Below are 72089 nucleotides of genomic sequence, written 5' to 3'. Positions count from 1 at the left end.
CCTAGAGAGATATCGCCGCAGGATACATAGCGCGAAGAAGGAGGCTGATGCAGAGCACTGGAGAGTGCACTTGGCAGCAGATCGCTTGTCAGTGACTGAAAGCATGAAGCAGGATCAACGTCAGCTTGCTTTGCTACTACATAGCTATTGGTCAAGCAGTCTTCTGTGGTACATGTCCGTGATGCAGAGAACTCAGTTCTAAGTGTAGTGCAAAGTGAGAACTAGTGTGTGCTGTGCATGCTTTCTCCTTAGCGTTCTGTACACTGCAGTGCTCGTCCCTATGCAGAACTTACAGAGTGCACGGTACGCTTCCAAGGAGCAGGGCATTCTCCTATGGTACAGAGAGTTTGAGAGAAAAGTGCACAAGCCAGGCGTGTTTTGGCAGTAGCAAAACCCACCAGCAGAGTGTTCTGTGTTAGCAGGAGACGACACTTTACCTCCCCTAGAGAGATACCGCCGCAGGATACATAGCGCGAAGAAGGAGGCTGCAGAGCACTGGAGAGTGCACTTGGCAGCAGATCGCTTGTCAGTGACTGAAAGCATGAAGCAGGATCAACGTCAGCTTGCTTTGCAACTACATAGCTATTGGTCAAGCAGTCTTCTGTGGTACATATCCGTGATGCAGAGAACTCAGTTCTAAGTGTAGTGCAAAGTGAGAACTAGTGTGTGCTGTGCATGCTTTCTCCTTAGCGTTCTGTACACTGCAGTGCTCGTCCCTATGCAGAATTTACAGAGTGCACGCTACGCTTCCAAGGAGCAGGGCATTCTCCTATGGTACAGAGAGTTTGAGAGAAAAGTGCACAAGCCAGGCGTGTTTTGGCAGTAGCAAAACCCACCAGCAGAGTGTTCTGTGTTAGCAGGAGACGACACTTTACCTCCCCTAGAGAGATACCGCCGCAGGATACATAGCGCGAAGAAGGAGGCTGCATTGCACTGGAGAGTGCACTTGGCAGCAGATCGCTTGCCAGTGACTGAAAGCATGAAGCAGGATCAACGTCAGCTTGCTTTGCAACTACATAGCTATTGGTCAAGCAGTCTTCTGTGGTACATATCCGTGATGCAGAGAACTCAGTTCTAAGTGTAGTGCAAAGTGAGAACTAGTGTGTGCTGTGCATGCTTTCTCCTTAGCGTTCTGTACACTGCAGTGCTCGTCCCTATGCAGAATTTACAGAGTGCACGCTACGCTTCCAAGGAGCAGGGCATTCTCCTATGGTACAGAGAGTTTGAGAGAAAAGTGCACACGCCAGGCGTGTTTTGGCAGTAGCAAAACCCACCAGCAAAGCGTTCTGTGTTAGCAGGAGACGACACTTTACCTCGCCTAGAGAGATATCGCCGCAGGATACATAGCGCGAAGAAGGAGGCTGCAGAGCACTGGAGAGTGCACTTGGCAGCAGATCGCTTGCCAGTGACTGAAAGCATGAAGCAGGATCAACGTCAGCTTGCTTTGCTACTACATAGCTATTGGTCAAGCAGTCTTCTGTGGTACATATCCGTGATGCAGAGAACTCAGTTCTAAGTGTAGTGCAAAGTGAGAACTAGTGTGTGCTGTGCATGCTTTCTCCTTAGCGTTCTGTACACTGCAGTGCTCGTCCCTATGCAGAATTTACAGAGTGCACGCTACGCTTACAAGCATCAGGGCATTCTCCTATGGTACAGAGAGTTTGACAGGAAAGTGCACACGCCAGGCGTGTTTTGGCAGTAGCAAAACCCACCAGCAGAGCGTTCTGTGTTAGCAGGAGACGACACTTTACCTCCCCTAGAGAGATATCGCCGCAGGATACATAGCGCGAAGAAGGAGGCTGCAGAGCACTGGAGAGTGCACTTGGCAGCAGATCGCTTGTCAGTGACTAGAAGCATGAAGCAGGATCAACGTCAGCTTGCTTTGCTACTACATAGCTATTGGTCAAGCAGTCTTCTGTGGTACATATCCGTGATGCAGAGAACTCAGTTCTAAGTGTAGTGCAAAGTGAGAACTAGTGTGTGCTGTGCATGCTTTCTCCTTAGCGTTCTGTACACTGCAGTGCTCGTCCCTATGCAGAATTTACAGAGTGCACGCTACGCTTACAAGCATCAGGGCATTCTCCTATGGTACAGAGAGTTTGACAGGAAAGTGCACACGCCAGGCGTGTTTTGGCAGTAGCAAAACCCACCAGCAGAGCGTTCTAGTGTTAGCAGGAGACGACACTTTACCTCCCCTAGAGAGATATCGCCGCAGGATACATAGCGCGAAGAAGGAGGCTGCAGAGCACTGGAGAGTGCACTTGGCAGCAGATCGCTTGTCAGTGACTAGAAGCATGAAGCAGGATCAACGTCAGCTTGCTTTGCTACTACATAGCTATTGGTCATGCAGTCTTCTGTGGTACATATCCGTGATGCAGAGAACTCAGTTCTAAGTGTAGTGCAAAGTGAGAACTACTGTGTGTTGTGCATGCTTTCTCCTTAGCGTTCTGTACACTGCAGTGCTCATCCCTATGCAGACTTTACAGAGTGCACGCTACGCTTACAAGGAGCAGGGCATTCTCCTATGGTACAGAGAGTTTGAGAGAAAAGTGCACACGCCAGGCGTGTTTTGGCAGTAGCAAAACCCACCAGCAGAGTGTTCTGTGTTAGCAGGAGACGACACTTTACCTCCCCTAGAGATATCGCCGCAGGATACATAGCGCGAAGAAGGAGGCTGCAGAGCACTGGAGAGTGCACTTGGCAGCAGATCGCTTGTCAGTGACTAGAAGCATGAAGCAGGATCAACGTCAGCTTGCTTTGCTACTACATAGCTATTGGTCAAGCAGTCTTCTGTGGTACATATCCGTGATGCAGAGAACTCAGTTCTAAGTGTAGTGCAAAGTGAGAACTACTGTGTGCTGTGCATGCTTTCTCCTTAGCGTTCTGTACACTGCAGTGCTCGTCCCTATGCAGAACTTACAGAGTGCACGGTACGCTTCCAAGGAGCAGGGCATTCTCCTATGGTACAGAGAGTTTGAGAGAAAAGTGCACAAGCCAGGCGTGTTTTGGCAGTAGCAAAACCCACCAGCAGAGCGTTCTGTGTTAGCAGGAGACGACACTTTACCTCCCCTAGAGATATCGCCGCAGGATACATAGCGCGAAGAAGGAGGCTGATGCAGAGCACTGGAGAGTGCACTTGGCAGCAGATCGCTTGTCAGTGACTGAAAGCATGAAGCAGGATCAACGTCAGCTTGCTTTGCTACTACATAGCTATTGGTCAAGCAGTCTTCTGTGGTACATATCCGTGATGCAGAGAACTCAGTTCTAAGTGTAGTGCAAAGTGAGAACTACTGTGTGCTGTGCATGCTTTCTCCTTAGCGTTCTGTACACTGCAGTGCTCGTCCCTATGTAGAACTTACAGAGTGCACGGTACGCTTACAAGCATCAGGGCATTCTCCTATGGTACAGAGAGTTTGACAGGAAAGTGCACACGCCAGGCGTGTTTTGGCAGTAGCAAAACCCACCAGCAGAGCGTTCTGTGTTAGCAGGAGACGACACTTTACCTCCTCTAGAGAGATATCGCCGCAGGATACATAGCGCGAAGAAGGAGGCTGCAGAGCACTGGAGAGTGCACTTGGCAGCAGATCGCTTGTCAGTGACTAGAAGCATGAAGCAGGATCAACGTCAGCTTGCTTTGCTACTACATAGCTATTGGTCAAGCAGTCTTCTGTGGTACATATCCGTGATGCAGAGAACTCAGTTCTAAGTGTAGTGCAAAGTGAGAACTACTGTGTGCTGTGCATGCTTTCTCCTTAGCGTTCTGTACACTGCAGTGCTCGTCCCTATGTAGAACTTACAGAGTGCACGGTACGCTTACAAGCATCAGGGCATTCTCCTATGGTACAGAGAGTTTGACAGGAAAGTGCACACGCCAGGCGTGTTTTGGCAGTAGCAAAACCCACCAGCAGAGCGTTCTGTGTTAGCAGGAGACGACACTTTACCTCGCCTAGAGAGATATCGCCGCAGGATACATAGCGCGAAGAAGGAGGCTGCAGAGCACTGGAGAGTGCACTTGGCAGCAGATCGCTTGTCAGTGACTAGAAGCATGAAGCAGGATCAACGTCAGCTTGCTTTGCTACTACATAGCTATTGGTCAAGCAGTCTTCTGTGGTACATATCCGTGATGCAGAGAACTCAGTTCTAAGTGTAGTGCAAAGTGAGAACTACTGTGTGCTGTGCATGCTTTCTCCTTAGCGTTCTGTACACTGCAGTGCTCGTCCCTATGTAGAACTTACAGAGTGCACGGTACGCTTACAAGCATCAGGGCATTCTCCTATGGTACAGAGAGTTTGACAGGAAAGTGCACACGCCAGGCGTGTTTTGGCAGTAGCAAAACCCACCAGCAGAGCGTTCTGTGTTAGCAGGAGACGACACTTTACCTCGCCTAGTGAGATATCGCCGCAGGATACATAGCGCGAAGAAGGAGGCTGCAGAGCACTGGAGAGTGCACTTGGCAGCAGATCGCTTGTCAGTGACTGAAAGCATGAAGCAGGATCAACGTCAGCTTGCTTTGCTACTACATAGCTATTGGTCAAGCAGTCTTCTGTGGTACATATCCGTGATGCAGAGAACTCAGTTCTAAGTGTAGTGCAAAGTGAGAACTAGTGTGTGCTGTGCATGCTTTCTCCTTAGCGTTCTGTACACTGCAGTGCTCGTCCCTATGCAGAATTTACAGAGTGCACGCTACGCTTCCAAGGAGCAGGGCATTCTCCTATGGTACAGAGAGTTTGAGAGAAAAGTGCACACGCCAGGCGTGTTTTGGCAGTAGCAAAACCCACCAGCAGAGCGTTCTGTGTTAGCAGGAGACGACACTTTACCTCGCCTAGAGAGATATCGCCGCAGGATACATAGCGCGAAGAAGGAGGCTGCAGAGCACTGGAGAGTGCACTTGGCAGCAGATCGCTTGCCAGTGACTGAAAGCATGAAGCAGGATCAACGTCAGCTTGCTTTGCTACTACATAGCTATTGGTCAAGCAGTCTTCTGTGGTACATATCCGTGATGCAGAGAACTCAGTTCTAAGTGTAGTGCAAAGTGAGAACTAGTGTGTGCTGTGCATGCTTTCTCCTTAGCGTTCTGTACACTGCAGTGCTCGTCCCTATGCAGAATTTACAGAGTGCACGCTACGCTTCCAAGGAGCAGGGCATTCTCCTATGGTACAGAGAGTTTGACAGGAAAGTGCACACGCCAGGCGTGTTTTGGCAGTAGCAAAACCCACCAGCAGAGCGTTCTGTGTTAGCAGGAGACGACACTTTACCTCGCCTAGAGAGATATCGCCGCAGGATACATAGCGCGAAGAAGGAGGCTGCAGAGCACTGGAGAGTGCACTTGGCAGCAGATCGCTTGTCAGTGACTAGAAGCATGAAGCAGGATCAACGTCAGCTTGCTTTGCTACTACATAGCTATTGGTCAAGCAGTCTTCTGTGGTACATATCCGTGATGCAGAGAACTCAGTTCTAAGTGTAGTGCAAAGTGAGAACTAGTGTGTGCTGTGCATGCTTTCTCCTTAGCGTTCTGTACACTGCAGTGCTCGTCCCTATGCAGAATTTACAGAGTGCACGCTACGCTTACAAGCATCAGGGCATTCTCCTATGGTACAGAGAGTTTGACAGGAAAGTGCACACGCCAGGCGTGTTTTGGCAGTAGCAAAACCCACCAGCAGAGCGTTCTGTGTTAGCAGGAGACGACACTTTACCTCCCCTAGAGAGATATCGCCGCAGGATACATAGCGCGAAGAAGGAGGCTGCAGAGCACTGGAGAGTGCACTTGGCAGCAGATCGCTTGTCAGTGACTGAAAGCATGAAGCAGGATCAACGTCAGCTTGCTTTGCTACTACATAGCTATTGGTCAAGCAGTCTTCTGTGGTACATATCCGTGATGCAGAGAACTCAGTTCTAAGTGTAGTGCAAAGTGAGAACTACTGTGTGCTTGTGCATGCTTTCTCCTTAGCGTTCTGTACACTGCAGTGCTCATCCCTATGCAGACTTTACAGAGTGCACGGTACGCTTACAAGCAGCAGGGCATTCTCCTATGGTACAGAGAGTTTGAGAGAAAAGTGCACACGCCAGGCGTGTTTTGGCAGTAGCAAAACCCACCAGCAGAGTGTTCTGTGTTAGCAGGAGACGACACTTTACCTCCCCTAGAGAGAGTGCACTTGGCAGCAGATCGCTTGTCAGTGACTAGAAGCATGAAGCAGGATCAACGTCAGCTTGCTTTGCTACTACATAGCTATTGGTCAAGCAGTCTTATGTGGTACATATCCGTGATGCAGAGAACTCAGTTCTAAGTGTAGTGCAAAGTGAGAACTACTGTGTGCTGTGCATGCTTTCTCCTTAGCGTTCTGTACACTGCAGTGCTCGTCCCTATGCAGAACTTACAGAGTGCACGCTACGCTTCCAAGGAGCAGGGCATTCTCCTATGGTACAGAGAGTTTGAGAGAAAAGTGCACAAGCCAGGCGTGTTTTGGCAGTAGCAAAACCCACCAGCAGAGCGTTCTGTGTTAGCAGGAGACGACACTTTACCTCCCCTAGAGAGATACCGCCGCAGGATACATAGCGCGAAGAAGGAGGCTGCAGAGCACTGGAGAGTGCACTTGGCAGCAGATCGCTTGCCAGTGACTGAAAGCATGAAGCAGGATCAACGTCAGCTTGCTTTGCTACTACATAGCTATTGGTCAAGCAGTCTTCTGTGGTGCATATCCGTGATGCAGAGAACTCAGTTCTAAGTGTAGTGCAAAGTGAGAACTACTGTGTGCTGTGCATGCTTTCTCCTTAGCGTTCTGTACACTGCAGTGCTCGTCCCTATGTAGAACTTACAGAGTGCACGGTACGCTTACAAGCATCAGGGCATTCTCCTATGGTACAGAGAGTTTGACAGGAAAGTGCACACGCCAGGCGTGTTTTGGCAGTAGCAAAACCCACCAGCAGAGCGTTCTGTGTTAGCATGAGACGACACTTTACCTCGCATAGTGAGATATCGCCGCAGGATACATAGCGCGAAGAAGGAGGCTGCAGAGCACTGGAGAGTGCACTTGGCAGCAGATCGCTTGTCAGTGACTGAAAGCATGAAGCAGGATCAACGTCAGCTTGCTTTGCTACTACATAGCTATTGGTCATGCAGTCTTCTGTGGTACATATCCGTGATGCAGAGAACTCAGTTCTAAGTGTAGTGCAAAGTGAGAACTACTGTGTGCTGTGCATGCTTTCTCCTTAGCGTTCTGTACACTGCAGTGCTCGTCCCTATGTAGAACTTACAGAGTGCACGGTACGCTTACAAGCATCAGGGCATTCTCCTATGGTACAGAGAGTTTGACAGGAAAGTGCACACGCCAGGCGTGTTTTGGCAGTAGCAAAACCCACCAGCAGAGCGTTCTGTGTTAGCAGGAGACGACACTTTACCTCCCCTAGAGAGATACCGCCGCAGGATACATAGCGCGAAGAAGGAGGCTGCAGAGCACTGGAGAGTGCACTTGGCAGCAGATCGCTTGTCAGTGACTAGAAGCATGAAGCAGGATCAACGTCAGCTTGCTTTGCTACTACATAGCTATTGGTCAAGCAGTCTTCTGTGGTACATATCCGTGATGCAGAGAACTCAGTTCTAAGTGTAGTGCAAAGTGAGAACTACTGTGTGCTGTGCATGCTTTCTCCTTAGCGTTCTGTACACTGCAGTGCTCGTCCCTATGTAGAACTTACAGAGTGCACGGTACGCTTACAAGCATCAGGGCATTCTCCTATGGTACAGAGAGTTTGACAGGAAAGTGCACACGCCAGGCGTGTTTTGGCAGTAGCAAAACCCACCAGCAGAGCGTTCTGTGTTAGCATGAGACGACACTTTACCTCGCATAGTGAGATATCGCCGCAGGATACATAGCGCGAAGAAGGAGGCTGCAGAGCACTGGAGAGTGCACTTCGCTGCAAAGCGCTTGTCAGTGACTGAAAGCATGAAGCAGGATCAACGTCAGCTTGCTTTGCTACTACATAGCTATTGGTCAAGCAGTCTTCTGTGGTACATATCCGTGATGCAGAGAACTCAGTTCTAAGTGTAGTGCAAAGTGAGAACTAGTGTGTGCTGTGCATGCTTTCTCCTTAGCGTTCTGTACACTGCAGTGCTCGTCCCTATGCAGAATTTACAGAGTGCACGGTACGCTTCCAAGGAGCAGGGCATTCTCCTATGGTACAGAGAGTTTGAGAGAAAAGTGCACACGCCAGGCGTGTTTTGGCAGTAGCAAAACCCACCAGCAGAGCGTTCTGTGTTAGCATGAGACGACACTTTACCTCGCATAGTGAGATATCGCCGCAGGATACATAGCGCGAAGAAGGAGGCTGCAGAGCACTGGAGAGTGCACTTGGCAGCAGATCGCTTGTCAGTGACTGAAAGCATGAAGCAGGATCAACGTCAGCTTGCTTTGCTACTACATAGCTATTGGTCAAGCAGTCTTCTGCGGTACATAGCCGTGATGCAGAGAACTCAGTTCTAAATGTATTGCAAAGTGAGAACTAGTGTGTGCTGTGCATGCTTTCTCCTTAGCGTTCTGTACACTGCAGTGCTCGTCCCTATGTAGAACTTACAGAGTGCACGGTACGCTTACAAGCATCAGGGCATTCTCCTATGGTACAGAGAGTTTGACAGGAAAGTGCACACGCCAGGCGTGTTTTGGCAGTAGCAAAACCCACCAGCAGAGCGTTCTGTGTTAGCATGAGACGACACTTTACCTCGCATAGTGAGATATCGCCGCAGGATACATAGCGCGAAGAAGGAGGCTGCAGAGCACTGGAGAGTGCACTTGGCAGCAGATCGCTTGTCAGTGACTGAAAGCATGAAGCAGGATCAACGTCAGCTTGCTTTGCTACTACATAGCTATTGGTCATGCAGTCTTCTGTGGTACATATCCGTGATGCAGAGAACTCAGTTCTAAGTGTAGTGCAAAGTGAGAACTAGTGTGTGCTGTGCATGCTTTCTCCTTAGCGTTCTGTACACTGCAGTGCTCGTCCCTATGCAGAACTTACAGAGTGCACGGTACGCTTACAAGCATCACGGCATTCTCCTACGGTACAGAGAGTTTGAGAGAAAAGTGCACACGCCAGGCGTGTTTTGGCAGTAGCAAAACCCACCAGCAGAGCGTTCTGTGTTAGCAGGAGACGACACTTTACCTCCCCTAGAGAGATATCGCCGCAGGATACATAGCGCGAAGAAGGAGGCTGCAGAGCACTGGAGAGTGCACTTGGCAGCAGATCGCTTGTCAGTGACTAGAAGCATGAAGCAGGATCAACGTCAGCTTGCTTTGCTACTACATAGCTATTGGTCAAGCAGTCTTCTGTGGTACATATCCGTGATGCAGAGAACTCAGTTCTAAGTGTAGTGCAAAGTGAGAACTAGTGTGTGCTGTGCATGCTTTCTCCTTAGCGTTCTGTACACTGCAGTGCTCGTCCCTATGTAGAACTTACAGAGTGCACGGTACGCTTACAAGCATCAGGGCATTCTCCTATGGTACAGAGAGTTTGACAGGAAAGTGCACACGCCAGGCGTGTTTTGGCAGTAGCAAAACATACCAGCAGAGCCTTCTGTTTTAGCAGGAGACGACACTTTGCCTCCCCTAGAGAGATATCGCCGCAGGATACATAGCGCGAAGAAGGAGGCTGCAGAGCACTGGAGAGTGCACTTGGCAGCAGATCGCTTGTCAGTGACTGAAAGCATGAAGCAGGATCAACGTCAGCTTGCTTTGCTACTACATAGCTATTGGTCATGCAGTCTTCTGTGGTACATATCCGTGATGCAGAGAACTCAGTTCTAAGTGTAGTGCAAAGTGAGAACTACTGTGTGCTGTGCATGCTTTCTCCTTAGCGTTCTGTACACTGCAGTGCTCGTCCCTATGCAGAACTTACAGAGTGCACGGTACGCTTACAAGGAGCAGGGCATTCTCCTATGGTACAGAGAGTTTGAGAGAAAAGTGCACAAGCCAGGCGTGTTTTGGAAGTAGCAAAACCCACCAGCAGAGTGTTCTGTGTTAGCAGGAGACGACACTTTACCTCCCCTAGAGAGATACCGCCGCAGGATACATAGCGCGAAGAAGGAGGCTGCAGAGCACTGGAGAGTGCACTTGGCAGCAGATCGCTTGCCAGTGACTGAAAGCATGAAGCAGGATCAACGTCAGCTTGCTTTGCTACTACATAGCTATTGGTCAAGCAGTCTTCTGTGGTACATATCCGTGATGCAGAGAACTCAGTTCTAAGTGTAGTGCAAAGTGAGAACTACTGTGTGCTGTGCATGCTTTCTCCTTAGCGTTCTGTACACTGCAGTGCTCGTCCCTATGTAGAACTTACAGAGTGCACGGTACGCTTACAAGCATCAGGGCATTCTCCTATGGTACAGAGAGTTTGACAGGAAAGTGCACACGCCAGGCGTGTTTTGGCAGTAGCAAAACCCACCAGCAGAGCGTTCTGTGTTAGCAGGAGACGACACTTTACCTCCCCTAGAGAGATACCGCCGCAGGATACATAGCGCGAAGAAGGAGGCTGCAGAGCACTGGAGAGTGCACTTGGCAGCAGATCGCTTGTCAGTGACTAGAAGCATGAAGCAGGATCAACGTCAGCTTGCTTTGCTACTACATAGCTATTGGTCAAGCAGTCTTCTGTGGTACATATCCGTGATGCAGAGAACTCAGTTCTAAGTGTAGTGCAAAGTGAGAACTACTGTGTGCTGTGCATGCTTTCTCCTTAGCGTTCTGTACACTGCAGTGCTCGTCCCTATGTAGAACTTACAGAGTGCACGGTACGCTTACAAGCATCAGGGCATTCTCCTATGGTACAGAGAGTTTGACAGGAAAGTGCACACGCCAGGCGTGTTTTGGCAGTAGCAAAACCCACCAGCAGAGCGTTCTGTGTTAGCATGAGACGACACTTTACCTCGCATAGTGAGATATCGCCGCAGGATACATAGCGCGAAGAAGGAGGCTGCAGAGCACTGGAGAGTGCACTTGGCAGCAGATCGCTTGTCAGTGACTGAAAGCATGAAGCAGGATCAACGTCAGCTTGCTTTGCTACTACATAGCTATTGGTCATGCAGTCTTATGTGGTACATATCCGTGATGCAGAGAACTCAGTTCTAAGTGTAGTGCAAAGTGAGAACTACTGTGTGCTGTGCATGCTTTCTCCTTAGCGTTCTGTACACTGCAGTGCTCGTCCCTATGCAGAACTTACAGAGTGCACGGTACGCTTACAAGCATCAGGGCATTCTCCTACGGTACAGAGAGTTTGAGAGAAAAGTGCACACGCCAGGCGTGTTTTGGCAGTAGCAAAACCCACCAGCAGAGCGTTCTGTGTTAGCAGGAGACGACACTTTACCTCCCCTAGAGAGATATCGCCGCAGGATACATAGCGCGAAGAAGGAGGCTGCAGAGCACTGGAGAGTGCACTTCGCTGCAAAGCGCTTGTCAGTGACTGAAAGCATGAAGCAGGATCAACGTCAGCTTGCTTTGCTACTACATAGCTATTGGTCAAGCAGTCTTCTGTGGTACATATCCGTGATGCAGAGAACTCAGTTCTAAGTGTAGTGCAAAGTGAGAACTAGTGTGTGCTGTGCATGCTTTCTCCTTAGCGTTCTGTACACTGCAGTGCTCGTCCCTATGCAGAATTTACAGAGTGCACGCTACGCTTCCAAGGAGCAGGGCATTCTCCTATGGTACAGAGAGTTTGAGAGAAAAGTGCACACGCCAGGCGTGTTTTGGCAGTAGTAAAACCCACCAGCAGAGCGTTCTGTGTTAGCAGGAGACGACACTTTACCTCCCCTAGAAAGATATCGCCGCAGGATACATAGCGCGAAGAAGGAGGCTGCAGAGCACTGGAGAGTGCACTTGGCAGCAGATCGCTTGTCAGTGACTGAAAGCATGAAGCAGGATCAACGTCAGCTTGCTTTGCTACTACATAGCTATTGGTCAAGCAGTCTTCTGCGGTACATAGCCGTGATGCAGAGAACTCAGTTCTAAATGTATTGCAAAGTGAGAACTACTGTGTGCTGTGCATGCTTTCTCCTTAGCGTTCTGTACACTGCAGTGCTCGTCCCTATGTAGAACTTACAGAGTGCACGGTACGCTTACAAGCATCAGGGCATTCTCCTATGGTACAGAGAGTTTGACAGGAAAGTGCACACGCCAGGCGTGTTTTGGCAGTAGCAAAACCCACCAGCAGAGCGTTCTGTGTTAGCAGGAGACGACACTTTACCTCCCCTAGAGAGATATCGCCGCAGGATACATAGCGCGAAGAAGGAGGCTGCAGAGCACTGGAGAGTGCACTTGGCAGCAGATCGCTTGTCAGTGACTGAAAGCATGAAGCAGGATCAACGTCAGCTTGCTTTGCTACTACATAGCTATTGGTCATGCAGTCTTCTGTGGTACATATCCGTGATGCAGAGAACTCAGTTCTAAGTGTAGTGCAAAGTGAGAACTAGTGTGTGCTGTGCATGCTTTCTCCTTAGCGTTCTGTACACTGCAGTGCTCGTCCCTATGCAGAACTTACAGAGTGCACGGTACGCTTACAAGCATCACGGCATTCTCCTACGGTACAGAGAGTTTGAGAGAAAAGTGCACACGCCAGGCGTGTTTTGGCAGTAGCAAAACCCACCAGCAGAGCGTTCTGTGTTAGCAGGAGACGACACTTTACCTCCCCTAGAGAGATATCGCCGCAGGATACATAGCGCGAAGAAGGAGGCTGCAGAGCACTGGAGAGTGCACTTGGCAGCAGATCGCTTGTCAGTGACTAGAAGCATGAAGCAGGATCAACGTCAGCTTGCTTTGCTACTACATAGCTATTGGTCAAGCAGTCTTCTGTGGTACATATCCGTGATGCAGAGAACTCAGTTCTAAGTGTAGTGCAAAGTGAGAACTAGTGTGTGCTGTGCATGCTTTCTCCTTAGCGTTCTGTACACTGCAGTGCTCGTCCCTATGTAGAACTTACAGAGTGCACGGTACGCTTACAAGCATCAGGGCATTCTCCTATGGTACAGAGAGTTTGACAGGAAAGTGCACACGCCAGGCGTGTTTTGGCAGTAGCAAAACCCACCAGCAGAGCGTTCTGTGTTAGCAGGAGACGACACTTTGCCTCCCCTAGAGAGATATCGCCGCAGGATACATAGCGCGAAGAAGGAGGCTGCAGAGCACTGGAGAGTGCACTTGGCAGCAGATCGCTTGTCAGTGACTGAAAGCATGAAGCAGGATCAACGTCAGCTTGCTTTGCTACTACATAGCTATTGGTCATGCAGTCTTCTGTGGTACATATCCGTGATGCAGAGAACTCAGTTCTAAGTGTAGTGCAAAGTGAGAACTACTGTGTGCTGTGCATGCTTTCTCCTTAGCGTTCTGTACACTGCAGTGCTCGTCCCTATGTAGAACTTACAGAGTGCACGGTACGCTTACAAGCATCAGGGCATTCTCCTATGGTACAGAGCGTTTGACAGGAAAGTGCACACGCCAGGCGTGTTTTGGCAGTAGCAAAACCCACCAGCAGAGCGTTCTGTGTTAGCAGTAGACGACACTTTACCTCCCCTAGAGAGATATCGCCGCAGGATACATAGCGCGAAGAAGGAGGCTGCAGAGCACTGGAGAGTGCACTTGGCAGCAGATCGCTTGTCAGTGACTGAAAGCATGAAGCAGGATCAACGTCAGCTTGCTTTGCTACTACATAGCTATTGGTCATGCAGTCTTCTGTGGTACATATCCGTGATGCAGAGAACTCAGTTCTAAGTGTAGTGCAAAGTGAGAACTACTGTGTGCTGGGCATGCTTTCTCCTTAGCGTTCTGTACACTGCAGTGCTCGTCCCTATGCAGAACTTACAGAGTGCACGGTACGCTTACAAGGAGCAGGGCATTCTCCTATGGTACAGAGAGTTTGAGAGAAAAGTGCACAAGCCAGGCGTGTTTTGGCAGTAGCAAAACCCACCAGCAGAGTGTTCTGTGTTAGCAGGAGACGACACTTTACCTCCCCTAGAGAGATACCGCCGCAGGATACATAGCGCGAAGAAGGAGGCTGCAGAGCACTGGAGAGTGCACTTCGCTGCAAAGCGCTTGTCAGTGACTAGAAGCATGAAGCAGGATCAACGTCAGCTTGCTTTGCTACTACATAGCTATTGGTGAAGCAGTCTTCTGTGGTACATATCCGTGATGCAGAGAACTCAGTTCTAAGTGTAGTGCAAAGTGAGAACTATAAGTGTAGTTCAAAGTGAGAACTTCTGTGTGCTGTGCATGCTTTCTCCTTAGCGTTCTGTACACTGCAGTGCTCGTCCCTATGCAGAATTTACAGAGTGCACGCTACGCTTCCAAGGAGCAGGGCATTCTCCTATGGTACAGAGAGTTTGAGAGAAAAGTGCACACGCCAGGCGTGTTTTGGCAGTAGTAAAACCCACCAGCAGAGCGTTCTGTGTTAGCAGGAGACGACACTTTACCTCCTCTAGAGAGATATCGCCGCAGGATACATAGCGCGAAGAAGGAGGCTGCAGAGCACTGGAGAGTGCACTTGGCAGCAGATCGCTTGTCAGTGACTGAAAGCATGAAGCAGGATCAACGTCAGCTTGCTTTGCTACTACATAGCTATTGGTCAAGCAGTCTTCTGTGGTACATATCCGTGATGCAGAGAACTCTGTTCTAAATGTATTGCAAAGTGAGAACTAGTGTGTGCTGTGCATGCTTTCTCCTTAGCGTTCTGTACACTGCAGTGCTCGTCCCTATGTAGAACTTACAGAGTGCACGGTACGCTTACAAGCATCAGGGCATTCTCCTATGGTACAGAGAGTTTGACAGGAAAGTGCACACGCCAGGCGTGTTTTGGCAGTAGCAAAACCCACCAGCAGAGTGTTCTGTGTTAGCAGGAGACGACACTTTACCTCCCCTAGAGAGATATCGCCGCAGGATACATAGCGCGAAGAAGGAGGCTGCTGAACACTGGAGAGTGCACTTGGCAGCAGATCGCTTGTCAGTGACTAGAAGCATGAAGCAGGATTAACGTCAGCTTGCTTTGCTACTACATAGCTATTGGTCATGCAGTCTTCTGTGGTACATATCCGTGATGCAGAGAACTCAGTTCTAAGTGTAGTGCAAAGTGAGAACTACTGTGTGCTGTGCATGCTTTCTCCTTAGCGTTCTGTACACTGCAGTGCTCGTCCCTATGCAGAATTTACAGAGTGCACGCTACGCTTCCAAGGAGCAGGGCATTCTCCTATGGTACAGAGAGTTTGAGAGAAAAGTGCACACGCCAGGCGTGTTTTGGCAGTAGTAAAACCCACCAGCAGAGCGTTCTGTGTTAGCAGGAGACGACACTTTACCTCCCCTAGAGAGATATCGCCGCAGGATACATAGCGCGAAGAAGGAGGCTGCAGAGCACTGGAGAGTGCACTTGGCAGCAGATCGCTTGTCAGTGACTGAAAGCATGAAGCAGGATCAACGTCAGCTTGCTTTGCTACTACATAGCTATTGGTCAAGCAGTCTTCTGTGGTACATATCCGTGATGCAGAGAACTCTGTTCTAAATGTATTGCAAAGTGAGAACTACTGTGTGCTGTGCATGCTTTCTCCTTAGCGTTCTGTACACTGCAGTGCTCGTCCCTATGTAGAACTTACAGAGTGCACGGTACGCTTACAAGCATCAGGGCATTCTCCTATGGTACAGAGAGTTTGACAGGAAAGTGCACACGCCAGGCGTGTTTTGGCAGTAGCAAAACCCACCAGCAGAGTGTTCTGTGTTAGCAGGAGACGACACTTTACCTCCCCTAGAGAGATATCGCCGCAGGATACATAGCGCGAAGAAGGAGGCTGCTGAACACTGGAGCGTGCACTTGGCAGCAGATCGCTTGTCAGTGACTAGAAGCATGAAGCAGGATTAACGTCAGCTTGCTTTGCTACTACATAGCTATTGGTCAAGCAGTCTTCTGTGGTACATATCCGTGATGCAGAGAACTCAGTTCTAAGTGTAGTGCAAAGTGAGAACTAGTGTGTGCTGTGCATGCTTTCTCCTTAGCGTTCTGTACACTGCAGTGCTCGTCCCTATGTAGAACTTACAGAGTGCACGGTACGCTTACAAGCATCAGGGCATTCTCCTATGGTACAGAGAGTTTGACAGGAAAGTGCACACGCCAGGCGTGTTTTGGCAGTAGCAAAACCCACCAGCAGAGTGTTCTGTGTTAGCAGGAGACGACACTTTACCTCCCCTAGAGAGATATCGCCGCAGGATACATAGCGCGAAGAAGGAGGCTGCTGAACACTGGAGAGTGCACTTGGCAGCAGATCGCTTGTCAGTGACTAGAAGCATGAAGCAGGATTAACGTCAGCTTGCTTTGCTACTACATAGCTATTGGTCAAGCAGTCTTCTGTGGTACATATCCGTGATGCAGAGAACTCAGTTCTAAGTGTAGTGCAAAGTGAGAACTAGTGTGTGCTGTGCATGCTTTCTCCTTAGCGTTCTGTACACTGCAGTGCTCGTCCCTATGTAGAACTTACAGAGTGCACGGTACGCTTACAAGCATCAGGGCATTCTCCTATGGTACAGAGAGTTTGACAGGAAAGTGCACACGCCAGGCGTGTTTTGGCAGTAGCAAAACCCACCAGCAGAGCGTTCTGTGTTAGCAGGAGACGACACTTTACCTCCCCTAGAGAGATATCGCCGCAGGATACATAGCGCGAAGAAGGAGGCTACAGAGCACTGGAGAGTGCACTTGGCAGCAGATCGCTTGTCAGTGACTGAAAGCATGAAGCAGGATCAACGTCAGCTTGCTTTGCTACTACATAGCTATTGGTCATGCAGTCTTCTGTGGTACATATCCGTGATGCAGAGAACTCAGTTCTAAGTGTAGTGCAAAGTGAGAACTACTGTGTGCTGTGCATGCTTTCTCCTTAGCGTTCTGTACACTGCAGTGCTCGTCCCTATGCAGAATTTACAGAGTGCACGCTACGCTTCCAAGGAGCAGGGCATTCTCCTATGGTACAGAGAGTTTGACAGGAAAGTGCACACGCCAGGCGTGTTTTGGCAGTAGTAAAACCCACCAGCAGAGCGTTCTGTGTTAGCAGGAGACGACACTTTACCTCCCCTAGAGAGATATCGCCGCAGGATACATAGCGCGAAGAAGGAGGCTGCAGAGCACTGGAGAGTGCACTTGGCAGCAGATCGCTTGTCAGTGACTGAAAGCATGAAGCAGGATCAACGTCAGCTTGCTTTGCTACTACATAGCTATTGGTCAAGCAGTCTTCTGTGGTACATATCCGTGATGCAGAGAACTCTGTTCTAAATGTATTGCAAAGTGAGAACTAGTGTGTGCTGTGCATGCTTTCTCCTTAGCGTTCTGTACACTGCAGTGCTCGTCCCTATGTAGAACTTACAGAGTGCACGGTACGCTTACAAGCATCAGGGCATTCTCCTATGGTACAGAGAGTTTGACAGGAAAGTGCACACGCCAGGCGTGTTTTGGCAGTAGCAAAACCCACCAGCAGAGTGTTCTGTGTTAGCAGGAGACGACACTTTGCCTCCCCTAGAGAGATATCGCCGCAGGATACATAGCGCGAAGAAGGAGGCTGCAGAGCACTGGAGAGTGCACTTGGCAGCAGATCGCTTGTCAGTGACTGAAAGCATGAAGCAGGATCAACGTCAGCTTGCTTTGCTACTACATAGCTATTGGTCATGCAGTCTTCTGTGGTACATATCCGTGATGCAGAGAACTCAGTTCTAAGTGTAGTGCAAAGTGAGAACTACTGTGTGTTGTGCATGTTTTCTCCTTAGCGTTCTGTACACTGCAGTGCTCATCCCTATGCAGACTTTACAGAGTGCACGGTACGCTTACAAGGAGCAGGGCATTCTCCTATGGTACAGAGAGTTTGAGAGAAAAGTGCACACGCCAGGCGTGTTTTGGCAGTAGCAAAACCCACCAGCAGAGTGTTCTGTGTTAGCAGGAGACGACACTTTACCTCCCCTAGAGAGATATCGCCGCAGGATACATAGCGCGAAGAAGGAGGCTGCTGAACACTGGAGAGTGCACTTGGCAGCAGATCGCTTGTCAGTGACTAGAAGCATGAAGCAGGATTAACGTCAGCTTGCTTTGCTACTACATAGCTATTGGTCAAGCAGTCTTCTGTGGTACATATCCGTGATGCAGAGAACTCAGCTCTAAGTGTAGTGCAAAGTGAGAACTACTGTGTGCTGTGCATGCTTTCTCCTTAGCGTTCTGTACACTGCAGTGCTCGTCCCTATGCAGAACTTACAGAGTGCACGGTACGCTTACAAGCATCAGGGCATTCTTCTATGGTACAGAGAGTTTGAGAGAAAAGTGCACACGCCAGGCGTGTTTTGGCAGTAGCAAAACCCACCAGCAGAGCGTTCTGTGTTAGCAGGAGACGACACTTTACCTCCCCTAGAGATATCGCCGCAGGATACATAGCGCGAAGAAGGAGGCTGCAGAGCACTGGAGAGTGCACTTGGCAGCAGATGGCTTGTCAGTGACTAGAGGCATGAAGCAGGATCAACGTCAGCTTGCTTTGCTACTACATAGCTATTGGTCAAGCAGTCTTCTGTGGTACATATCCGTGATGCAGAGAACTCAGTTCTAAGTGTAGTGCAAAGTGAGAACTACTGTGTGCTGTGCATGCTTTCTCCTTAGCGTTCTGTACACTGCAGTGCTCGTCCCTATGCAGAACTTACAGAGTGCACGGTACGCTTTCAAGGAGCAGGGCATTCTCCTATGGTACAGAGAGTTTGAGAGAAAAGTGCACACGCCAGGCGTGTTTTGGCAGTAGCAAAACCCACCAGCAGAGTGTTCTGTGTTAGCAGGAGACGACACTTTACCTCGCCAAGAGAGATATCGCCGCAGGATACATAGCGCGAAGAAGGAGGCTGCAGAGCACTGGAGAGTGCACTTCGGCGCAGATCTCTTGTCAGTGACTAGAGGCATGAAGCAGGATCAACGTCAGCTTTCTTTGCTACTACATAGCTATTGGTCAAGCAGTCTTCTGTGGTACATATCCGTGATGCAGAGAACTCAGTTCTAAGTGTAGTGCAAAGTGAGAACTACTGTGTGCTGTGCATGCTTTCTACTTAGCGTTCTGTACACTGCAGTGCTCGTCCCTATGCAGAATTTACCGAGTGCATGGTACGCTTACAAGGAGCAGGGCATTCTCCTATGGTACAGAGAGTTTGACAGAAAAGTGCACCCACCAGGCGTGTTTAGGCAGTAGCAAAATCCACCAGCAGAGTGTTCTGTGTGAGCAGGAGACGACACTATACCTCTGTTTGAGAGATATCGCCGCAGGATGCATAGTGCGAAGAAGGAGGCTGCAGAGCACAGGAGAGTGCACTTGGCAGCAAAGCGCTTGTCAGTGACTAGAAGCATGAAGCAGGATCAACGTCAGCTTTCTTTGCTAATACATACTTATTGGTCAAGCAGTCTTCTGTGGTACATGTCCGTGATGCAGAGAACTCAGTTCTAAGTGTAGTGCAAAGTGAGAACTAGTGTGTGCTGTGCATGCTTTCTCCTTAGCGTTCTGTACACTGCAGTGCTCGTCCCTATGCAGATCTTAGAGAGTGCACGGTTCGCTTACAAGGAGCAGGGCATTCTCCTATGGTACAGAGTTTGACAGAAAAGTGCACATGCCAGGCATGTTTTGTAAGTTGCAAAACCTACCAGCAGTGTGTTCTATGTGAGCAGGACACGACATTTCACCTCGGTTAGAGAGATATCACCGGAGGATACATAGCGCGAGCCAGCAATTGGCAGATTAGCGGAGTGGACCTCGCTGCATAGTGGTTGTCAGTGACCAGAGGCATGAAGCAGGATCACGCTCAGGTTGCGTTGCTGCTACATACTTATTCGTGAAGCAGCCTTCTGTGGTGCTTATCCATGATGCAGAGAGCTCATTTCTAAGTGCAGTGAAAAGTGAGAACTACTGCGTGCTGTGCATGTTTTCTCTGTATTGTTAGGTACACTGCAATGCTCTTCGGTATGCAGAGTTGAAAGTGTGCATTGTACGCTTACAAGGAGCAGGGTATTCTCGTAAGGTACAGAGAGTTTGACAGAAATGTGCATATGCTAGGGGAATTTTTTATGTAGCAAAATCTACCAGCAGTGTGTTCTGTGTGATCAGGAGATGACACTTAATCTCGGTTAGAGAGAAATCAAGGCAGGGTATATAGCGCGATCCAGGAAGTAGCAGAGCACCGGAGTGCTCTTCGTTGCATAGCGGTTGTCAGTGACTAGAGGCATGAAGTAGGATCAGCTTCAGCTTTCTTTCGTACTATATACCTATTCGTGAAACAACCTTTTGTGCTAATTATCCGCGATGCAGAGAACTCAGTTCTAAGTGTAGTGCAAAGTGAGAACTATTGTGTGCTGTGCATGCTTTCTCCTTTGCGTTAGGTACACTGTAGTGATGTTCACTATGAAGAGTTGAATGAGTGCATTGTACGCTTACAAGGAGCAGGGCAATCTAGAATATGGTACAGAGAGCTTGACAGAAATGTGCACACGCCAGGCGAGTTTTGTAAGTATCAAAACCTACCAGGAGTTTGTTCTGTGCGAGCAGGAGACGACACTTCACCTTGCTTAGAGAGAAATCGTTGCAAGATACATAACGCCATGCAGGAATTGTTAGAGCAGCGGAGTGCTGTTAGTTGGAAATCGGTTGTCAGTGCCTAGAGGCATGAATTAGGATCAGCATCAGCTTGCTTTGCTACTTTATCCTTATTCATCAAGTAGTCTTCTGTGGTACTTATCTGTGATGCAGAGAACTCATCTCTAAGTGTAGTGCAAAGTGAGAACTATTGTGTGCTGTGCATGCTTTCTCCTTAGCGTTAGGCACACTGCAGTGCTCTTCGCTATGTAGAGTTAGAAGAGTGCGTTTTACGCTTACAAGGAGTAGAGCAAACCCGTATGGCACAGAGAGTTTGACAGAAAAGTGTGCACGCCAGGCGTGTTTTGGCAATAGCTGAACCTACGAGCAGTGTGTTCTGTGTGAGCAGGAGACGACACTTTTCCACGGTTAAAGAGAATTTGCCGCAGGATACATAGCGAGAAACAGCAATTGGCTGAGCAGCGGGGTGCGCCTAGCTGCATAGTGGTTGTCAGAGACTAGAGGCATGAAGCAGGATCAGCGTCAGCTTCCTTTGCTACTACATACGTATTCGTGAAACAGCCTTCTGTGGTGCTTATCCGTGATGCAGAGATCTCAGTTCTTAGTGTAGTGCAAAGTTAGAACTACTGTGTGCTGTGCATGCTTTCTCCTTAGCATTAGGTACACTGCAGTTCTCTTCGCAATGCAGAGTTGAAAGAGTGCATTGTACGCTTACAAGGAGCAGGGCATTCTCGTAAGGTACAGAGAGTTTGACAGAAAAGTGCACACGCCAGGCTAGTTTTGTGAGTAGTAAAAGCTATCAGCAGAGTATTCTGTGTGAGCAGGAGACGACACTTAACCTCGGTTACAGAGAAATCGCCCCAGGATACATAGCGCGATCCAGGTAGTGGCAGAGCACCGGAGTGCTCGTGTAGCATAGCGGTTGTCAGTGGCTAGAGGCATGAAGCAGGATCAGCGTCAGCTTTCTTTGCTACTACATAGCTATTGGTCAAGCAGTCTTCTGTGGTACATATCCGTGATGCAGAGAACTCATTTCTAAGTGCAGTGCGAAGTGAGAACTACTGTGTGTTTTGCATGCTTTCTCCTAACCGTTAGGTACACTGCAGTGCTCTTCGCAATGCAGAGTTGAAAGAGTGCATTGTACGCTTACAAGGAGCAGGGCATTCTCGTATGGTACAGATAATTTGACAGGAATGTGCACTCTCCATGGGAGTTTTGTAAGTAGCAAAACCTACCAGCAGTGTTTTCTCTGTGAGCAGGTCTGACATTTCACTTCGGTTAGAGAGTGATCTCCGCAGGATACTGTGAGACTCCAGAGTATTCCTTCGGCTTTCATGGAAGGTTTAAGACCCCCCTGGCGGGGTCCCCAAAGACCTTCAAATGAGACCCAGGTGTCTTGGAACTATTTACCAACGTTGGTAGCGGAAATGCAAGGCGCAAAAATAAATAGAGTTTAAATTAGACTGTTAGAATGTAGAATTAGCAGATTTCTAGAATGTTTGTGATAAGAGATACGTGGCCAACATGGAGAATTGGGGGTGTGGATACCTCTTCCTCCTTCTTCTCCGTGTCATCCATGCTGGGTGACACGCTGGCACTTTTAGATTGGATGAGGACAGAGCTGGACCATGTAAAATGATTGTTTTGTATTGGGGGTCATTTGTAAATACCTAGTACGTAATTTAGACTATAAAAGATAAGTCCTGCCTCTACCAGGCAGTTTCTGCCCTGGACGTCTAGCGAGCAGACCGCTGTTCGCTGGACAAAGCATTCCGGAGATAAGGAAGAATAAACAACCATGAAAAGAGCAGCCTCCTGCAGTCTCTCATTGATGGGCATTGGAAAGAGTTGGGTTCCAGACCACCTGCATGTCCTCCAGAGGTGATCTCAGATCTAAGGAGACACCTCGGGATGTGACATCTGGCGTCCGTGGGTGCGCGTCTAGACTTCTGGACTCCTGAGTTTTGGCTGCGTGGTTCACAAAGGTGAACATGAACGCCAAACCCTGAAAATCCATCTGAAGAGAGCTGCAGAAGAGAGACTTTGAGCCGGTGCCAGAAAAGTCAGCTCCCTGACTTTTGTCGGAAGGGAGGATCCCGGGAATTCCTCTCTCTGTGCATCTGCTGGACAGACGTCCAGGAGAACTCTGACTCAGTTTGGGAATCTTACTTTTGGGTAAGGCTGTTCAGATTTAAGAGATACTACAGGTACACAATGGGTGGATCCTTCATCCACGAACAGGTCCAAATATTATCCATGTTTAAGTTTTTGGTCTCCTCCCATCCAATTGCAGTAACGGAGGATGAACTCAGAGATTTTCTTACATGAGTTCGTATACATTACCCTCGAGTTGGGACAAATCAGATATTTACAATAGAATTTTGGCAGCAGATGAAGAGAGATATATACCATTCTGCAACAATGAAAGATAATAAAGCAAAGGATCTTTTAATGGTAGCACAAGTCATTTAGAGGCATTGTCTGCCGAAAAAATAAAGGTTTCTAGTCCTCTGAAGGCCATAGAGGGTCTCTCAGGACTTGAAAAGGGGAAATCCAGCCAGCAGCTGGTGTCTACACAAACTGTCTGCCAGCAGCAGACCAGTTCGTCTTCGGACATCCTAGATTCCTCAGATTCACCCAAATTCCTAGAATTACCTGAACCTACCCCTAAATGGGGAAAACTCAGAATGGAGGTTTTTCCAAAGAATTTTGACGATTTAGACTTTTGTTTTTTCAGTCCCTCAAAAATGACCTCACCACCAGCAGGGTGGCAATTGCATTCTACCCCGGGAGCGGTGGGAGGATCAAGGGAGGGAGATGAAACGGGACACACTATACCTTATGCTTCTACAATGCTAGAACAGACCATAACTCCAATTCCTGGTGCTGCGGGAATACACATAGTAACTGCAACACCATCGGGATTTCAAACCAGTGACACTTTACCGGCTTTGTCACCACGTTCGCAGAGAGGGACACCACAGATCTTGGAAAGCGGGGCAGAGGGGACAGGAACGCGCGCAGCAGTGGAGGGGGTTGGAGATATGAGTATAGTAACCCCATCGCGATTCATTGTCCACGGAAAAACCCCGTTGGTCAGTGGCGCCTCATCGGGAACCCAGGCAGAGCCACCCCCAGGGGCGGCAGGATTGGTCCCAGACGCGAGAGCCGCACAGGCGGTGGGCGGGGGAATTTCTCGCGGCTGGGGGGAGGTGGTTCCGGGCGGGATCGGCGTGGAGGGATTCTTGGGGGTGGCACCGCCCATGCTGGGGACGGGGTGGGTCTCGGCGGCCGGCACGCAAGCGGCGGCGGGGCCAGCCATGTCCGGGGGGGGGCGGGCCAGCCATGTCCGGGGACCCGCGAGCAGCCAGCGACGCATGCATGGTTCGACCTAAGAGTAGGGAACACAAGCAAGCGCAGCACCCGGAGATGCCGGCATCTCCAAACCCGGAAGTGACAGGAACAGAAAAGAGACACTCAAATATAGACAGGCATCACAGCATGCGAGCCCGAAGGTCAAGATTTAGTTCAGAGAGCAGTGATTCTAGCTTGGAAGGGCCAGAAATGAGTCACCACAGGGCGGGGCCAGCCTGTGCCAGACGGAGGCGCGGCCGAGGGAGGAGCAGCCCCGGCCCCGAGGGCGGTGCCAGGTGGGACAATCCCCGCCCCAGGCACGGCGGATGGGGTGGGGCAGCAGCAGCTGCCCCGGCCCCGGCCCCGAGCAGAAAGCGCATGGGAAACACAAAATCCAGAAGTGTCAACGATAGGGACACAGAGCCCCGATACAGGGAAAACTGTTTCAGGGAAAGACAGATTCAAAAAGGGAAAAATTCATGCTTTGTAAAGTCAAAAGAGAAAAATTTAACAACTTTTAAGCAACTGCAGGCAGCTGCCCGGATGGTGCTGATTCAAAGAAAACCCAGGCACAACAGCGTGAGATCACCAGCCCGGGGCTCACAGAGAGGAGGGGGGAGCGCCCAACGTGGGGCTCCGACAGTACCCCCGCTGCTCTCCCCTGCCTTGCACGGGTCAAGTGCTGCTGAGGGGAGGGGGAATGGGGGTTGGAGAAACACCAAGAGCTGCTTTTATCTATATTGTGGAGGACAAGCAGAACGATGGAAATTTATAAGAGACTCAGTTTTATTTTCAGTTCTTGTATGTTAAACATACAAAGGTGTTTGTTTTTGTATTGTTGTTAAAAAGATGCTGACATTTTAAGAGTGGTAAAGGTATTTTAATAGTATTAGGTATTTTAATAATTGAAGGTATAATAAGGTATTTTGTATTTTATTTGAATACACATCATCTATATTTGGTGATTTGTTATTTCTCAGATATGAGTGGACGTTTATTTAAATGTCAACATTGAGTTTTAATTTTCCTATAGTTAATTGTTTCAAAGAAACCAGTTTCTAAGTATTTGCAGTACTGTCAATATAAATCAATAGATTTTGAATTCTTATAAGGAAGAAGCTTGCAGATTTATGTTTTGCAGATTTATTATTAATGTTTTAGTTTTCCCTTCAAATCAAATTACAATGGATTTCTAGTCTACATTTTTAAAATTATCAATGAAATGTTGTGTGAACACAAATCAAGACCACTTCTAGGATCATCATTTGAATTGTAAAATTCAATCTAAATCAAAATTTTTTTCATATGTATTGGAAAAGCAGTATTTATCTATCAGTTCAATTTTTAAGATTTAAATATAATTTATGTATTTAATTTTAAAAACGCTGTAATAAGATTGTATGAATTCTGTATCACAGAACGATTTTGGTTTTGTTTCATTGTTTAATTTGAAGTCTTTCAGCATTTTAAGTAAGTTTTGGAAAGCCTCCAGATGTATCCTTGAATCAAATGTGTAATTAGTTAAGTTGTGAACTTAATGTTTCTTTGTCTTTCTTTTATTAATTCTCTCTTTTATTTTGGCAGGTCTTTTGTGACCTGGCCCTGTGCAAGTTTTGAATATTTTGTAGAATTCCAGAAAATTACTTGAGCTCCATTCTCAGAATGAATTTCTAGTGTTATATTTTTCCTGAGTTGCTATCACAGAAGTATTGTAGCAGCTTGCCATGTTCAAAGCATCTTACCCTAAAGAAGAATTTTAGAGAAAATGAGGTGCTAAAGGAATTTGATTTCTTCTTCACCTTGAAATGTTTAATTGTAGTTAAGTGTTGTGGGGTTTTTTTTTTCTTTAATAAGAAGATGTCAGGGAGTTCTCTTCCAATTAGAGTTTAGGCTCTGGCCAAGCCTTGATTCTAACTGAAAGAGAAAAATGTGTAAACCCAGGTGTTTTCTGCATCAAAATAATATTCCAGTCGTTTGGATTGGCAATTTGACCTTATCAATATAACAGCTGAAGCTAACTTTGAAGTGAATTTGGTGTTCATTTTCTGGAGATGACCATCTGATTCGTCATTGAATCAAGGTTTGTCAGCTGTTTGCAGACCCTGAGGTGAAGACACAGTTTTTTAAGAGGTGATGACACAGTTTTTAAAGATTGATGATTATCTAATCTTGTAAATGTATGTCTGATGTTTTAAGGTATTGATAATTGCTGTATTGTGTTTTAACTTCAGAAGATTTAAACCTTGGATTTGTTTTTTGTTAGATAATAGTTAGAGGAAAATTCTCCAATAAGCACTTGGGGGAAGTGTTCTGCTTATGTCTCCACAGAAAGAGGACAGAGATGAGTGCCAACGAGATACGTGAGGCAATGTCCAGCCAAGACGCGGGCAGATGCCAGCCCTGAAAGTGAAGGGGCAAGCTCACAGATTGAATCAGAAACAAAGATCATGAACTTCTCTCCAGACAGCTGACTTGAAAAACTAATAAACCTCTTTAGATGGGTCAGTGGGCCTTGAAAAAGAAGAAATTGAGTGCTTTGAAGAATTTAGTCAAGATGGTGATTTGCTCATTGTGGCATCCTTGCAACAGAAGCTGCAAAGAGCTCATGACTGTCTGATCACAAAAGTGCAAAAGGCTGGATTGGAAATTAGCACTTCAAGATTTGTGAAATTGCACGCTGGAATTTTTCATATTTGTTACTCTGAAGAAGACTTCTGGTTCATGGAGGTTGCTTCATGATCTCAGAAAGCTGAATGAGATTGTAAAGTCTCAGAAAATAGAAATCAACTCAAAAATCAACAATTTGCAAAACCTACAACAATTTATTGGAAAGATAAACTGGATGAAACCGATTTTAGAAATCACAAGAGAAGGCCTTTCATTTTATTTAATCTTCTGAAAGGAACAGCAATATCAAATTTCCTAGAACTCTCACACCAGAAGTATGAAGAGCTTTGGAAAAGGTTGCAGAAATTTTATAGCAGAAACAAGCACATCGTTATTTAGATTCATTGCCTTTTTGTTTAGTGGTGTTGGGAGAAGGAACACAGTCATAGGGTTTAAGTTTTCAATGGGATGAGTCTTAAAAAGACCCACTTTTAATTATAGAGTGGATTTTTCTATCTTACCAATCCCCGAAGACAATTTTTACAGATTTAAAAATAATAGATCATAATAAAGGGGAAAACAAGGCTGATGACAATGACAGGCAGAGATTTTTTATAATGTATTTACCCTTGAAAAAGCAGTGTTTTGATTTGGCACACCAAAATCACAGGATTTGGCAATTGTATTGTTAGATTATACAGGTATTTGTTCACTATCCGAGTCACAGGTTGTTGAAAGCAAAATTAAAGTTCAGAGAAAAATCAAAAATGAGTGAGGAACCATTGGACGGGATCATAGTATTCACTGATGGTTCAGGGAAAACTCACAAATCAGTAATTATATGGCAGAATTAAATTACAGGAAAATAGGAATTAGATGAGGAAACAGTGCAAGATTCACCACAAATTGTGAAATTGGCAGCAATGGTCAGAGGTTTTGAATTGTTCTAGCAACCCATTGATTTAATCAAAGATTTGGCGTATGTGACCAACATAGTCAAAAGATTGGAAGGGTCACTTTTAAAGAAAACAAGCAATGACATTCTATATTCATATTTATCATGTATGAAAACATTGCAGCAAAACAGGACACATAAATATTCTATTACACATATTAAAGCACACTCATCATTCCCAGAATTATAGTAGAAGGAATACGCAAGCAGACAAATTGACCATGTCTGTTTCCAAACCTTGCCAGATATTTTTAAGCAGGCAAAATTAAGCCACGCATTTTTCATCAAAATACACAAGCATTGATTGAATCTTTTCACATTTCAAAAAAGCCAAGCAAAAGAAATTACTTAGTCCTGTCGGGATTGTCAAATGGTACAGCCACCAGTTTTTATGGGAGCAGTCAACCCTAGGGGACTGCAAGGTCTTCAACTGTAGCAGACAGATGTGACAAAATACTCACTTTTTGGAAAACTGAAAAACATTTATATTTTAGTTGATATCATTTTAGGAGCTATTTTAGAAAAAAAAAAAAGGGGGGGGAGGCAGAAGCTATGTCTCACATGTGGTTGAACAAAAGTTTTATTATGTATTAAACTTCTTGAATGGTTCTTTTTTTAGAGCGAACTCCACCAATTATAAGACATTTTACAAATGATACAAGGGCAAAGCTAAAAAAAAATCCTTTGGTTTTGATCAGAAATTTAGAAACAAGTAAAACTGAAGGGCCTTTCAAACTAATCATGTAGGGGAAAGATTGTGCTTGTGTTTTCACAGATAAAGGATTGAAGTGAATTCCTGCAAAATACATGAAACCGTATTGGGCCCAAACGCAAACAGAAGCCAATCGTGGAAGTGAGGAATGGAGCTCGCAGACAGAATTAAAGACAAAGGATGTGAACTCATTTTCAGACAAGACATAAAAGACTTAAGGACTGACAGTGAAACATGTTTGTTTATATGTTGTTGTATCTTATCTTTTTGTATATTATGTTAGACAACAAAGCAGATTTATCACTGATGCAGCCAAGGGAGAAGGTTTGGGAAAATTTAGCAGAGACAGCGGGATTGGACACAATTTGTTTGAGATGTTCCAGGCCAAAAAAGCCATTTTCGGCATGTCTGGTGGGATTGCCAGTGAAAGAATGGCCCATTGAGGAGGGCATCCCTTCATGGGTGATGCGAGTTGTGACAGCTCCTGTGGACGGATGGCATGTGTGGGTTCAATTTCTCCCTGTGGCCTCTTTCGAACCAGAAGAATTAGAAATGTTTTGCTTCGACAAGAATGGACTTTTGTATTGTATGTAATGTTTCAGGAGTGACAAAGAACCAAACAATGAATGTTACTCTGAATCAGGATGTATATAGTAATTGTACTATAGTCTCAAACAAACCATCCTTCTGAGTTTTAGCACAGTTACTGCTGGGAACATTTTTTGTTTGTAGGGACGGAATTTGGGCTGGTATCTTTGCCTGCATGAATTTGTCTGATCATTCAAAATCAACTCAGAAGAACGTAAGACAGTTGCAGAAAGGCGTGGCAAAGCTGGAAAAAGTTACTAAATCAGGGTTGGATGGTCTGTTTGACGTTTTGATCTTTTACCTTTGTAAAAAGAAATTTTGAAAGTAGGATTTTATATATTAGTGGGGTGACGCTGTTATACTGTGTCTATTTCCTAATTATTTAAGATCAGACAAAGTATCGCATCATGGATGAAGAAGGATACAAAGAGGCTCTTTCAGTCCCAGTTTATTGCATGGCGATGGTATGGCCGGAAAGAGGCCGAGTTTCTCTGGGGAACAGGTATTCAGGAGAGGGGAATGGGAGTGGCCTTGGCTAGCTGCCAATGGGATGAAGACACAGACGGGACAGGGGCCGGAATACCCGACCCCCGGTGGGTACAAGGACACAGGGGAAGGTCACACGACCGGAAAGGGAGACAGGAACTGGGGTTTGCAGGAAGGAGGTTACAGGATCCTGATATAATTTCTTATACCTCAAATACCGAATTACAACATCTCCCCGTTTTTTTGTTTTTTAAGTAGGGGGATGATATTAAACTAATTCTAGTCTGAATTTATTATTTTGCCCACCATTTGTGATAAGCAGGAGAATTAGATTGTTTTATATTTGCCATCTCTATATGATTGCCTGCTGAGGTAGAAGAAATTATACCATTAATGGCTTTAAATATTAAACGACGTAGGATACCAAATGCTATCGCTACAAGGAAAAGAATAACAACAAATAACATAATGGTTTTGACTATGGAAGTCCACCACCCAGAAAACCCCCAGCCCTTGAACAGTTTATTAAGCCAGTCCTTTGTTTCTTGCAGAGCAGCGTGGACATTTAGGAGCTCTTGCAGTCAGGTTCATGCAGCAAAGTCCTTCAAATCCCTGGCATTCCAGGCAGGTGGACACAGGGTCTGTTGCTGCTGCAGTGGACAGGCATATGTTTTCTGAGGGATGATCCACGCTGCTGCCAAACTGTTCAAAGCTAACAGGACACAGGGTTAACTGGAGGGTAGCTTTCTTCTAAAAGGAAAAACAAACAGTTCAAAACATGTTATAAGTCCTTTTCTGCCAGAGGGTATTCCTTTATGAGGTTTTTGTTTCCTTTCCCTCTGCGGCGTCTTCTTTTTGAAGCAGTGGTTACTTGCTTCTCATCTCCTTCTGCTGTGGCTGGAGTTTTGGGAACAAAAGGTTTAACCCACTTTTGGGGAATCCATCGAGGGCCTGAGGGGGTTGATACACATGCATAGCCCCTTCCCCAGGTTACTAGCTCATAGGGACCCCTGGTTTCCCATGTTTCTGGATCCCTAATCAAAACAGGTGGATGCCGAGACAATTTAAACTGTTTACTGCTGTTAAAATGACGGACCATAGGAGGTATCATGGTTTCAAACAAACAATTCAAGAAATTGATTGTGAACAGAGCTTTACAGAGCTTTTGCTGGGGAGACATCCACACAGTTGAACTGTTTTGCCTAGCAAGAACTTGTTTGAGTGTTTGGTGTGTGCGTTCAACCACTGCTTGGCCTGTAGGGGAGTGGGAGATGCCTGTTTTATGTCCCAGTCCCCACTGCTGGACAAATTCCAGGAACTCCTTGGATGTGTACGCTGGTCCATTATCTGTTTTTATTTCCTTAGGGATCCCCAACACTGAGAAGGCTTGCACTAGGTGTTGTTTTACATGTACAGCCTTTTCCCCTGCATGTGCGGATGCATAAACTGCACCTGAATATGTGTCTATACTCACATGAACATATTTGAGGCGTCCAAAACTAGGAATGTGTGTGATGTCTGTTTGCCACACCTCACAGCTGCCTAGGCCCCGGGGATTAACCCCTACACCCAGCGATGGCATGGCCTGGAGCTGGCAGCTGGGACAGGTGGCTACAATAGCCTTGGCCTGACTCCGTGTTAGCTGGAACTGACGGACCAAACCTGCTGCATTCTGGTGGTACTGCTGGTGGCTCAGCTTTGCCTGTTGGAAAATGTCAGGAAGGCGTGCCTTTTCAGCTGGAGCTGCAAGGGTGTCTGCCATCCGGTTGCCTTCTGTGATTTCACCCGGCAGTTCCGTGTGTGACCTCACATGCATTACATAGAAAGGATGTTCTCTGTGTGAAATCAAATAGATTAGTTTTGACAGCAGCCTAAAGAGCTGCTCATTATTGATGTCTTTGAGCACTGCCTGCTCCGCCCTGGATACTACCCCAGCAACATAAGCTGAATCTGTTACCAGGTTGAAAGGCTCTGAAAACTGCTCAAAGGCTCTCACAGCTGCAGCCAGTCCTGCAATCTGGGGTGACCCCTCCACAAACTTAACATCAGCTTCCCAATGCTGAGTCTGAGGATTTCTCCAAGTCATCACCGACTTATGGGAGGCCCCCAATGCATCTGTGAACACTGTGAGTGCCTGAAGCGGTCTCCTGCTTCTCTTTTCACGAGGGATGAGGTGGAATTCCTCATGAAACAACTTATGGGCTGGGCTGTGAACAGATATCTATCCAGTGTAGCTATCCAGAGATATCTGGAGGCTGGCATTGCTCTGTAACAAATGCTCAAACATTTCTTTTGTTAGCCTTTCAGGAGAATTTTTTCCCTCCATAGAAAGTTTAATTGGCAGGTGAATGCATGTGAAGTCAGACCCAGACAGTTCACGCAGCCTCATTCTTGCTTTTTGAATCAACTGAGCCATAAGCTCCTGTGGTTGTGTGATAGTTTTGGATCTTTGGTGGGAGAGGAAGACCCACTCTATGATTAAGAGTGAGTCTCTCTGCCCCTCAATCCACTGAAATATCAACCCATGTAAGTTTGGCAGTTTCCCCAAAACAATGAATTTGAAAGGTAGTTCAGGCTGGTAGCGGTGAGCCTGCCTTTCAGACAGGGCTTTCTGTACCTTTTCAATTGCAGCTTTTGCCTCAGGTGTCAGCTCTCTGGGAGACAGTAGCTTCCTCTCCCCTTTCAACAAATTAAAAAGGGGTTTTAAGTCCTCATTAGTGAGGCCTAACCAAGGTCTTACCCAGTTCAACGACCCACACAGAGAGTGAAGATCTGCAAGAGTTTTAGGGTTACAATTAATTTGTAATTTCTGTGGAACAATGGTCCTGGCTGTAATCTCTAGGCCCAGATACTTCCAAGGTGGCATCCTTTGAACCTTGTCTTCCTGTAATTGAAATCCAGCAGAGGTTAAAACTTTAACTACTAGGTCAAGCGTGTGTTGGAGTATGGAATTGTCAGGAGCACACACCAGCACATCATCCATGTAGTGTAGGATTATAGCTTCCCTGCTTTGTGCACGCACAGGAGACAACAATGAAGCTACATACCACTGACAGATAGCAGGACTACACTTCATGCCCTGTGGAAGCACTTTCCAGTGGTATCTCTTCATTGGAGCCTCTCTGTTCAATGATGGCACTGAGAATGCAAACCTGGGAGCATCTTCAGGGTGTAATGGGATTTGGAAAAAGCAATCTTTGATGTCTAAAACTGCCAATTGCCAGTCTCTAGGTAACATGCTAGGACTAGGCATTCCAAGCTGAGGAGACCCCATGTCCTGAATTACTTTATTTATTTCCCTAAGGTCATGCAACAATCTCCATTTGTCTTTCCCTGGTTTTTTCACTACAAAGATTGGAGAATTCCATGGACTAAGTGTTTCTTCTATATGATTTTTCGCCAATTGTTCTTCTACAAGTTTTTCAAGTGCCAGTAACTTTTCCTTTTTCAGCGGCCACTGTGTTGTCCAGATAGGTGTGTCACTTAGCCATGTTAGCTTTTGGACCTGGCAGTCTACAGTGGCTGCTTCCAAAAAATCTTGAGGGGTTTTTGGAATTATCATTTTAACTCCCCACTGTGACATGGAGTCCCTCCCCCACAAGGGACATTTGTAATCAATTACAAACGGACGAACACTGGCCAATTTGCCGTCCGGTCCTTCAATTTGTACAATGCGTTTTGATATTTTTGCCAATTTAACTCCTCCTATACCCTGAAGTTGCCCAGCCACAGGTTGCAATTCCCAATGTGAAGGCCAAAGTTTTTCAGGAATAATGGTCACATCTGATCCCGTGTCCAGAACACCCTGGACGTGTAGGTGATCTGTTCCATGTGTCATGTTGCATGCTAGAGAAGGTTTTTCCTCCTTTACTGTTTCTGCCCAGTAAACCTCTGGTGACTTATCATCTGCTGTGATGTCTGCTGGAATAGGAAAGGCTTGGGCCAGTACTTGCCCCTCACACAAATAGAAAGGTGCTTGAGAGCAACGGGCTAATATTATAACACTGGATATTTTCCCCTTCATGATCTTAGGAGCTATTTCAATTTCTAAAGGTGTGTGTGCAGTGTCTCCCACAACAAAATACTCACTCTCCATGTGGCAAACCGTCATGTCAATTAAGGGGCTTGAGATGTCCACTGTAATGATGGTCCACTCAGCAGATCTGAAATGAAAACCTTTGGTAGTCTGGAGCCTTACACGGCCACAGGACTGCCTGACATGGTTAAGAGAACATTTAACATTTATATCATCTGTTATCCCCACATTATCCCTTCCACCCTCCCCCTTTGTTTTTAAGAGAGAGGCTTTTGCTACAGTATAGCCTGCAGAATTTATATCCTGGCGCTCTATGGTGTTTATGGCAGGCCAGCGCCTCAGTTCTAGTTTTTTTGTTCACTGGTTTTCTTCTGTTTCCTGTTCTGAGGACAGTCCCTAGCAAAGTGTCCTTCCTGCTGACACTGGAAACAGGTGATCTTCTTTAGCTGCTGTGATGACATGTGCTGCTTCTTCATCTGTGGTGGTTGAGGTGCTGGAGGCTTAGGAGGTGCTGGACTCGGGTTCCTCTCAGGATCACTGAACAGTTCTGCTTTGCGTGTGCATGCCTCGATCATCTGTGCTAGGCTGGGCTCCGGGTAGAGTGGTAAGCTCGAGATGACTCTGCGACATGCTTGATTGGCATTCTTCTCTGCTAATTCCTTAATCAGTTCTGCATGCATGGCTGGATTTTGCACCTGGCGTTCCACCTGTGTCTTTAATCGATCTATAAAACTTAAAAAACTCTCAGAAGAATGCTGTTTAATGTGAACATAGCTAGTAGTTACTTCAGGTATGGGCAAACTGATAAAGGCCTTTTCAGCTGCATCACTAACCTTATTCAAAATAAATTTAGATAATAACCGTACTTGCTTTTCAGGGCAGTGAATTTCACCCTCCCCACATAAATGGTCCAATGTAATTTCATTATCGTCAGAATCTTTGGAATGCTCAGGGTTTTTGTGAAGCTCTGTTAAAAGACTGCTTAAAGAACGTTTCCAAATATTAAGCCATAATTCATATTCAGCTGGAGTTAGCAAACACATAAAAAGGTCTTTTATATCCTGGGGAACTAATTCATTAGATAAAAGAGTTGTTCTTAGCATCCCTTTAAATATTTCACTTTGCCTCCCAAATTCCCTTTGCACCTTACAAATTTCCTTTTTATCTTGGTATGAGAATGGCTCGTAGCTTCTTCTACCATTCCTTCTACCCACATAACTAACTGGAGCTGTATCAAAAAGCTGAGGAGGGTTAGTCAGCAAGTTAGGGGTTAAGTGGTTCTGTGTCTCTGCCTGCATTCCTGAAACACGTGCTGCCCCTCCCCCCGTCTCAGCTCTCAAGGAGCTCCTATTGTTTTCTGTCCCCGTGTTAGAAAGACAGTTACAAGGCGATATAGAAACAGCAGCTTGGAAATATGGGTTTACATAGCTGGGAAGATATGGAGCAGAAATGGGAGTTGGATGCAGGAATGGGTTATTGGAAGAAAAAGGCATATTGTTAGGAGTTAGTACAGGTTTTCCCCCTTGCATCGAAGAAAGGTGATTTTCTAAATTAGAATTTTCAGGCGGCAACATTGTATAACTGGGGGGATTGTTAGAATTAGTAGTTTCTTGAGGTATTACTGATTTCTCTTTTAAGTCAGGGACAGAAGATTCCGAATTAGGCAAAGAGGATTTTAATTCAGAGACAGAAGATTCCGAATCTAATTGCGTTAAGTGTTCGTGAATATTTAGAAATATAGGCAAAAATAAAGCAGCCTTGGTATCGCCTTTCTGTATTTTAGAAGTCAATAGATTTCCAACATTGTCCCAAAATAAAACTGAATGGATATCTTGCTTTTCAAATTCTATAACTTCTCGAGACAACAAACTAACAAATTTCTTAATCTGTTTTTTAGAAATTACAAAATCCTGTGCATCTAACATTTCTTTAAGCTGAGAAATAATGCTCTTTTGTTGTGCAGAATATTTCCCCCCCATTCCGATGTTATAAACACAAATGCACGATTCCTTTACTGTTGCAGAAAGTTACAAATTAGCAGTCCGTTGCAAACCCAGGTGTGGCGGTGCTGGGCTTTTGTTAATACACGCGGCTGTCGCTACGGCAGCACCGGGCGGTCCCGGGGAAATCCTCCTAAGGGAAATCCCCGCGCCCGTACTCACGCCAATAGCCCAAAACACGTCGGTGGAGGGGACGAGCACGTAAATGCCGGCAGGATTGCGCAACACCGCCCATGTGTTCGCCGCTCCACGCGGGACTGCCGCCGCTACCCCCGCGGGATACAAACCTCCCCCCGCGAATTTGGGGCTACTCCGTCTAAAAACTCCCCCCTCCCCAGTACCTCGGGGCTAGATAGGGGTTCCTGCCTCCCCGAAGGGATTTACCTTCCTCAGACGGAGTGCGGTCTCGCCGTAACTCTGCAAAAGCTCCAATCCAGAACCGGCTCCTCCGATTTTGCGGAGAAGTTATCCGATTTCACCCTCTTATGTTTCGGCGCTGGCAAAAAGCCGCTCCGACCCACAGAGGTAGTTGAACAGCCAAACGGGCCTTTAAAGTCCTAAAACAGGGACCTTAGTCAAATGGGGTCTATAACTGAAAGCCCCACGTTGGGCGCCAACTGACGCTGTTATACTGTGTCTATTTCCTAATTATTTAAGATCAGACAAAGTATCGCATCATGGATGAAGAAGGATACAAAGAGGCTCTTTCAGTCCCAGTTTATTGCATGGCGATGGTATGGCCGGAAAGAGGCCGAGTTTCTCTGGGGAACAGGTATTCAGGAGAGGGGAATGGGAGTGGCCTTGGCTAGCTGCCAATGGGATGAAGACACAGACGGGACAGGGGCCGGAATACCCGACCCCCGGTGGGTACAAGGACACAGGGGAAGGTCACACGACCGGAAAGGGAGACAGGAACTGGGGTTTGCAGGAAGGAGGTTACAGGATCCTGATATAATTTCTTATACCTCAAATACCGAATTACAACAGTGGGGCTTGTAGTTCTTCTTGTCATTTTGCCATGCATCATTTAGTGCATTTGGCATGCCATGGGGAAAGCTGTAAAAGAGGTTTTTTTAGTGCAAACAGAGGGGGTAGATGTGGTAGTCCAGAGTATTCCTTTGGCTTCCATGGAAGGTTTAAGACCCCCCTGGCGGGGTCCCCAAAGACCTTCAAATGAGACCCAGGTGTCTCAGGGGCTGGATTTAGCTCCTTGGAACTATTTACCAACATTGGGAGCGGAAATGCAAGGCGCAAAAATAAATAGAGTGTAAATTAGACTGTTAGAATGTAGAATTAGCAGATTTCTAGAATGTTGGTGATAAGGGACACATGGCCAACATGGAGAATGGGGGTTGTGGATACCTCTTCCTCCTTCTTCTCCGTGTCATCCATACTGGGTGACACGCTGGCACTTTTAGATTGGATGAGGACAGAGCTGGACCATGTAAAATGATTGTTTTGTATTGGGGGTCATTTGTAAATACCTAGTACGTAATTTAGACTATAAAAGATAAGTCCTGCCTCTACCAGGCAGTTTCTGCCCTGGATGTCTAGCGAGCAGACCGCTGTTCGCTGGACAAAGCATTCCGGAGATAAGGAAGAATAAACAACCATGAAAACCTCTAAGAACAGCCTCTTGCAGTCTCTCATTGATGGGCATTGGAAAGAGTTGGGTTCCAGACCACCTGCATGTACTCCAGAGGTGATCTCAGGTCTAAGGAGACAGCTCGGGATGTGACAGGATACATACCGCGATCCAGGAAGTGGCAGAGCACCGGAGTGCACTTCGCTGCAGAGCGGTTGTCAGTGACCAGAGGCATGAAGCAGGATCAGCTTCAGATTGCTTTGCTACTACATACCTATTCGTGAAACAGCCTTCTGTGGTGCTTATCCGTGATGCAGAGAACTCATTTCTAAGTGCAGTGCAAAGTGAGAACTAGTGTGTGCTGTGTATGTTTTCTCCTTAGCGTTATGTACACTGCAGTGCTCTTCACTATGCAGAGTTGAAAGAGTGCATTGTACGCTTACAAGGAGCAGGGCATTCTCATATGGTACAGAAAGTTTGACAGAAAAGTGCACACGCCAGACGAGATTTTAAGTAGAAAAACCTACCAGCAGTGTGTTCTGAGTGAGCAGAAGAAGACACTTCACCTAGGTTAGAGAGAAATCGCCGCAGGATACATATATCGAACCAGGAAGTTGCACATCACCGGAGTGCATTTCGCTGCAGAGCGGTTGTCAGTGACCAGAGGCATGAAGCAGGATCAGTTTCAGCTTGCTTTGCTACGAAATTCTTATTCGCCCTGCAGAGTTCTGTGGTACATATCCGTGGTGCAGAGAACTCATTTCTAAGTGTAGTGCAAAGTGAGAACTACTGTGTGCTGTGCATGCTTTCTCCTTAGTGTTATGTACACTGCAGTGCTCTTTGCTATGCAGAGGTGAAAGAGTGCATTGTACGCTTACAAGGAGCAGGGCAAACTCGTAGGGTACAGAGAGTTTGAGAGAAAAGTGCACACGACAGACGAGTTTTGTAAGCACCAAAACCTACCAGCAGTGTGTTCTGTGTGAGCAGGGGATGACACTTTACCTCGGTTAAAGAGAAATCGCCCCAGGATTCATAACGCGAACTAGCAATATGCAGAGCAGCAGAGTGCACCTCACTGCATAGTGGTTGTCACTGACTAGAGGGAAGAAGCAGGATCAGCTTCAGCTTGCTTTGCTACGACATACCTATTCGTGAAACAGCCTTCTGTGGTGCTTATCCGTGATGCAGAGAAATCATTTCTAAGTGCAGTGCAAAGTGAGAACTCCTGTGTGCAGTGCATGCTTTCTCCTTAGCGTTAGGTACAGTGAAGTGTTCTTTGGCATGCAGTGTTGAAAGAGTGCATTGTACGCTTAAAAGGACCAGGGCATTCCCCTATGGCACAGAGAGTTTGACAAAAAAGGGCACACGCTAGGCGTGCTTTGGCAGTAGCAAAACCTACCAGCACTGTGTTCTGTGTGAGCAGGAGACGACATTTCACCGCGATTAGAAAGAAATCGTGTTAGGATACATAGCGCGATCCAGGAAGTGGCAGAGCACCGCAGTGCACCACCCTGCATAGTGGTTGTCAGTGACTAGAGGCATGAAGCACGGTCAGAGTCAGCTTGCTTTGCTCCGACATACTTATTCGTCCTGCAGAGTTCTATGGTACATAATCATGATGCAGAGAACTCAATTCTAAGTGTAGTGCAAAGTGAGAACTACTGTGTGCTGTGCATGCTTTCTCCTTAGCGTAAGGTACACTACAGTACTCTTCGTTATGCAGAGTTGATAGAGTGTATTTTACACTTACAAGGAGCAGGGCATTCTCGTATGGTGTAGAGAGTTCGACATAAAAGTGCTGATGCTGATCCTGCTTCATGCCTCTAGTCACTGACAACCGCTAAGCTGCGAAGAACAACCCGTTGCTCTGCGGCTTCCTGGTTCGCGCTATGTATCCTGTGGCGATTTCTCTCTAACCGAGGTGAAGTGTCGTCTCCTGCTCACATAGAACACACTCTGCATGTAGGTTTTGCTACTGCGAAAACTCGCCAGGCGTGAGCATTTTTTGTCAAATTCTCTGTACCATACGAGAATGCCCTGCTTCTTGTAAGCGTGCAATGCACTCTTTCAACTCTGCATTGCGAAGAGAACTGCAGTGTACCTAATGCTAAGGAGAAAGCATGCACAGCACACAGTAGTTCTAACTTTGCACTACACTAAGAACTGAGTTCTCTGCATCACGGATAAGAACCAGAGAAGGCTGCTTGACGAATACGTATGTAGTGGCAAAGCAAGGTGACGCTGACTGTGCTTCATGCCTCTAGTCACTGAAACAGCTATGCTCCGAAGAGCAGTCCGGTGCTCTGCCATTTCCTGATTCGCGATATGTATCCTGCGGCGATTTCTCTCTAACCGAGCTGAAGTCACAAAGAGCACTCTGCTCGTACATTTTGCTACTGCCAAAACAAGTCTGGCATGTGCACTCTTCTGTCAAACTCTCTACCATACGAGAATGCCCTGCCCTTTGTAAGCGGACAATACACTCTTTCAACTCTGCATTGCGAAGAGCACTGCAGTGTACCTAACGCTAAGGAGAAAGCACCCAAAGCACACATTAGTTCTCACTTTGCACTACACTTAGAAAGAAGGTCTCCGTGTCACGTATAAGTACGACAGAAGGCTGCTGGATGAATAGGTATGTAGTAGTAAAGGAAGCTGACGGTGGTCCTACTTCATGCCTTCAGTCACTGACAACCGCTATGCTGCGAAGACCACTCCGGCGCTCTGCCACTTCCTGGTTCGCGCTATGTATCCTGCGGCGATTTCTGTCTAAGCGAGGTGAAGTGTTGTCTCCTGGTCCCACAGTGCACTCTGCAGGTTTGTTTTGCTACTGCCAAAACAAACCTGGGGTGTGCTCTTTTCTCTCAAACTCTCTGTACCATAGGAGAATGCCATGCTCCTTGGAAGCGTACCGTGCACTCTGTAAGTTCTGCATAGGGACGAGCACTGCAGTGTACAGAACGCTAAGGAGAAAGCATGCACAGCACACAGCAGATCTCACGGTGCACGACATTTAGAATTGAGTTGTCTGCATCACGGCTACGTACCACAGAAGGCTACTTGACGAATAAGTATTTAGTAGCAAAGCATGCTGGCGCTGATCCTGCTTTATGCCTCTAGGCACTGACAACCGCTATGTTGCGAAGAGCACTCCAGTGCTCTGCCAGTTCCTGGTTTGCGCTAATGTGTCCTGCGGTGATTTCTCTCTAACAAAGGTGAAGTGTCGTCTCCTGGACATATAGAACACTCTGCTGGTAGGTTCTGCTACTGCCAAAACACGCCTGGCGTGTGCACTTTTCTGTCAAACTCTCTGTGCAATACGAGAATGCCCTGATCCTTGTAAGCGTACAATGCACTCTTTCAACTCTCCATAGTGAAGGGCATTACAGTGTAGCTAACGCTAAGGAGAAAGCATGCACAGCACACAGTAGTTCTCACTTTGCACTACACTTAGAACTGAGTTCTCTGCATCACGGACATGTACCACAGAAGACTGCTTGACCAATAGCTATGTAGTAGCAAAGCAAGCTGACGTTGATCCTGCTTCATGCTTCTAGTCACTGACAACCGCTATGCTGGAAAGAGCACTCCTGTGTTGTGACTCTTTCTGGTTCGTGCTATGTATCCTGCTACTATATCTCTCTAAACGAGGTGATGTGTCGTCTCCTGGTTACACAGAGCACTGCGCTGATAGGTTTCGCTACTGCTAAAACACGCCTGACGTGTGCACTTTTCTCTCAAACTCCCTGTACCATAGGAGAATGTCCTGCTCCTTGGAAGTGTACCGTGCACTCTGTAAATTCTGCATTGGGACGAGCACTGCAGTGTACAGAACGCTAAGGAGAAAGCATGCAGAGCACACAGTAGTTCTCACTTTGCACTACACTTAGAACTGAGTTCTCTGCATCACGAATATGTACCACAGAAGACTGCTTGACGAATAAGTATGTAATGGCAAACCAAGCTGAGTCTGATCCTGCTTCATGCCTCTAGTCACTGACAACCGCTATGCTCTGAAGTGGACTCCGCTGCTCTTCCACTTCCTGGTTCGCACTATGTATCCTGCGGCGATTTCTCTCTAAGCGAGTTGAAGTGTCGTCTCCTGCTTGTGTTAGGGCACTCTGCTGGTAGGTATTGCTACTGCCAAAACACGCCTGGCGTGTGCACTTTTCTCTTAATCCCTCTGTACCATACTTGAATGCCCTGCTCCTTGTAAGCGAACAATGCACTCTTTCTACTCTGCATAGCGAGGAGCACTTCAGTGTACCTAATGGTTAGGAGAAAGCATGCACAGCATTTCTCCGTCATGCAGAGAACTCATTTCTAAGTTTTGTTCTAATTGAGAACCTACCAGCAGAGTGATATTTGTGTGAGCAGGCGACACTAATCTTCCGAAAGAGAGAAATTGCTGCAGGGTGCAAAGCGCGGGCAAGGAAGCCGCAGAGTAACGGAGCTCTCTGTGCTGCATTGCGGTTGTCATTGACTTGAGGAATGACGCAGGATCCACGTCATCTAGCTTTGCTACGATATACCTGTTCGTCATGCAGCCTTTTGTGGAACGTATCCCTGATGAAGAGAAATGATTTCTATGTGCTGTGGCAAGTGAGAACTACTGTGTGCTGTGCATGCTTTCTCCTTCGCTTTAGGCTCACTCCTATGCTCGCCGCTATGCAGAGTTGAAAGCGTGCATTGAAATCTGACCAGTAGCACAGCAACCTGGTATGGTGCAGAGGTTTTAGTAGAAAAGTGCATGTGGTAGGCGTGTTTTGGCAGTAGCAAAACCTACCAGCAGTGTGTTTTGTGTGAGAAGCAGGTGACACTTCACCTCGGTTAGACAGAAATCGTCGCAGAATACGAAGCGCGAACCAGGAAGTCGCAGAGCACCGGTGTGCTCTTCGCAGCATAGCGGTTGTCAGCGACTAGAGTAATTAAGCAGCATCAGCGTCAGTTTGCTTTGCTACGACATACCTCTTAGTCATGCATACGTATGTGGTAGGTATCCGTGATGCAGAGAAATCATTTCTGTATGTATTGCACAGCGATAACTACTGTGTGCTGTGCATGCTTTCTCCTCTAGATTTAGGCACAGTGCAGTGGTCTTCGCTATGCAAAGTTGAAAGTGTGCATGCTACGCTTACAAGGAGCAGGGCAATCTGTATGGTACAGAGAGTTTAGAACTGAAGTGCACGTGTCAGGCAGGTTTTGGCAGTAGGAAAACCTACCAGCAGAGTATTCTGTGTGAGCAGCAGGCGACGCTACACCTCGGTTAGAGAGAAATCACCGCAGGATACAAAGCGCGAATAAGGAAGCCGCAGAGCAGTGGAGCGCTCTTTGTAGCATGGTGGTTGTCAGTGACTAGAGGAATGAAGCAGGATCAGCATCAGCTAGCTTTGCTACGACATACTTATTCGTCCTGCAGCCTTCTGTCATAGATATCCGTGGTGCAGAAAAGTCATTTTTATGTGTAGTGGGAAGTAAGAACTACTGTTTGGTGTGCACGCTTTCTCCTTAGCTTTAGGTTGATTTCTGTGCTTTTTGCTCTGGTGACTTGAAAGTGTGCATGACACGCTTACAACATGCAGGGGAATAAGGTATTTTGCAGAGGATTTAACAAAAACGTGCATGTGGTATTCTGGTTTGCAATACCAAAACCTATCTGCAGAATGTTCTGAGTGAGTAGGCGACACTTCACCTGCATTAGAGGGTAATCGCTGCAGGATACCAGGCGCGAACAAGAAAGCCGCAGAGCACTGGAGCGCTCTGCACAGTGTACTGTCTGTCATTGACTAGTGGCAAAAAGGAAGATCATCGTCAGCTAGATTTGTTACAACATACCTATTCGACATGCAGCCTTCTGTCGTACCTACCTGAGATGCAGGGTCATCACTCAGGAATTAACAGGGTCCTCAGAAGATATCCTTTCAGTCTAAATAGCAGCGATTTCCTACAATCTCATTTAAGCATACGCTGAGAAAAAAATACTAGCAAAGCGTAGGGAATTAACTGCACAAAATGAAACAGGGAAGTCTACCTCTATATTAAATAAATAGAGAACATAATTTATACTTAAATATTTTCCTTGATTTATGTTGAATGGAGAGAGGTATTCTAACAAAATAGCTGGAAATTTACTTTAGTATCATATATAAATGTCCATTCATTTACTGGAAACATTACTGAGATAAAAACAAAAACAAAACCATACTCCATCATTTATACCTTAGTCACTCACACTGAACATGACAGGCTTCCATAACAGAAACATTATATTAAACAATACAGTAAGAAGCAGACACAAAAACTCAGACTACGAGTGAGTTCTCATCAAGAGAAGGTTATTTTAAATAACTTTTTTTTAATAGGGATATTGAAAAGGAGCTAACAAATGAAAATATTTTCAAAATTTTAAGAAAAACTCCTCCCAAGAATGTGCAACACTTCACCTGGTCAGCATCCTGAAATTTGAATGCATACAAAGGAAAGAAAAATTAGGAGAATAAAAACGGGAACAGGGGGCAAGCAGATGTCACATTTCTGACAGAAGTAATCTTATCTTTAAAATATTCCTCCAGTTTCTTGAGCCTTTCTTGTAGGTAGGAATAAAGTTCTGTGTTCTTGCAAAGCATACTTTCTAATATTTTTGGTTATCCTTACTTTTATGCTTTAATGGAACTTTAAAAAGATAATTAGAGCCTGCTGCTTTCTCTGCATAGGCACTATGCATATATTTGAGTTGAAAACTATTTTCTCTTAGTCAAAATCCAAAGTCGTGATAGGATAGAAAAGTACAGACAAGCTCCTTATTGATTCTGCTGTAAATACTATCCCAAATTCTGTTGCTGTTTTTAGAATGGACTGCATCTGTCTGAGGAAAATGTTTACTTTGGGAAAAGAAAAATGAAACAAAATCCTCTCTAAGCCTCTAGTGCAAGTAGAATAAGTATTGTTTTCTACTAAGTCAAACTTTTGGAAACCTCTCTTTGTAAAGAGAAATGAGATTATCTTGTCAACAGCAAGGCCTTTAGCAGAACAAGTTTTCACAGAAAATTAGTAAAAGTGAAAAACTGCAGTGACATCATTTAAATCAGGTTGCTGTATGCAATGATTCTGATATTTTGTTTTTAAAAATCTACAATCAATGCCATTCTAAGTGGACATAAAAGAGTACGCATGATAGTTTTGCACAATATAATCCTCATGAACAGATCACATATGATGCTCTGCATAGGTTGAAGGTGGAAAAGAGCTACTGCATAAGCTCAGAGTACAGAAGAAAACGTGATGGATTCTTGGTTTTCTCCTTCCTAATGGTAGAGGAGGCTTAGTAAGTTTTCTGGAGCAACTTCTGCTGAGAAGCTTGAGCCCTTTCTCAGTAGAAAAACCACCATCCTTTTTCCCTATTATGTTCTAACTAGCCTCCATCATGAACTCTTGAAAACTGCATTTAGCTAAACGATTTCTCAGCAATTTTCTTTTTAGAGCTAATTGTTTGGGTCTAGAATATACATGTTTCCTTATCTTTAAAATTTTGACTTGTTTTACTGAAAAAAAAAAAAAAATTTCCAATAGACTTGAGATATTCATACTCCTCCAGTGGAACTCCAGCTGGCTGCCTCATATTTAGATGTCTCTACTAAAACTTACCATCATTAAGCCTGTGTAAGAGACCCAAGGGAAGACCCTGGTGAACAATCACAAGATTATCTGTCTGTTGGTATTGGTGTGTAAAAAAAGGAGAATGAAACACTTAAGTTGATTTTTCAATATTTACTGAGGAAAAGGATCATAAATTGAAGATTTCATTTTAATAGTCTAAATAAATTTTAAATATTATTAGATTCTTCCTATTTTTGAAATACATAGCTTTATTTTAACAAAAATTTTGATAGGTGTTATCAGAAAAGGTGTTGCTTTAATTAAGAAAAAAGCAAACAAACCAGAGTATAAGTAAAATTGATTGACATTTCAGAATGTAAAATCCTATGTGGAATGCAGCTAAAATTTGTCTTAAACTCTGCCACTCCATAACTTCCTGGAATAATAAATTTCAGAATTTCTACATTCTACATGAAAAGGTACCTATTTCATATTGACTTCCTAGTGGTTTCAGGGACTGCCCCTCAATTCCAGAACTGTGGAATTTTGTGAGTAACATTCTGCTTGTCATTGCTTTCCTCCTAAGCTATTACTTTTATTAATTTTTAGACTTTGATCATAAATATTTTTAAGGGTTTTCCTAGCAAAAAGAAGTCACCCTCAAACAGGTTTGTATTCCACCTCTCCTGAATATTTCAAGATGAAGTAGCTTTATCATACTTCTTTTTTTACCCCCAGCATTTGAAAAACCCATGAATTTCTGAAACACCATCAAGTTACATTTTAAGCAATAAAACTGGGGGGATGGTTAAATTCTTGCCACTTTAATTATGTTGTGAGCTTTATCACTCCAGCCATATTACAAAATCTACCAGTAAAACAGACATAAAATATGAAATTACATTCTGCATGTGTCTAATGAGCAATGGTGGTTCTTTACCCTCACACAGAGAACAAAATATATTTTTTTCTGACAGGTGCTCTAGATAAAGGTATCATATGTTATTAAATTTCAAGTTAAAAATGTAGTTGGACTTGCTTTTAAAATAAGCGTAATGGTGATATTCACTCAAATCACCAGAGACCACTTCTTTCCTGAAGTAAAATATAGAAGTGCTTACATCCTTGTTATGCACTCTGGCTCTGTATGAATCATTAATGCAACATCTACAAAATCATGTATTTCAATTACTTTAGGGTACTGAGAGAATATAGTAGTTAGATGATAGAAGACAATCTTCTTTACATAGTCTTTTACATATATTTTTAGATACTACATAAGTTCATTTAAAGAGAGTTTAGACAGATCTTTCCATTCATTCCAGAATATAGAAGCAACTATCTCCCCTCTGAATTAATATTAGTACAAAATAAATTATGTAAGAACAAGTATTTGAGAAAAGTAGCACTAAGAGTCTGCCTATTCAGCATGCAGCATATAAATTTACAGCACATTCAGCATAACAATGAAGGAGTGATACATTTTCCTGAAAGAATAAAATTTGCTAAACATACTCTCATAACCTATCATTAAGACCTGCAATTTTTCTTAAAGTTTGTAAACAAAGGAAGCCTAAACCTGCCAAGTTAGGCTGAAAAGCAGCTGCCAAAGCAAGAGATGGGTTGCAGAAAATTCTTCTTATAGGTCTTGGGTTAAGGCTCAGATGACGGCATAGAACTAAGGCTGAGAAAACAAAACACCTTAGAGCCGCAGTATGAGTAGGGCTAAAAGGTCTGCCAAAGAAGAAGGCTAACAAAAGGAATTTCCCCTGAAAAGTTTCTTGAGTCATAGCTATTCGTCTAAGGTAGAGGCTTATCTGACCATCTAGTTAGGGATGGCAGGGAGAACTTGCCAAAGAGAACCCAGAGCTACAGTATACATAGGGCCAGAAAAAGTCTGCCAAATGGTACTGCCGAAGGAAACTTCCCCTGACAGCTCCTTCCTCTGGTAAATGCCTGCTGGACCCAGGTAAAGGTTCCACTAAGGGGACTGGCTGTGAGCTAGGTAATGCCTAAGATCTACAAACAGCACTTTTGTCCAAAATTTTGTTGCTCATTTTCCAATATGTACAATATTCCAAGATGAACAGTCACAGATACTTCTGAAAGAGAATGGTCTTACCATCATAAAGCGGTTCTATAACCTATGGCACTAAGGTCAGTTCTGCCAAACTTCACAGGATTTTTCTGTTGTTTCCTTGACTCTGCAGTGCTATCTCAGTTTTGATAAAAGACTCTTCCACATGAAAATACTAAGTCCATTCACAGTTACATACCTGAGGAAGGAATAACCTTGGAACCACTCTCCCCTTTGTAAAGGCATTGTTCTCAATCATGCAGATTTTTTTTATTCCTAGATATTCTTATTTGGCTATGTCCTAAGCACAGAAGGAAGAAGAACCCTCCAGTGAATCTGCATCAGCTGCCAATAATATATATATATATAAATACCCAAAAGACCCTGATTCTTTTAGAAGAGGCTTACAGTCCCATTTTTCTCTCCTTTATATCTCTGTAGACCAGGAATAATTCCCAGAGAATGTAGAACCCAAATCAGGCTGAAAATAAAAGAAGCTACTATTATATTCACATCAAGGCTAAAAGCACAGAGGATAAATGAGATGAGGAAAGCAGTGCCCTGCCAGCTGGAATTTTACCCAATATTTTCAAAGGGTAGCAATCTCCTAATTGTTTATTTTTGTACCTTTTACAAGCAATTAGATTTCAAAAAAAGAATTGCTATTAGGCTCATAATCTACATAAATTTCCTCTACAGAGATTTTGATGGATCAGAGCAGACCAATGAAACCAGTAAGATCTCTTTTATTTCCTGCAACATCTGGGCTATCAATACATTAAAAAGCCTAGGTAGTTCACATTTCTCATTTTCTAACAGACCTTCAATTAATTATTAAAAATACTTCTGACATCTTTAAATGCTTAAGGAAATGCTGCTTCTGGTGGAGCAGAATATTTACAGTATATGTGCACAGATAGGCCTAGATTCTGGAATTGTAAGGTAAATTTCTTGAAGCGTATGGTTATCCAATAAGACCAATAGTTCTCCTATACCTGCCTGCCTGAGCACACAGCCTTTTGTTTTAGATACTTCTGTAGAAGGCCCTATTTAGAATCTGTAGAAAAAACAGATGAGAAATGTTTTGTCCATCAACCCCCTCTCCATAAATTACAGGAACATAATAACTATACACGTCATTCATGTTTGCTCTGTCTTAGTTTGAGAGTATATCAGCCCTTTAAACATTTTTTCTGAACAAACATTTCTAGTTTCTTCTGGCAGAAGGCTTTATTTTCATTGCAAGTTCTTTTAGCAATTCAGAGAAGATAAAATAACCCTGTACTCAGGGTTAAAGGCAACCATATTTCTTTACTGGCATGCTACTGAAAAAATTACGGCAAATAATCTTAATGAAAATAACCTTGTTCATGTTGTGATCTATTACATACTGTCCTCTCTTCCATGATAAAAATCATACCAAAAGAATCATAATCCAGAATAAGGCCACATTCTCACAGTAAATAATATGGAAAGGGGGAGTTGCAGGGAAATACACAATAAAATTCTCATTAAAAGAACTCATTGACTTCATAAAGAAAGTACAAAAAGGTACTTTTTAAAAAACTGATTATTCAAAGTGAATGACAGATTCAACTTAGTGCAGTCTTAATTCATCAGCAAAACCAAGCAAACAAATAAACAACCTGTATTCATGATTTAGCTGAACTTTTTTACTAATCAGAACAAAATTTTCATTACAACCATGCCTGCTTACATTTCTGTAATTTTTCTTACTCATAAGACTTTAATTTTGGTTTTTAGTAAAGAAGAGTCTGATTTTGCGTGAAGGGCTTTGATTTGGGTCACTTAAACCATATCTGGATTAAATTTCTTCATTGTAATATATATAAGCAGGCAGCGCATCTCATGTGTTTCAAAGTCATCTATTTTTAAGGCGACAAATTCATCCATTCATCTTGACAGGAGCCTTCCTTTTTACACTCCTCCCTATTCCCATGATTTCTTTAAGTTTGCCAGTTTTCTGCCTTTGAAAAAAAAAAAAGAGCTTTGCTATGGGCTCTGTGAAGTTGTTTCTGTTATAGGAAGAGAATGTTATCATCATAGATTTAGTGATTCTGCATACCTGGATGCTGCATTAGAGATCTAGACTGACGGAACAGCCTTTTAGATCTTCATTTACCAATACAAGAACTTGAATACACTTACTTTATGGCTGGCAAACTAGCAGGTGCTCTGGGTCCATCTCAACAAATCTTCTGAAGAGCAGTGACAAAACCAATTCAGAGACTAATCTTGCTATTTTTCCAATTTCCTTCTCTCTGTTTCCCTGGAAAAAGATTCATAATCAGAAAAACAGTATCTTGAGAAAAGACAGTGGCAGCATAGCAGAAAGAATAGACTTTAAAAAGTTCCAGTGGTAACATCAGTTAACCATTTGGGGGGTTTTATTTTATTTTAAGAGAACATAATTGTCATTGTCTGAGGGTCTCTTTGTGCCCGAGACCAGTCAGATGGACATAGGAGGGTGGTTCAGGGCACAGGGTATTTTTGAAGCTGCCGAAGAAAGACTGCAGGAGACAGTTGTCTGGTCTCAAGGTCTGTTTATTATTTGTTATCTCTAAAGTGTTCCTGCTCACGAGCAGCAGTCTGGTCACCACCGTGTCCAGGACGAAAGTCTGCCCACGAAAGGCAGGACTTATCTTTTATACTCTAAACTACTTATTCTATGTTTACAATAGCTTTCCAATACTACAATATCTTATTACCATGTCCAGTTTTGTTCCCAACCAATCTGTGATTCCCAGCATCCCCCACCAACATGGAGAACAAGAAGAAGAAGAAGAAAGAAGACACCACACCCCAATTCCTCCATCTTGGCCTCATGGCTGATAATATAAACAATCCCAAAAATTACTTTTTCTACATGCTAACTATCTAATTCACACTCTAGTTTCCCTTAAAGGTTGCATTTCTTCTCTGAGAGAAGGTAGATGTTCCCATGGAGCTAGATCCAGCTCTCGGACCACCCTGGCTTTATTAGGGGGTCTCTCAGGGGTCTGACAGGGGGGTTCTCGCACCCACAGAAGGTCCAGAGGGACTCCCTGGACCCCCACACATAATTACTTCTTTCATGAGAAAGAATAAAAGTCAGTATATGCATTTGTAGTCTTCAATGTTACAGATTATTTCTGCTCCATAATCCAATGTACAAATATGTAAGGTTTTTTTAGATTTCTGGTATCTCTTGCTAATAGTTTGTTGTATTGCACTAAGTTGTGGTTGCATATTGCACTGAATGGTTTGTTCTCTATTCTCCTGGGGTTTGTGGAGTTGGTTCACTCCTCCCTTCACCCCTTCCCGCCGGTGTGATCCCATTGGTTGTGGTTCGGCTTTTCCCTCTTCCCTCCCACTGAGTTTAAAATTCCCCGCTATGCCTTTGTCCTCCCTCTCTCTTCCCTTGGAGTTCGTTTGGGAATAAAATGCTGAACTCTGTCCCGGGAAAAGGGAGCCTCCTTATATTTTGCCTTTGTCCATGTGGGTTCTTCATCCTCTTCTGCTCCAGAGCTAGCCAGAGGGACTAGAGAAAAGGAAGAAAACACCACAATAGCTGACTGATAGGACACTTTCTTCTATTTCTCTAACAATATAATTGTAAACTTGGAATTGAGCCACAAGTTGGCAAGAAACCGCATGGGGCTGGGGTGAAATAGGTACCAAGATGACAGTCAACTCGGACTATTCTTTCTGATTCATTTCAGGCACCTTTGAAATGGAAAGAGTTATGTAATACGCAACTCTATTATTAAAAAACACCAGAAAAAAATTTATCTGGATCTGAGAATAATTTTATTACCTTTTTACAGCTTATTTTTTAATAGCCTTTTATTTTCCATGAGTTCAAATCAATCCTTAAGGCTGCTCAAACGTTTATTATTAATGATGGGTCATTAGACATAACTCTCCAAAGTCCTAGAGAAACGAAAGAACTTCAAATACTATTCTCCGTTGTAACATCCATATGGCAGAAGATTATGCAAACCATAACCATCATTTTCCATGTTCAAATACATTCATTTGTACTGAAAAAATAAAGGCTCTCAATTTTTCAAGTTCTACACCAATTTTTTTACACTTAAAAAAAAAATTTAAAGCATCATATAAGTCACTCATTTTCATTCTGTAAATCTTGAGGAGAGAGCAAACTAAAAACAATTAATAAAAATAAGGAATGAGTGATGAGTCTCTAACTACATGCCCAAAGAGCTTTGTAACTGAAAACCTGTGTTGCCTTTGTAATTTATCCAGCTTAGTCTGTTTTCACAAGTAACTTTTTGGGGTTTTTTTCTGTATTAGCTATCAATTCATTGTACTTTTGAAATTGATAAGTGAAATGAAAAACCTACTAAATATATTAAAGTTAAAATTGGCAAGACACATAAAAAAGTGGAGTTACAGTTGTGAAAATACGTTCTTAGGAATATCCCCCACAGACAGCATTTCAGTGTCTTGTAAGATATATTACGCACAGTATTTGTACTGCCACCAGCCTCTAGCTCCTGTGTTCTTCAGTTATTTCATTTAACTGCACAATGAGCAAATTGGTCTATCCAAATGGGATGGGAGAAATCATTCTCAATAAAAATATAAAACCAAGATATAAACACTTCTCCTTAAGCATTTACCATTTATGGTTTATATACTCTATTTTCTAGGAAATAAAAATTCTTTCTTTAACTATAAGCATTTTTATTGGTGTAATCAAACTTAGCTCATTAACTCCATGTTAATGAATGAAGATTGACTCCAGGAGTCACTTTTTTTAATCACAGGTACTACTACACTACACTAGATTAGAAATATTCATATTTTTTTTAGCTGCTCTTTAATGCATCCAACAAATATAATTTTCAGCTAAATTGAAAAAGAAACACTTGAAGGAAAGTCTGCTTATGTAGAATTGATTTGGTAGTTACAATAGATCTACTATATTTAAACCTTCTATGCCCCACTTTTTTAAGATTTTGTTTAGATTAATTCAACATTTATGGAATGTTTAAATCAAGTGGAAAAGAAATACACTTATTAAAGACCTTGTGCCTAATAATTACTCTATTTGAGATTGCCTCAACATTTACTACATTTACTACAGATCATTCCTTCACCTTCTCTCTCATTTTTGTCTGTAGCTAACATAATCAATTGCCAAACTGGTTTTAAAATGTGGTTTCATTAATTCTTTCCTCACACACACACACATAAAAAAAAAAGGTCTACTCATGGGCCATATATCTTTGACAGTCAGGCTGTAAATTGCCTCTATATTCAACTTTGCAGTTTCTGTCTCAGCGGACAGATGAAGTCTTAACAATCTGGCTAGAAAACAGAGCATGTCATTCCATTGGAGTTTGGGTCTAGTCATATGAATAGGAATGAATATGACATTAAAAATAAGATAGTGAAGGTTTTGTACTGCTAAGTAACGAATATCTCCTCTAATAAAAACATACTGAAAGCTGAGATACTCACTGAAGTATTGCTACATTTATAGACAACTGCTTCTTGCTTAACAGCAAAGAAGATTCATGCTTTTAGATAGTCTTATCAGTTGCATAATCCTGAATTTCTTAAAATATCCATTATTTTTACTGCAGTACCAAGTAAAAGATTTCAAGTGGCTCAGAGACATTTCAGACTGGCAGAAATTTTAGAACTAACCACCAAAAAAAAAAAAAAAAAAAAAAAAAAAAAAAAAGAAAAAAGATTAGTACTTGCATTCTGAAGTAAAAAAAAAAATCTATAAATATTTTTTCCACTTTCCCTTGTGCCTAGGACTTTATACAGCAAAAACAGAAATTAAATGCAAAGACATGGAGAAACTGTGAATCTGAGATAAAGGGTACAAGGTCAATAGTACCCACCAGACTTTCAAAATGTTTCCATTTGTGTTTCCAATGTATATGAAGGTTCCTCTGAAATTACTTGCTAGGATAACGGCTTAACAAATCTGTCACATCTCACGCACGTGAGAAGTTATTTAGCCTTCACATTCCTTAGTACATGCAAAGCTTGGTGATTGAGAAGAGCCAGCATTTACTAAGGGTGAATCATGCCTGATCAACCTGATGTTTTTTCCCTGCATCAGACTGCCCAAAGAGGCCGTGCAGTTTCCAGACTTTGAGGTTTTCAGGATCCAGCTGGATCAAGCCCTGAGCAGCCCATGCTGACCTGAGGACTGACACTGCTATGAACAGCGGGTTGGACTAGAAACCTCCTAAGACCCTTCCAAACTGAATGACCCCACAATTCTGTTAAGTCAATTACTTGTATGCATTTTCCACTACATGTGACAGTATACAAAATGACCTACAGGTGAATATGAATAAATTATCTGTATGAATACAAACCAGGTAGCAATACTACAAGGAATAATAGATACAAAACACAACTCAGATGATTTCATGTTTTTTTAGAATCTACTATGAAAAATAAGAGAAATTAGATAAGAGACTGCCTGCCAAAGAGTGAAATTTTTGAACTTCTGCCTTTCCATATTAATTCATTTTTAATGAGTCACTACACTTGTATTTTATATTCCACATTTTACGTTCTGCTCTTTAATGAAATTAAGTTTCCTGTTTTTAACTAGAAAATAAAGGTTGATAGCTACTATAAAAACTTAGTTCTGTCATTTAACCATATACCACTATAAATCACTAAATGCCTGATAAGTACAAGACTATCCAACAGATTGAAACAATCACAAGTCAGCTTGGCCCTCCTTCCTGTACTCCTTCCCTACCAAATCATTATCCACACATCACTGAAGGATTCTCCAAGAGATTAGTTAAACTTCTTTCTTAAATAAAGCCTAGTGGCATGGAAGAACTCATGGATCTTTTTGCAAAATACCTGACATAGGAGCTCAATGTCATACTTCAGATAGGAAATGCAGGATATCTACAGGAGCTTTCCTCAAGGAAAAGTCCATAAACTCAAAGCTGTTTGATGGGAAAATAACTTTCTGAAATAACAATATAACCAGTGTATCCTACAACAGAAACACTCAAAAGACTCCTACAGATCTCATTGTCAGTATGACATTTCTGTATCAACTCTTTTATTTATCAATTTTAGTTTGATTAAAATAGCAATAGCAACCTATAGAGCTTTTAATAGTTTTGTATTTATATACAATACAAAAGGCATTTACTAGATTTATCTTAAAGGGAAATATCCCAAAACAAAGAAAAAAAAATTTAAATTAACCAAGAAAACAATAAACATAAGACAACATTGCAAAAGAATCCTACATTCTCCAAAACAGTATAACAATTAAGGCAAATCTTTCTTAATAATTTCAAAAAACAGAGCCTCGACCAAATTAACTGAGGTTTCTTTGCACATTACTAAAATGGATTGTTTGCATTTTAAAGCTCTTACCTTTACAGAAGCTCCAGACTCCACACAGGTGGAATCCACTCTGTAGAAGGTGGATAAAGTAAGGAGTCAGGTTCATACTGATCAGGTCTTGTTCTGCTAAATCACACCACTAGGACACAAATGTTTACAGAACAGTTACCTACTCTTGGTTACAAGTCAACCAGGTTCTGTACACACAAAAAAACAGCCAAGCAAACAAAACAAAAACCCTGAAAGGAATGTACACTTCATAGATCTTGGAGAGAACTGTCTTTCATAACCCATTACACCTTTTTAAAATGTAAGTTCTTCCTACATCATTCCATAATGGACCCAAGAAATTTTAAGATTTTCATGCAGCAAACAAAAAGAGTGTGGCCAGATAGAAATTACTCCTTGTCAGTCTACTTGCCCATTTCAGTCTCACTTGTAGTTACCTAGTGTGCTCGTTTGGCACTAAAGACAACCCACGGAAGTGATTTTTCCTGAGAGGAGCAGCTAGAGCTTCCTCTATGCCTGACAAAAAAGAACCAGTGATTGGTTTTGAGAACTAACAACCTGTTAAACCACTGAAAGAGATGGACATGCCTCTGTCAAATTCACATTTTAAAACTAACAGAACCAGGGAATCTTTCTTTCATTTCCAACCTCTCAGACAATAACTAGTCCTAGTCTCCTGGGACAGGCCCCACGTGGCCTGCAGGCCTAGCAGGGCTGGGCCTAGCGGGGCTGGGCCAGACTCTGGGCCTTGCCTCTGTTGCAGCACTGGCCAGGTTGGGTTTCCTCCTCTAGTGCAGCCAGTTGGGCCAGTGGCACAGCTGACATTCTGCTGCTGCTAAGGCTGCCGCTGAGATCCTGCCTGCTCTCCCCACCATGCCCCTTCCACTGCTGCTCACGTGGTCCAGTGGGGGCTGGGCAAGGGGAAGGGAAGACCATCATCTCGCAGCTGGAATTGAACACAGTTAAAGCCAGAAAACACCTATGCCAGAGCAGCCACCACCATTTCCTGCTGGGTCCTGCTCTCCTGGCCCAGCCCCAGAACAGTCGCTGCCCAGGTAAGATATTAACTTTTTCATTGCCCAGATGAGACTGGCAGACACTTTGTTCTCTCTCCTGAGTGAAAGGAAAGAACAGTGATAGACACGCAGAGAAACAACATGAAGACACCAAGGTCAGTGAAGGAGAAATCAGGTCCCAGATGGAAGGGATTGATAGAGATGCTTTACTCTTGAGTTGAAATCTTCATGAAAGGCTATGGAGAAGATATGATTGATATATGAGACTCTTTTTTTCCCTGTGTTGGGGGTTGAGTGTTTTTCTATTAATGTGTCAATTTAAAGAATTTTTCCCATTGTCATGCCAATGGAGCTGGCTGGGTTACACCCACGACCTTTGATGACTCTAGACAAAAGGGGTAGGTGGGAGCAGCTTCAGGAGGGGCTCTCGTGCTTCCGGAGGGGACTCGTGTTTCCGGGGAGCTCGGAGGAGGATCCCCAGGTCTTGGAGCCACGCGGCCGAACGCAGGAGAGCCAGACCCTCTGCGATCACCTGCCCTGCATCTGCCCCGCTGCAGCCGCCTGCCTCTGCGGACACTGCTGAGCAGCAGAACCCAAACGGTGAGTGAGGAGCTGCCCTCTCCAGCCGGTTCCCACCTGAGACCGGCGTGGCTGCTGCCGCGCCCTCCCGCCTCCACTCCCGCCGAGAGAGAGTGTGCCCACAACTAAAGAAAGGACTGGAACAGAGTTATTTGTTCTACTTTGTTAGTAATTTTAACAACTGCTGTTGTTTCTGCTTGTATGGTTAGATATATTAGTAAAAGAGCTGTTATTCCTACCCCCTTATCTCTGCCTCAGAGTCCTTGATTCAAACAATTATAATACTTGGGGGGAGTGGAATTAAAGTCTCTATTTCAAAGGAAAACTTCTACCTTCATCGGCTGACACCTGTCCTTCAAACCAGGACAGATTTTGGCGCCCAGACGTGGGACAGAGGGCACTGAGTGGAGAGTTAAGACAGGAGTAACAGCTCTCTTAAGTGGCAACATGCTGTCCGGTTTAATCTGGTTTGGGCTCCATGTGGCCACAGATATTTCTCTCCCATTTGCAAGCCCTTATTTGAATATGGGCCCTCTCACCAAAGTTACTGTAGCTATTATCCAATTCGTTTGGTGGATTGATTATGTCAGGAATTCATGTTTTTTTAATTTTTTAAAAATTTTTTCATGGATCCAGAACTATCGTACTCTAACTGCGTGTTTCTGGGTTTATTTCAATAATGGTACTTACTGTGAGGTAATGAATGCAAGGGAAATTTTCTCCCAAGCCATCACCCAGTTATTTGAGGCAACTCCACCAGTTTTCAAGGATTTCAGATCTGCTTTAAATGCTAATGATATCACACAGTGGCTGGTGTTGCTGATATGCCTGTTCTGTTTAGCATTCATAGACAAGGGAATATTGGCTTGGATAACAAAGCTGATACCTGCCCCAGTGACTAGGGATGTTGGCCCAGAGCCTACCCCTGCCCCAGGGACTAGGGATGTTGCCCCATAACATGACTCTGCTCCAGGGACTAGGGATGCTACCCCAGAGCCTGACCCTACCCAAGGCTAGGGATGCTGCCCCAGAGCCTGATGCTGCCCCACAGCCCACTGCAGAAATGAACCACCCAGAGTGGGTAGGGGTCTAGTGAAGGATATAGGCCAGATGTTGAAGGAGCAAAGCCAGATGTTGAAGGAGCACAGCCAGATGTTGAAGGAGCACAGCCAGATGTTGAAGGAGCACTTTTCTCTAGCTGGTGAGAAACCCTCCCCCTGCCCTAAAAAGGGAGAGTCAGATGGTGCTGCAGTGGAACCTGTAGATGTTGTATCTGTCCAGGTTTCAGCTGGATCACAGGGGCAGCCACAGCCAGCAGCAGTTGCCCCTGTGGAAACTAGAAAATCTAAGATTAAAACGAGGCACCTAGATAATGGGGATCAGCCAGGAGGGTCCTCACAACCAGCAAGGGAGCCAGACGTTGAGATCGTCACTGAGTCCCTGTCACACGATAGTCTCTGTAACCTGCGTAAAGACATTGTACGGTGGGGCCTTGAGACTTTTACAACTTGGTTACTCCGGGTCTGGGACCTTACAGGAACAGGTGTGCAACTGGATGGAACTGAGGCCAGGAATTTTGGATCCTTGGCCCAGGATTCAGGTGTGGACCAGATGTTCGTCAGGGAGCAAGGCCTTCTTTCCCTCTGGGACCAGCTTTTAATGAGTGTGAGAGAGAGGTTTGTCCACAAAGAGAAAATGCAGGAGTACCACCGTAGAATGTGCTGGAAGAGCCTTGAAGAAGGGATCCAGCAACTGAGAGAAGTGGCAGTATTAGAGGTACTCTTTGGGAGGGATGGACAGCATGACAATGACCCTGACAAGGTCAGGTGCACAGGGCAGATGTTGTGGAATTTGGCAACCCTGGGGCCATCTCAATATACCACCTTCATTGCAATGATCAATGCTGATAACCACCAAGAGACAGTGGGTTCTGTTGCCAACAAACTCAGAAATTTTGAGAGTATGATGAATGGCCCAATGCAGGCCAATGTCTCTGCCGTGGCCAGGGACCTCCAAGAGGTCCAAGATAGGATGGAGGAGATGAGGGAGGAGATGAGGGAGGAGATAAGGAAGATCAGCGCAGCACCAGTGCAAGTCACAGGCCCCAAATCTAGAACCCAATGCTCCCCAGCTAGGGAGAGAGGGTACACCCCCCAAGCTGACCTGTGGTTCTTCCTGCGAGACCATGGGGAAGACATGGGAAAATGGGATGGTAAACTCACTTCTGTCCTGGCAGCAGAGTGCAGGCCTCAGTTCACTTTAACCTGGAGGGGCGTGCAGTACACCTGGAACCGACTGCCCCAGGGGTGGAAACAGAGTCCCACCATCTGCCACGGACTGATCCAGGCTGCACTGGAAAAGGGTGAGGTTCCAGAACATTTGCAGTACATCGATGACATAATTGTGTGGGGGAACATGGCAATGGAGGTATTTGAGAAGGGAGAGAAGATCATCCAGATCTTGTTGGGAGCCGGTTTCACAATTAAAAAGAGCAAAGTCAAAGGACCTGCCCGAGAAATCCAGTTCCTGGGAGTTAAGTGGCAAGATGATGGCGCCAGGTCTGCACTGAGGTCATCAATAAGATCACTGCAATGTCTCTACCAACAAGCAAGAAGGAAACACAAACTTTCCTCACTGCCATAGGCTTTTGGAGAATGCACATCCCTGAGTACAGCCAAATTGTGAGCCCTCTCTACCTGGTCACCCGCAAGAAGAACCATTTCCACTGGGGCCCTGAACAACAGCAAACCTTTACCCAGATCAGAGATCGCTCATGCAGTAGCCCTTGGCCCAGTCAGGATGGGGCCAGAGGTAAAGAATGTGCTTTACTCTGCAGCCGGGAACCATGGTCTGTCCTGGAGCCTTTGGCAGAAGGTGCCTGGTGAGACCCGAGGCTGACCCCTGGGATTCTGGAGCAGAAGTTACAAAGGGTCTGAAGCCAATTACACTCCCACAGAGAAGGAAATCCTGGCTGCCTATAAAGAAGTCCAAGCTGCCTCAGAGGTGACTGGCACGGAAGCACAGCTTCTCCTGGCACCCCGACTGCCAGTGCTGGGGTGGATGTTCAAAGGAAAGGTTCCCTCTACCCACCACGTCACTGACACGTTACATGGAGCAAGTGGATTGCCCTCATCATGCAGCGTGCCCGTATTGGCAACCCGAATCGCCCTGGGATTTTGGAGATAATTACAAACTGGCCAGAAGGTGATGATTTTGGTCTCGCTGATGAAGAGGAGCACAAGCAAGTGACCCGGGCTGAAGAAGCCCCACCGTACAACCAACTGCCAGCAGATGAAACATGCTATGCCCTTTTCAGCGAAGGTTCCTGTCGCATCGTGGGGATGAACTGGAAGTGGAAAACAGCCGTATGGAGCCCCACACGACAGGTTGCACAAGCTACCGAAGGAGAAGGTGGATCAAGTCAACTTGCTGAACTCAAAACTGTTCAGCTGGCCTTGCACATTGCTGAGAGAGAGAAATGCTCTACCTTTACACTGACTCCTGGATGGTAGCCAATGCTCTGTGGGGGTGGCTGGAGAGGTGGAAAAAGGCTGACTGGCAACGTAGAGGAAAACCAATCTGGGCTGCTGATGAGTGGAAAGACATTGCCACTCGGGTAGAGAAGCTACCCGTGAAAGTCCGTCATGTGGATGCCCATGTTCCCAAGAGTCGGGCTAATGAAGAACACCGGCATAACGAGCAGGTAGATCAGGCTGCACAGATAGAGATCTCAAAGATAGATTGGGAACACAAGGGAGAATTGTTCCTAGCTCGATGGGCCCACTATGCCTCAGGTCATCAGGGCAGAGACGCCACCTGTAAGTGGGCATGAGACCGAGGGGTGGATCTAACCATGCACAGCATCTCTCAGGTTATCCATGACTGTGACACGTGCGCTGCCATCAATCAAGCCAAGCAGGTGAAGCCCTCAGGTATGGGGGCGGTGGTCCAAGTATAGGTACGGAGAGGCCTGGCAGATTGACTATATCACACTGCCTCAGACCCGCCAAGGCAAGCGCTACGTCCCTGACCATGGTGGAAGCCACCACTGGATGGCTGGAGACCTACCCTGTGCCACACGCCACTGCTCAGAACACCATCCTGGGCCTGGAAAAGCAAGTCCTCTGGAGGCATGGTACCCCTGAGAGAATTGAGTCAGACTCATTTCAAAAATAGCCTTATAAGCACCTGGGCTAGAGAACATGGTATTGAGTGGGTGTATCCTATTCTCTACCATGTACCAGCGTCTGGGAAAGTTGAACTGTGCAATGGCCTGCACCTCTCTCCCTCCAGCAAAGACAATCCTGTTAGTGGGGTGGTTTTTGCTCAAGGACCAGGTTGGACTTAGTGGGGGATGCAAAAGTATGGAGAGATCCAATGCATACCCCAAGGAGACCTTGTTCTAGGGTGAACTATATATGATACTGTGCCTGTAACTGCATGTATGTATATGATTTAAAAGTTTTAATTTGCTGTAGCATGTTGGCATGGGAAAAATTCGGGGTGGATAATGTTGGGGGTTGAGTGTTTTTCTATTACTGTGTCAATTTAAAGAATTTTCCCCATTATCGTGCCAATGGAGCTGGCCGGGTTACACCCACGATCTTTTGATGACTCTGGACAAAAGGGGTAGGTGGGATTGGCTTCGGGAGGGGCACTCGTGCTTCGGGAGGGAACTCGTGTTTCCGGGGAGCTCGGAGGAGGATTCCCCGTCTGCAGCCACGCGGCCGAATGCAGGGGAGCCAGACCCTCTGCGATCACCTGTCCTGCATCTGCCCACTGCAGCCTCCTGCCTCTGTGAACACAGCTGAGCAGCAGAACCCAAACGGTGAGCGAGGAACTGCCCTCTCCAGCTGCTCCCCCCTGAGACCGGCGTGGCTACTGCCGTCCCCTTCCGCCTCCGCTCCTGCCTGCTCTCTGCAGCTGCCGGGCTTTGCCCATCTGCAGCACCGGGACCGAGTGCAGAGAGAGTGTGCCTGCAGCTAAAGAAAGGACTGGAACTGAGTTATCTGTTCTGTTTTGTTGGTAATTTTAACAACTGCTGTTGTTTCTGCTTGTACAGTTAGATACATTAGTAAAAGAGCTGTTATTCCTACCCCCTTATCTCTGCCTCAGAGTCCTAGATTCAAATAATTATAATACTTGGGGGGAGTGGAATTAAAGTCCTTATTTCAAAGGAAAACTTCTACCTTCATCGGCAGACACCTGTCCTTCAAACCAGGACATCCTGTAACTCGTGGAATGTGTTTTGGGGGGATGAAGAATTCTAACCACAGTCATGAGCAGAAGCACCAGTACTGAAGTAAGCAGATGTTGAAGTAGCTGCGAAGTCATGAGAAGTTTGAACAGAGTGAGAGTGAAGAAGACCTTTTGCCCCCAGGAAAGAAGATCTCTGTTCCCAGAGATGAAGATGATCTCAGAGTTAGATGAAGAGAACTTTTGCTTTCTGAACTGCTCAAATCCTTAAAAATAAACTCCCTAATTGACATGGTCCTCAATAACAGTTGTGGGGAAAACTGTCAGCTGAAGAAGGAACTTTTACACAGGGATCAGATTTCCATTTTCCCGGGCTGATCACTGTGAAATTGAAGCCAGGAGACAACTGTTTTCTTATGGAGAAGTCTCCATAGACTGATGAAAGCGACTCCTCTCCCTACGTAAATTGGCGAATTTAGTGATGGTAAACTGACTGATTTGTTTCTGTACATTGTCAGTCTGAAAGAAAAAAAGTTGTGGGGGGAGAAGTGTTCTGAAAGTTTTATTCTGATTATTCTTATTTTTTTCTTATAGTTTCTAATAATAAATTTTCTCTTTATACCCTTCAAAGTTTGAGCCTGCTTTGCCTCCCTCCTAATCCTATCTCACACCAAGAAATGAGTAAATAATCTAGTGGGTGCACTGGCGATTTAGCCAGCGCTAAATTCACAACATAAATTGGTGCATTGGCCAGGAAATCTCAAATTGACAAATCAACACAATTATACCTAGACAGGCAACCTTATTTTGACGTTCAGATACTTCTTACAGGTAATTTACGTGAGAAATTAACCTTAAATAGGTCAACATATTATTCCTGAGTTGGAATAGCATTTTCAGATAAATTTTTACAGACTGCTCTATTTCCACCCAAGTTCTGTGCATTTTCCAGTTAAAAAAAAATTTCAAAACCACATCTTAAGCAGTTAAAATAATTTATTATCACAAAAAACTCCGCGCTGATGCACAGTAAGAGTAAATGAAGCTTAAAGAATGAAATAGGTATATATAATGAAAAAAAAAAAAATCTAAGACCCCTTATTTTCATTTTCTGCAAGGATTGAGAATACAATGGACTACATTCTGTGGAAACATAAAAGAAAAGTTAAAGGATGACCAAATCAAAATAATCTTTCACTACTGACTTGGAAAACTATTTTACTTTTAATACAAAGTTCTTATGTGATACTTTGAAAATCATTTTGTCTTGTTTGAAAGAAAGGTGTCTGCTAAGGATTTCTCTTGAAATGGAAAATGTAAAACCCCTCTCTCCAAATTATTAAAATTTTGAAATTCAGGAACTCTCAGACAAGGATATGGGAATAGGAATAACAGTTCTTTACTTGGAAAATTAAGCTTAAAATGCAGTAATATAAAAAACCAAAACACTGACAGAGTCAGAATACAACCTGACATCCCTTCAGTCAGCTTGTTGTTAGCAATCTGATTAAATGGTGGCTCCAGTCCTCCTGGAGTGATGAGTGTTGTTCTGTTGAAGGAATTATCCTGGAGGAGGGTGCAGTTTTCTTCTGAAGGTCCAGTGAAGATGTAGAAAGGTCTGGTCTTCCTCTGGGAATCCAGTGGAAAAAGGCTGCTCTGATATTCCAAATCCCAGATTTTATCTAGGTAGGAAATGCTTGGCTCCCCCCGCTTCTCAAAATGAGATCTCACAATGGGATGATCTCATAATGGGATTCATCTCCCAATGGGATGATGTAATTTTATCAGTCATGCAGTGGGACTCAATGGCCCATTAACAGAAGATACCTCCCTGGAGGAAGGATGGGTTGTGGAAAAGATAAAGAACACTGCTCCACCTGGTTTCAATAGATGGTGATAGAATACATACTTCTGGTTACAATCTGCATTGCACCCAAGACACATTTATATATTCTTTGTGCTGCACCACTACCTCTGTACAATGTACAGTGCATAGAAATCATAACAACTAGTTATGTAACTAGTAATAGTTTTAAGCTTTGCATATTCCTTAACTATTTTTAAAATTTCAGAACAAAAGAATCTAAAAATAAGTACATTTTGAGTCAAAATATTATTCTGTCACATAAAGAAAACAATATAAAAAAATTCCTTCCAATTAAGTATTTGAGAAAAATATTGAACAACATTTGAGAGAGCAAAATTCATGTGACCTGGACAACCACAAGGAATTTGCTTTGTGGTCCATATGCAAACTCTGAGCTGAACAGAATATATATACAGGTGTCCTGGGTTGGTGTTTTGACTGAATTCTCACCCTGCCCCCCTTGGCCATGAAGCTGTCTGCTCTCGGGGGAGGGGCCGCCTGGGCCTGGCTCTGTGGACTGGCTTTGGTTTTTTTTTTTCTTGGGTGGCTCGCTTGGCTCTGGCTGCTGCTGCTTGTGGCTTTTCGCTGCTGTGGTAGTAGTTCGTTGCCTGGTTTGTTAGTTAGCTGTTTTTTTTCTTGATTTTTTGGCTTTATATTGCTTGAATTATTTGTTTTAGCTCGCTGTTGTTTAAGGCTTGCTGGCTGTTTTTTTCTTTCCTTTCTCTCTCTCCCCCTCTCCTTTCCCCCCCCCTCACCTCCCGAGGATCAGCACCAGCTCGCTCCGGAGGAACCCTGCGGCCTGCCTCTGGACACCGGCCAGAGAAGCATCTCGTCCTTCTAGTGAGGATCGAATCGTCCACGTCTCTTTTTTCTCTCTCGGTGAAAATTTTTTTGTCATCTGGATCTGTGCTGGGAAGTGTTTCTCTTGTATGTGTTAATAAATAGGTTTTTTCCACTTTTCCCCCTGAGTGAAATATTTTTTCTTAAATCCAGTGGGATAAAGAATTGGGGGTTTATTCCCTGGGGAGCTCTTCTGGGGGTTTTTTCCCCTAAGTTTGTCCAAACTAGGACATTTCTTATTTGGTGGCCCGTACGGGGAAGGAGAAAGTGGAAAAAACTTTAATAACATCTTGTTTTTAATTTGCCTGTATTGATATCAGTATGTTGTTTGAAGCCATGATGTCTTTTGGATTGGAAGCCTGCCTGTATGTTTGCTCTTTAGAGTTTTTTGAAATCTTAATACCCCTGTGGTCTTTGGGCCTGTTCTCTTACTCGGAGATAGCCCCAGTGTTGTCTCTAGCACGTAGTTTTTTCATGAAAGGGGTATTAACCAAAATACTCATTGGGCTAGGCTTGGTTGTTATGATCTGCCAGAAATTTATGAAGGTGTTAGAATCCACTTCAGGGATGTACAATTCGTGGTTTGTGTTGTGCACTCAATTCATTAGAGGAGAAGCAAGCAAAGAGGATTTCTTGCCTTTATTTTCCTTCTTCTCCCCTGAATTATTTACATCTCTGTTAGAAAATGTTCAGCTCTCCCTGAGTGTAAAGGAAATAATCTTTCTGGTATTTAATTTAGTAAGTTTTTTCTATACTGTCTGCAGTTTATACAGAATGAAAGCTGAGATTTCTAGGGATGCAGGTGTTACAACCCCTGATTTGGTAGCAAAGCAGAGTAGGAAGAATTCTGAGTGGTGTGGCAAATGGGAGGAACTGGGCCAAATTCTAAAAGAGTTTTCTGAACCTATAATCTGGGATTTTTCATCTGAACAAATTCAAGACCCAGTCAAGATTGCGAAGTACTTAAAAGAAAAGTGTCAGGACAATTCTAAGGAAAAGAAAATCACTGCAGTGAGCTGGGCTCTGGCTTACGCTTATCGAACCCTGTTAGATAGTGTAGGACAACAAACAAAGGAGAGGGAACAGGGAGATAACGTAGCTACTATTCCAGTTACTCAGACTGCAGTTAACCCCTCAGGCTCCAGGACAGGGGCAAAATTAGACAGCAAGCTTCAACCTATGGCTGTGGCTACCAGTACCAGGAGTAGAAAGTGCACAAAGAAAACAGATCGGCCGGGGGAGGATGATGATGAGGAGGATGCAGGAGAAGGACCTTCAACTCCTCCTGATATAAAATCCGAAGCTAAAGTGACTGATGGGAGATCAGAAACTAATAATGAGTCCCTTTCCCTGAAAGATCTTCGTGGTCTAAGAAAAGACTATACAAGGCGACCTGATGAATCCATAATTAGTTGGCTAGTCCGGCTTTGGGATGCAGCAGGTGAGGCAACCATCCTGGATGGCACGGAAGCGAGACATTTGGGATCCCTGTCTCAAGATCCAGTCATTGATCAAGGTATGATGAGGGGAGCGAATCCTCAGAGCCTCTGGTCACGTGTATTGGACAGTGTGGCACAAAGATATCTCTGCGCTGATGACCTGTACATGCAGCAGACCAGATGGAAAACCATCGAGCAGGGAATCCAACGTTTGAGAGAGATGGCGGTGACAGAAATTATTTTCTCAGATGACGTAACAACTAGAAATCCAGATCTGGTACCATGCACACCGATTATGTGGAGGAAGCTTGTGAGGCTTGGACCATCTGAATATGCCTCAGCTCTTGCAATCATGAAACGAGAAGACATATACGAGGCAGTGCTTGATATGGCAAAGAAGCTTCGGGCGTACGCTGATGCTGTGCATGGCCCAACGCATGCCAGGATTGCAGCCGTAGAAACACATTTACAGAACTTGGAGGATAAGTTGGAGAAAAACCATAAGAAGCTGAGAGAGGAAATCAAGGAGGATCTCTTCCAAATCTCAGCTGTGCAAATCGGACGTCCTGGCAGTCAACGCAGACGCTCCTCTGCTGAGGAGAGAAGGTACACCCCCACGTGCGGAGTTGTGGTTTTTCTTGCGTGACTGCGGAGAAAACATGAAGAGGTGGGATGGAAAGCCCGACTGGCACGTTCTGGCACGACGAGTGCGTGATTTGAAGGAAGACAAGGCTCAACAAGAAGGTTCCATCAGAAAGAGAGCAGGTCCAGTCGCCCGGAATCATAGTACCACGTATGAGGAGGATGATGACGACATGTCCGATTCACTTGAAAGAACTTCTAAGACCTATGCCCCCGTCAAAAAGGATAAACAGGCTTAGGGAGACCCTGCCTCTAGCCAGGGTGAGGCCAGGGAAAACCGAGTGTTTTGGACCGTGTGGATTCGGTCGCCTGGCACATCGGAACCACAGGAGTATGAAGCTTTAGTGGACACTGGATCGCAATGTACTATATTTCCATCAGGATGTGTCGGAGAAGAGACCGTTTCTATTGCTGATGTAACAGGTGGATCACAGGACTTTACCATAGTGGAAGCGGAAATGAGTCTAACTGGAGGAGAATGGAAGAGATACCCGATTGTGACTGGCCCAGAGGCCCCGTGTATTTTGGGAATAGATTTCCTTCGAAGCGGGTATTTTAAGGACCCAAAAGGCTTCAAGTGGGCATTTGGGATAGCGACTGTGATGGCGGAGAGAATCCAGCAATTGAACACCCTGCCCGGACTATGTGAGAATCCAATTGCCGTGGGACTCCTGAGGGTAGAGGAGCAGAGGGTACCGATTGCCACTTCAATAGTACATCGCTGGCAATATAGGACAACTTGGGATGCTGTGATCCCGATCCATAAGATGATCCGGGAGCTGGAGCGCCAAGGGGTGGTGAGCAAAACCCACTCACCCTTCAACAGTCCCATCTGGCCTGTGTGCAAGTCTGATGGAGAATGGAGATTGACAGTGGACTACTGCGCATTGAATGAAGTCACCCCACCATTGAGCGCTGCTGTGCCGGACATGCTGGAGCTCCAGTATGAGCTGGAGTCCAAGGCAGCAAGGTGGTATGCCACCATTGACATTGCCAATGCGTTTTTCTCCATTCCTTTGGCAGCAGAATGCAGGCCGCAGTTTGCTTTCACCTGGAGGGGCGTGCAGTACACCTGGAACCGACTGCCCCAGGGGTGGAAGCACAGTCCCACCATCTGCCATGGGCTGATCCAGGCTGCACTGGAAAAGGGTGAGGCTCCAGAACATTTGCAGTACATCGATGACATCATTGTGTGGGGAAACACAGCAGAAGAAGTGTTTGAGAAAGGAAAGGAAATTATCCGAATTCTCCTGGAAGCCGGTTTTGCCATCAAAAAGAATAGAGTTAAGGGACCTGCTCGTGAGATCCAGTTCCTAGGAGTGAAGTGGCAAGATGGAAGACGTCAGATTCCTACTGATGTTATTAATAAAATCACAGCTATGTCTCCACCTACTAACAAGAAGGAGACACAAGCTTTCTTGGGTGCTATAGACTTTTGGAGAATGCACATCCCCGAGTACAGTCTGATTGTGAGCCCTCTTTACCAGGTTACTCGGAAGAAGAATGATTTTCATTGGGGCCCAGAACAACAACAAGCCTTCATCCAGATTAAACAAGAGATCGCCCATGCAGTAGCTCTTGGTCCCGTCAGGACGGGGCCAGATGTGAAGAATGTGCTCTATTCTGCAGCTGGAAACCACGGTCTGTCTTGGAGTCTGTGGCAGAAGGTGTCAGGTGAGACCCGAGGCCGACCCCTGGGATTCTGGAGCAGAAGTTACAGAGGGTCTGAAGGTAATTATACCCCGACAGAAAAGGAAATCCTGGCTGCTTATGAGGGAGTCCAAGCTGCTTCAGAGGTGATTGGCACAGAAGCACAACTCTTTCTGGCATCCCGGTTGCCAGTGCTGGGGTGGATGTTCAGTGGGAAGGTTCCCTCCACCCACCATGCCACCAGTGCCACATGGAGCAAGTGGATAGCCCTCATTACGCAGCGCGCCTGGATCGGGAAATTAAATCGCCCAGGGATCTTAGAAATAATTACCAACTGGCCAGAGGGAGAAAGTTTTGGTGTGACAGACGAGGAACAAGAACCGGTGACCCGGGCTGAAGAAGCACTACCTTACAACCAGCTACCGGCAGAGAAAATCCGTTATGCCCTGTTGACCGACGGTTCCTGTCGCATTGTAGGGACAAATCAGAAATGGAAAGCAGCTGTATGGAGCCCTACACGACGGGTTGCAGAAGCTACTGAAGGAGAAGGAGGGTCTAGTCAATTCGCTGAACTCAAAGCTGTCCAACTGGCTTTGAATATTGCCGAAAGAGAAAGGTGGCCAAAGCTCTATCTTTACACTGATTCCTGGATGGTAGCCAACGCTTTGTGGGGATGGCTGCAGAGATGGAAAGAGACGAACTGGCAGCGCAGAGGAAGACCAATCTGGGCTGCAGAAGAGTGGAAAGACATTGCTACTCGGTTAGACAAGCTACCCGTGAAGGTTCGCCATGTGGACGCCCATGTCCCCAGAAGTAGAGCTAACGAAGAACAGCGAAATAACCATCAAGTAGATCAAGCAGCAAAAATAGGGGGGTTGGAAATAGATTTAGATTGGAAACATAAGGGAGAGTTGTTCCTGGCTCGATGGGCCCATGATGCCTCAGGCCATCAGGGGAGGGATGCCACCTATAAGTGGGCACGAGACCAAGGGGTGGATCTTACCATGGACAGCATTACTCAAGTTATTCATGATTGTGACACTTGCGCTGCCATCAAGCAGGCCAAGCGGGTGAAGCCCCTCTGGTATGGAGGACGGTGGTCCAAGTACAGGTATGGGGAGGTTTGGCAGATTGATTACATCGCACTGCCTCAGACCCGCCAGGGCAAACGTTATGTGCTGACCATGGTGGAAGCCACCATCGGATGGTTGGAGACTTACCCTGTATCTCACGCCACTGCCCGCAACACCATCCTGGGCCTGGAAAAACAGGTCCTTTGGAGGCATGGTACTCCTGAGAGGATCGAGTCAGACAATGGGACTCATTTTAAGAATAACCTTGTCAACACCTAGGCTAGGGAACACGGTATTGAGTGGGTGTACCACATCCCTTACCATGCACCAGCTGCAAGTAAAGTGGAGAGGTACAATGGATTGTTAAAGACCACCTTAAAGGCATTGGGTGGGGGATCCTTTAAGAATTGGGAGCAGCATTTGGCAAAAGCCACTTGGTTAGTCAACACTCAAGGTTCCACCAACCGAGCAGGTCCTGCCCAATCTGAGTGCCTTAATACAGTAGATGGAGACAAAGTCCCAGCGGCCCATGTCAGAGGATTGCTAGGGAAGACAGTATGGATTAATCCTGCCTCGAGTACAGGCAAACTCATTCGGGGGATTGCCTTTTCTCAAGGACCTGGATGTACTTGGTGGATAATGCAGAAAGATGGAACAACCCGCTGTGTACCTCAGGGAGATCTGACTGTGGGATGAGACAGAAGGAATATGTAAATGTTGAAGGTTTGAGCAAGTCAGAGGAAGTGTTTATATTGTGTTTAATGAGTGTATATCCCAATCGTGGGTCAATGATCACGATATGGGATAAGGGGTGGAATGTCCTGGGTTGGTGTTTTGACTGAATTCTCACCCTGCCCCCCCTTGGCCATGAAGCTGTCTGCTCCCGGGGGAGGGGCCGCCTGGGCTTGGCTCTGTGGACTGGCTTTGGTTTTTTTTTTTCCTTGGGTGGCTCGCTTGGCTCTGGCTGCTGCTGCTTGTGGCTTTTCGCTGCTGTGGTAGTAGTTCGTTGCCTGGTTTGTTAGTTAGCTGTTTTTTTTTTTTTTTTCCTTGATTTTTTGGCTTTATATTGCTTGAATTATTTGTTTTAGCTCGCTGTTGTTTAAGGCTTGCTGGCTGTTTTTTTCTTTCCTTTCTCTCTCTCCCCCTCTCCCTTCCCCCCCCCTCACCTCCCGAGGATCAGCACCAGCTCGCTCCGGAGGAACCCTGCGGCCTGCCTCTGGACACCGGCCAGAGAAGCATCTCGTCCTTCTAGTGAGGATCGAATCGTCCACGTCTCTTTTTTCTCTCTCGGTGAAAATTTTTTTGTCATCTGGATCTGTGCTGGGAAGTGTTTCTCTTGTATGTGTTAATAAATAGGTTTTTTCCACTTTTCCCCCTGAGTGAAATATTTTTTCTTAAGTCCAGTGGGATAAAGAATTGGGGGTTTATTCCCTGGGGAGCTCTTCTGGGGGTTTTTTCCCCTAAGTTTGTCCAAACTAGGACAACAGGAAAAGCAACCATATTCTCAGTAACTTATATAAGGCATTTCCAAACAGATTTGAGAATTTGCTTTTGCAAGCCTTTGCAAAATTATCGTAATGAATGGTATGTTTCCATTTGCCAGCTGAAATATAAAGATCACGAATACTTGAGTGCTGCATTTCCATTAAGACTAAGAACTTGAATGAAATTTTCCAATTTCAGCGGTATTGATTAAAACCTTCAAGTTTTTAATTGTCTTTCCCCACTGACACTCTGTGCTCATTATAGACTTGAATAAATTATTGCATACTCACTATTCTTCACGAGTTATACAGGGTGAACTTCTGACAAGTTGCACAAGTAATAGCTGAACTGACCCATTCTATTTTCTCTTACGCATTAGTCTGCAACTTAGACCAAAATTATACCAAGTGAGGTAAAAAATAGATACTGTTGTTGACACTAGCAGAAGTAAAACAAGACACAACACAAAAAGGAAGAATTAGTGAGTCAGTCCCAATGAAATAATGGAGTAAAACATGAAACATGCCAACATACCATTGAAGAAAATACCTCTACCACAACATATAGTGCAAAATAGTAATAAACTATTAGGAAACAGTAATAAACTATTGTCATGCAGTGCAAGTAATAATTTGAAAAATGGGAAGAAAAAACAATTATTTATGGTAAAATACATTCAAGTATTAAGGTTAGCACACATTCACTTCAATAAAGCAATAAAGATTCCTAATCATTATTAAATATACAATGCATTGCAATTTCAACAAATGTGGAAACACAGATGAAATCCCAAAAGCCAGGGAAGTGTTTGATTCTCTCTCCCTGCCGTAAAAACTATACATCTGTGGTTCTCCCTAGGAGAACATACTTATTTATACTTCTATGTTGATATTTCTCTAAAAATATCAGGATAATACATACACACCTTGTAGAGAACATTTTTTTAAAAAGAGAAAGAATGTGTGTATATTGACACCCATTTTCTCCTACTGAATAATGGCATGCAAAGAAATCTATACTTAGTAAAGGCAAATTAAAAAAAGAAAATTAGAAAGAAAACCAAGGCAAGGTTTTCTATTTGATGCCACATCATAATTAAAAGTTGTTGAAATTAAGCAAAACTCATTACTTGAAAACTGGGCGTGTCATACTTTCAGAATGATATTCTAAATTATAGGAATAAATGCTGCAAAATTTAAATACTATCATTCAAAGTGATATAATTGAATAATAATTAAGAAAGTTTTTAAAATAAAAAAAGTATTACAGAAACCTGTATGAAAACATTGAATTAGCATATATCCTCAGAAAACCTGTGGAATTATAAATAATTTTTTTTCATTCAAACAACATTTTTATGACTTTTTCTTATACAATATTGGTTTAACAAAAAAACAAACCAACAAAAATTGATGTATCTTTTGTCACTAAATTATTTCAGAGGATATTCAGAGGATACATCTTGAATAGTTAACAGCATGTCCATGCATGTTGCTCATTGTATTATCCCTGAAACATTTTTTTTTTCATAAAAGCTTGTGTGCCTGGAACTAGATGCATATGTTTTTTACTTTATGTCTGGTGGAGTTATCAGCTTATTACCATTCACTACTACCCTTAAATCATTCTTCTAGGTATAAAACCTATCAGACTCATTACCATTCAAAATTACAAGTAATATAAGGCATGATTCCAGAGATCTTTGAGAGAAGAGAGGGATTGTAATTGTAGGAAGGACTATGAATGTGAACTATGAGACACTTGGAAGGAATAATGCCTTATAGATATCAATTTTTATTATTACTGGCTACAGTAAACAACAGTTCAGAAATCCAGTGAAGGAGTAGGAGATGGGGTGGGGAGTTAAACATGCAAGAGTTTCTTCTCCATGGTACTCCGGACAACAATAATGTTTGCTGTTTATTTATAACAAATCACATGATTTTCAATCCTTATGTATACAAATGAGACTTCATATTAAGGTAAGGTGAATAGGTCACAAAACACACCTTAAAAACTTATCTCTTGAAGTCTGCCAATGCTTAAACACTATGACAAAATAGTAACCTTCAATTGCATAGCTTAAGGAAAATACATTGTCTTTTGACAAATTTATCATTGAATGCTAGAAAGATTGCATGATGCTCAAGCTATTGAAGTACTGAGGCACTTACTTTTACTATATGTCTAAAGTCTAATTGAAAGTGTTGAGATTTGTCACAGTGAGAGCTGGCTTGTACTGGGCAATTTCTTTGGAGACCCATGGGCCGACCCCTGGATGGATATTCAAACCAAAACAGAGACTTCACCTAATCAGATTTCACTTGGGTTGTAGA

This window comes from Oenanthe melanoleuca, chromosome 4 (genome assembly GCF_029582105.1).
Source record: "Oenanthe melanoleuca isolate GR-GAL-2019-014 chromosome 4, OMel1.0, whole genome shotgun sequence".
In the NCBI taxonomy this organism is placed as follows: Eukaryota; Metazoa; Chordata; class Aves; order Passeriformes; family Muscicapidae; genus Oenanthe; species Oenanthe melanoleuca.
Note: the sequence above shows the minus strand (reverse complement) of the source record.